The 70,685-nt window shown below is 52.6% G+C and overlaps 1 protein-coding gene across 1 annotated transcript; it reads left to right on the forward strand.

The window, feature by feature from the left end:
• Positions 1-2,124: 2,124 nt before the first annotated feature.
• Positions 2,125-59,127, forward strand: TNR (tenascin R). Its single transcript, XM_044439187.1, has 21 exons — positions 2,125-2,623; positions 4,959-5,435; positions 12,437-12,700; positions 14,231-14,346; positions 19,416-19,566; positions 22,075-22,344; positions 24,211-24,396; positions 30,818-30,907; positions 33,811-34,074; positions 34,402-34,668; positions 38,439-38,558; positions 41,760-41,903; positions 43,340-43,459; positions 44,315-44,458; positions 44,888-45,018; positions 45,712-45,844; positions 51,130-51,281; positions 55,054-55,150; positions 56,341-56,502; positions 57,569-57,732; positions 59,008-59,127. Exons 1-21 carry the CDS (start codon positions 2,125-2,127, stop codon positions 59,125-59,127), a joined length of 4,071 nt encoding a protein of 1,356 aa, XP_044295122.1.
• Positions 59,128-70,685: the final 11,558 nt, after the last annotated feature.

Raw genomic sequence — 70,685 nt, forward strand, 5'->3', positions numbered from 1 at the left:
CTGCCCTTTCAACAGCAGCCGTTTACTCCAGGCTAACTTTAGCTGTAAAGCACAGCACCTGGCCTGAAGCGGGTGCTCCAGGTGGTCAGGTGTCACGGGCCTTTCTGAGCAGGACTAAACGAGTGCTCCCTTTTAGTGGGTGGCAAGCTGCGACAGGATGCCAGATTGCTCGTGCGAGGACACAATGGCCCCAAACTGGGCCAACCGGACAGACGCCCGGGAAGGGCAAGCGCCGATCCGGCAGGTAGGGAAGAAAGCCAGTCCGCAAGGGCCGAGTGGGGAGAGGCACAGCCAGGGACCCATCCCACAGAAAGAGAAGACCAAGGCATGAAGCCCTCAAAGGGGAGCGGGGAAATCACCCAGCCACGTTCATTCGGACGGTCCTGCAAGAACCTCTGCTCCAGCAGGATTCAGGAGGAGCTAGGGAAGTCAGTGAGGTGGGAGCGACCATCACGGTCATCATAACCATGGCAATGATGCAAACAGCTCTCAGGAGAGCGGCCTCAGGAGCACAAGGACGTGCCCCTCAAACCCAGCCTGGGCCGGATGTGCAGCAAAGGCGCAGGCCACACCTGTTCCAGCTGGATGGCCTTCAAGGGATGTGCATCGAGAGGCTGACGTTGGGTGGGAAATGGGGGCCCAAACACTCAGCGTGCGTGCGTGGGTGCGGCTGCCCTTGCACGCGTATCCAGCTGAAACCGGGCTTCCCGCATTGGAATTTAGAATCCTTAGATTTCCTTGGATTCCATGCGTTCCCCTTGCTCTTCCACTCATTTTATTGACCACTTGTGGAACGCTTGTTTTTTATTTTTTATTATTTGTTTATTTAAACAACTTATATGCCGCCCCCTTCGCATAAGCCTCAGGGTGGCTTCCAATCATAAACACCAATATATAAATACATAAAATACATAAAATAGTGGAGACATCCTGGCAATTTAAAATCAATAAATAACATTCACAATTAAAATAACATTTGAACAAAAAGGTCTTGGCCTGGCACCAAAAAGCAAATAACGACGGCACCAGGTGGACCTCTTTGGGAAGCGCATTCCACAGATGGGGCACCACTGCAGAGAAAGCCCTCCTCCGGGTACTCACCCTCCTAATGTCTTTCACGGAGGGCTCCCGGAGAAGGGCCTCTCCCGCAGATCTCAAGGGGCGGGCGGGCAGATATGGGCACAGGCGCTCCTTTAGGTAACCAGGTCCCAAGACTTGTCTAGCACCTCCAGTCTAAGCCATCTTTCAGGTGTGCCCTGGGCATCGCCGGCACTTTTGACTACATAGCAGAATATTGTCAACCAAAACAATAGAATCTAATAGACTTTCTATAGTCACAGTTATCAGATTGGATTGCCAGCTTGCGGTGGGCTGGCCCGAAATACTGGCGCTAGCCAAACGCTACGCACCGGAATGACTTCCATTGTCTTTTTGCTAAACTTTTCAGCTGCCCAAATTTCAGAGCAACCCAACCACACAATCACGGAAATCACAGCAACATTCTTCTCCACTGAAACACTTGTTTTAGAATGCAGATGTATTTAGTCTGTCTGGGAAAGGTACCCTGGTGGGCAGCTGGCTGGTCAAGAGGCAGTGTAATGAGAAGGCAGTCCTTTCGCCAGATGACACGACCTGGGGGGCAGCTCTGAACCAGCCCCCCTTATGTTGACCTGCACTAACCCAGTCTGTCTCCTGATGTTGCACAAGAAACTTCTGTTTGAGCACCCTGGGGCAATGCCTGTGATGCAGTTAAGGAAGCAAAGCACTTTGCATATAGGAAGAGGTATAGGAGTCACCAGGAGCAGTGGCAATGGTCCAATTGCCCTTTACTCCCCTTGGTAGCGGAGTATAATTGGACTGAAAACCAGCAGCATCTCTTTGCTTAGTTCTGCCAAAGCAGCCTTCACCCTTCCGGCTGGATCCTGTGCTTGGGTACGTGGACGCAAATCCGATCCCACTCCTATGAATGTGCCTTGGGTTCCATCTTTAACCCTCTTCACCAAATCACCTGCGAATTTGTTTCCAGCACCTGTGTCATCCATGCGCTTCTGTTCTCTCTTTCAGGCCCTTCCAGGACTCAGCTTTCCAAGGCCAGCATAAAAGCGTCCTGCCCTTCTCGTGAACATGGGGCCCGACGGTGAAAGCGTGGCCCTGAGGAATATTCTCGTAGGCCTCAACTTGATGCTTCTGGGATCCGTTTTCAGACCGTTTGAGTGCCACCTGGAAGTGATGACGGAGAGGGTCAGAAGACAGGCCGGTGACGAGGAAGGGGGCTTTGCGAATACCACGCCACCCATAAAAGAGCAACCCATGGTCTTCAGCCACATCTACAACATTAACGTGCCTCTGGACAGCCTCTGTGCAACATCTCTAGAGGCTTCGTCTGACCCAGAGGTGAGTTCAGAAGACGACCGGATGACGGAATACACGGAGCAGACCTCCGACTCGGAAAGCCAGGTCACCTTCACCCACAGGATAAACCTCCCCAAACACACTTGCAAGTGTGCTGCCTCTTCCCGGGACATCCAGGAGCTGCTGAGCAGGATCGAGATGCTGGAGAGAGAGGTGTCTGTACTCCGGGACCAGTGCAACCCCAGTTGCTGTCAAGAAAGCGCAGCCACAGGTAGTAACGGGCGCCGTGAGGTCTTGCTGGGAGAAAGCTGAGAAATCTCAGAGCAGAGAGCGGACTGGAGGCTTGGAGAGGCAGAATTTCCCCTTGTATTTCCAAGAGCCCGGGAATCAATGGCCTTCAGCCTTTTCAGATGGGGAGCTCCTGTTAGATTTAATCCTAATTGACAACATCAGACTTTGCTTTTTTTCTCCCCCCGCCCCGCCCTCTCTCTTTCTCTTTCTGTTTTTCTCCTAATCTTTCCTTTTCTCTCTTTCACCTCTGCCTGCCACTCCTATCTCTTCTCCTCCGCATATGTCCATCATGCGCACCACAACATTCTGATAAGCAAATTTGCAAAAGGTTGGCTTGTTAGGAAAACTATGCGGTGGGTCCAGGCAATGTGATCACATGATAAAAGCTTCCTCAGGAAGTGCCACTGTGTCTTGGCCATGCGCACCATCAACCCTTCACACATCCTGCCGATAAAGTCCCCGCAGGTTGCCAAGGCTGCCCGGTCTCCATGCTTGGTCAGGTGGTTTTCACCTCCTCAAGCTTCCAGGAAAAATGAAATCTCAGGATGAGTTGCTAGGATCAAGGTGATGCATTTGGCTTGGCTTGACAAGAGCTTTTGCTAGTAGCTCCTGTCCCGTATTTAAGGTCCAGGTTGATTCCAACATCTCCATGGATGCTCGGCCGCTGTCCTGTTCCTCCGCCTGGCTCCGCTCCCTCAGGCCACACTCCTTGATCTGCTAGGTACCAGTCCTTGGCCAAGCACCCCTACCTCACCGATGCCCCACCTCGGGTTCTCAGAGCCCCAGCCCTGGGGACTGCACTGCTCCAAATCCGCCAGCTTCTTTCAGGACAGGGCAGCAAAAGCAAAAGGACACGGCCCCCAGATTGTGCTAGTCTTGACACCTTCTGGTCAGGGATGGCAGCACTAGGACGACCTGTTGCTGCTCGTCGCAAAGTCGCGTCCGGCCCATCACGACCCCATGGACAACACTCCTCCAGGCCTTCCTGTCCTCCACATCCCCGGAGTCCACCCAAGCTCACACTGACTGTTTCAGTGACTCCATCCAGCCACCTCATTCTCTGCCGTCCCTTCCTTCTCTTGCCATCTATTGTCCCCAGCATCAGACTCTTCTCCAGGGAGTCCTTCCTTCTCATTAGGTGGCCAAAGTATTTGAGTTTCATCTTCAGGATCTGGCCTTCTAAAGGGCAGTCAGGGTTGATCTCCTCTAGGACTGACCGGTTTGATTGCAAGATCCAAGGGACTCACAGGAGTCTCCTCCAGCACCACAGTTCAAAGGCCTCAGTCCTTTGGCGCTCAGCCTTCCTTATGGTCCAGCTTTCACAGGCATACATTGAAACTGGGAAAACCATAGCCTTGACTATACGCACTTTTGTTGGCAGGATGATGTCTCTGCTTTTTAGTATGCTGCCTAGATTTGCCATAGCTTTCCTCCCCAGGAGCAAGCGTCTTTTAATGCATCTTTTTTCTTTAAAGCATCTTTTTCTTTAAAGCATCTTTTTTCTAGGGTGACCTAGGAAGAGAGAAAATGCCGGGGCGTTCCCTACGTGGGCCCCAGAATTGACTGTCATGGGTTCCATGTGCCAGTTCATCTGGGCTTCAAACAGATTGCTGGAAACTGCCTCCTGCAGCCTGGATCAGAGTCCTCACTGCCCCCCCCCCCCACGGTGAAGCAGCATGGGCACTCGGCCACATTTCCTGCAACAGGCCCATTTTGGCAGAATCCCATTCTGTATTTCCCCAGAACCTGATGCTGAGGCTGAATGTGAAAGATTAAACACATTCAGGCAGAGCCTGGGAACAATTTTATCCTGTATTCTCATGTCGGATTTCTGGGACAGACTTCACACTCGGCAGCCTGCAAACATGGCAAGAAATGCCCAAGCAAAGAGAAGTAGCGCGCTCACACACCTGACACCTTAGGGTAATATCCAGGTGGTGGGGATTAAGGTTGGGGGATCTGTGCGAGCAGGTAAAGACTCTCCCCCCTGCTCTCCCTGGGAGGTTTGCAGGAGAGATGGGGAGGCGGCAAAGAGCGGTTCCTCCCCTTCCCCCTCCAATCTCCGCTCCCCAAATCTGTAGCAATCAAGTTCTCAGGGAAGACCCTGGGATTCAGCTCTTGCACCAAGCGCGGCCCATTTCAGGAGAGCGGGCAGGACTAGAGATGCCCTTTCCCAAACCAGCCCCCCTTTTGCGTGCGCACCCCCCATGTGGCACCGCAAGGCTGCTTTTACGCAGCAGTGGGGCTTGCACGGCGCAACAAGCCACAGGGTGCCAAGGGCCATCAAGGTGACGCTGCTGTTCCCCTCCTTGCAGGCCACCTGGATTACGCCCCTCACTGCAGCGGGCATGGCAACTTCAGCCTGGAGTCCTGCGGCTGCATCTGCGACGAGGGCTGGGCCGGGAAGAACTGCTCCGAGCCCCTGTGCCCGCTGGGCTGCTCCAGCCGCGGCGTGTGCGTCGACGGCCAGTGCGTCTGCGACGGCGACTACAGCGGCGAGGGCTGTGCAGAGGCCCGCTGCCCCACGGACTGCAGCACCCGGGGGCTCTGCGTGGACGGGGAATGCATCTGCGAGGAGGGCTTCGCTGGGGAGGACTGCAGCGAGCTGCGCTGCCCCGAGGACTGCTCTGGGAAGGGCACCTGCGCCAACGGGACCTGCATCTGCCAGGAGGGCTATGTGGGGGAGGACTGCGGCCAACTGCAGTGCCTCAACGCCTGCAGCGGGCGCGGATTCTGCCAGGAGGGGCTCTGCTCCTGCGAGGAGGGCTACCAGGGCCGGGACTGCTCTGCAGGTACGAAGGTGCCAGTTGCTCCGAGTGCCCCGCATGCCTGAGGCAGGCCAGGGGTCCTGCTTTTTGCTCCTGGCAAATCCAGCCCTGGATTTGCCCCTGCCGGACATTTCGGGGTGCCATTTAAAAATGCCGCGTCAGCACACTTCCCATCCCACCTCACAGGCCTCAACCAGGCTTCCCCAGCCTGGTGCCTTCCCGATGCCCTGGACTTCAGCATGCATCAGCCCCAGCAACGTCATTCATGGGCAGGAAGGCCAAGAATTGGGGCAAAGGATCCAGAGGGCACCAGGCTGGGGAAGGCAGATCTGAGCCGTCTCAAATACTCTACTGCACATGCCGTAGCTAATTCACAAATATACCCAGATCCATTGTGGGATTCGGTATTCCGTGAAATACCCCTGCGTGTTTCTCCAAGCAGAGGAGTGTCACGGGCTGCTTTTCTTGCAGTGTGCAGGGTAGGGATGCTGGAAGGTTTTGTCTGGCCTGCACTGCCAAGCAAACCGAGCTTGGTCCTGGACAAATTATATATATGAGGAGTCACCCTTTCATATTCTGACTGCTCCAAACTGTAGAATACAGTCCTTGCTCCAAAAATGCTCCCACTTGCATATTTTAGGGTACCATGAGTACGAAAAATGCACATATTTGTACTCATATTTGCAGGGGATGCAGTAAAAATGAGTTTTACAGGGGTTCTTTTTAAATTTCCAGCTGAAGCAGTTAAAATGGGAGTGAAACTGACTGGGGAATGAACAGATGCAGAACGGACACTAAGCCTAGGTTCACACCATTCCCACAGCCCACCATGGCTTATGTAAGCCACAGCAGGTTGTGGCGTGGGCCAGCCGCCATGGGATATTCAGCTCCCAGAGGCTGAATCGCCTTGTTCTCCATATCAGGTTGGCAGGGCTTTTGCCAGGCAGCAGCCCTCCCTAACCCTCCCATGGCTTCCTGAATGACCATGCAATGATCGCCCAAATGGCTGCAGAAAGCAATCGCCTTCCTCAGTGTGCAATAGCAGAGGGGCGCCAGCAGGGACCCCTGGAGGGAAAAGAGAGGAATCAACACCGCAGCTCAAGGGTGTTGAATCTTGGGGGTTATGAGGCTACCAACTGATTAATGAATTGTTATTTGATCAAGCCTCTTCCTTTTTACAAGTTAATTTATTTACATATATCCGCATATCAGCACCTCAACATAATTGATGCCTTGGGGGTGATTAGAAGGAGGCATATGATAGCTTACAATTTAATGAGCAAAAGACAAACACTCATTACTAGAAGGAAAGGCCACCTTTAATATTTTAGTACTTATTACAGTAACACATCCAAAGTAAAAGGGCCTTGAGAAACAATTGTGAGTGTAACTTGCTGATCGAATGCTGCCATCACCAATTAGAACTGAAGCTCCAAAGATTCAAACACATTTTATGCTGATTATTTGGAAGGCCAGTTTTAATTAGTGATGGTAACGCAATCCACGGGCTCCAATTTGTATTTGCCCTTGGTTGTTGAGTCTGCGTTGCTTAATCTCTTGATGGAACTTAAGCTAAAGCTTTCTGCCCTAAATACAAATGTACAGCTTCGAAGAGTGATGTGCCCACTTGGAGGAGGCTGGGGTGCCCCCAAACTGCTAGCAGAAAAGGAGCAAAGAAACTGGCACAATCTACTCCCATATTCTCTCTAAGCCACCCTGGAAAGCTGTGTGGCTAGAGCCACTCCTGTTGGGTCAGGACTAAGGGGAGGGGAGGATGGCTCAGTGGTTACGGGGACTTGTCCCATGCATTAGGACAGAGAATCTCAGACTCCAGCCCATGTGAATGTGAGTCAATCAACCTATAGGAGGTAAGGAATTTGCAAAGAGAGAGAATTGTTTACTCCTGTTAAGCCCCGTTGGTCCTATCACCTGGATGCAGAGAGAAGCCACATCATCAGATCTGGACATCTTCCTCCTAATCCTAGGTATTTAGGGACTCATAGGATTATATGTAGAAAGAGAAAGAGTTTGCTTTTGCTCTAAGCCACATCTTGGAAGACAGGAAAGGAAAGCCCGGAAGTGCAGCCCTCTTGGGAAAAAGCTGCGGAACCAAACAAACGTGTGATGAAAGCCTCGCCACAGATAGAGGCAGGGCGGCCGTGACCGACGATGATCGCGGCTGGATGGGCTGGGTTTAGGCTTGCCCACACAGCTCTCCCCCTGACAAAGGTCGTCAGCCCTTGGCCAGCACGGGCAGCCTAATGTTTTGTGATGGGCCTGAGAGACCTGGGATCCAAGGTCCCAGTTTTGCTCATGGGCTTCTCTATGCGAGTCCTTTCTCATGGACCCGTGAAAGCTCTCGGCTCCTTCCCATGAGTACTCACCCTCCCGATCTCACCCTCCCATTTCTGTGGCATGGCTTGGAGAGAGGATAAGGAGGGGATACATTTCAAAAGTGCGATAAACTGGAATTGCCAGCCTGTGTGATTCAGCAGTCATGACTGCATAAGACAACGTGTAGGATGGCGGAGAAAGCAAAAGCCCCGGGGAAAGGGAGCTTGCAAAAAGATCCCTCTCCCTCTCTCCCACAGAGAAAATGGAGGTGCGCACCTCTGTGAGGTGCAGGGCTAAGCAGGGAGAAGCCCTCAGGTGCGCATACCCGCAGCCCGGCAGCGCCTACTTTCCGACGTGCAGCCCCGATTTCCGATCAGGCGGGCTCGAAACTGTCAGAGGCAGGACTGTCCCTTGGCGAATGCCAGTTCCCTCGAGGGCACGGCAGGGGCAGAACCCTGGTGCTGCGTCCCACAGCCTCCGCTTGCTTTGGCGAACGCAGCCAACCCGCTGCCGTCAGGACGAACGGCGATGGCCAAGTTCACACGGTCCCCGGGGGAGAGAAGCTGCCCCGCGCGTGCTAGTTCCACCGTGGCGTGATTTGCCCCGTTGCTGTCCCAGAGCGCAGTGGGGCGTGTGGCCTGAACTCGGACGATGTGCATCTGGCAACCGTGGCCGTCCCCCGTCCAATGGCACGGTGACTCTGTCTTCCCACTTGGCCTTCAGGGCCATCATCCAAAGTGCTTTTCTGCTCCCGCCTCCCGCAGAGGGGCGATTTCAGCGATAGGTGCAAGGCACCGTTTGGTCTTGCTCAGTTAAACGACCAGGCCGGGGTCGGACTGGGGCAAAGGCATGACCGAGGGCGCATGCGGGTCCTAAGTCCGAGCCACGCCAGCCCCAGCTGGGCAGGTTGCCCACCCCCGTGGGCGTGCAGCGGGCAGCCAGGGCTCCAGGCAAGACTCCTCCAGGCGCCCCTTCCCGGCAAGGCCCTTTTCTCACCTCCGCAGCCTCCTCGCTCCCTTTGGGCCAAGTGCCCATCGCCGGGAGCAGAGGGAGAGTGTGCCCTGCTGCAAGGGCGGCTCCACACATCCCAGGTCGGCTAAGTGCGCCGGCTGCGCTGCGACACAGCACCCCCTCTTCACAGCAGGTGCCCACAGGAGAAGCTCACTCCGCAAGATTAACCCCAGACGGCCGCCCCGAATGATGCTAACCCCTGATCCCAAGCAGCTCTTCAAAGAATCGACTCTCCCCTGGTTCTCCCCAAGGGTAATTCATGCATGGCTATGCGAAGGAGGGTGGGGAATCCGCAGGATCCCTGGGCTCAACCCAAGTTCCTGGAGAGCACCCAGCCGTCGGGAGCGCTCCCCAGGAACTGAGCACGGCCACGGTGTGGGCAGCACCCTCTTCTGCGCCCGCCTTTGCGGTGCTGCACGCGACGTGGGAGGAGGCGGCCAGCAGCCTTCACTCCTGGAGTGATCGCAGACTCGGTCGTGCCCGGCTCGCCCTCCAAGGCCAGGCTGAGCTTCACAGGGCAGCCGTGCATGTAGGAGGGGCGGCTTCTGTGCAGCTCATCGCAGTCCATGGCTAGAGCGATTCCGAGTGCAGGAGGGGCTCGAGGATGGATGCTGCCCATGCAACACCCTTCCCTGCACACGGACAAGGGCGCACCAGGCTTGGCTGAAGTCCTTCTCCCTGCGCTCAGCGTTGCCCACCCAGCCCAGGTGCAGCTGAAGGCAAGGAGCCCAGGGGGAAAACGGCCCCTGCGTGGGAATGTGAAGGCACAAGCACAAAGACACAGGGACAGGGAGGGTGCCTTTCCTAAATAGTCCCTGATGCTGCAACTTGTCTAGCCTTGGCCCTGGCCCTGGCCCTGGCCCTGGCCCCTAGCCCCTAGCCCCTAGCCCGTAGCCCGTAGCCCGTAGCCCGTAGCCCATAGCCCCTAACCTGTAGCCCCCAGCCCCTAGCCCCAGCACTAGCTCCTAGCCCTGTCCCCTGGCCCCTAGCCCCTGGCCCTAGCCTCTAGCCCCTAGCCCTAACCCACACTCTGGAAGAGAGTGGTTGCATTCAGATGGAGCCATCTGCTGGCTTCTGTAGATCAACCAGTTAGACAACGCCATCCCAGACAGCCAGTGTTACTGGAAACTGGGTGAGGAATCACTTCAGTGGGAACAAGGAGATGTGTGCCCCACGCACATTGGGTCAGAGGCAAGGCCACGGAGTTCGGCGGGGGAGCGTGCCTGACGACAGCGCGGAGGGCGGTGGCCAAAGGGGGAGCATCGCCGTTTCCACGCTGATCCATCACGTCAGCCGCACACTCGCACGGTGGCTCTGGCAAAGCTCCAGCCCCTCATCAGCAACGTGGGGCAATCAGTCTAGCCTATTCTGCAAGATTAGTGTAAGGATTACTGAAGTAATGCGCACGCTTGAGGTGAAATCAAGGCAGGCACTGCTTCCCGTCTTGTTCTTTGCACTGGGCTGCACATGCAGGATCTCAAAGACCCCAGATGCCCTCTCCTTATTAGAAGCAATTTTTCAGTGCCAAAGATTTTCTGAACAGAGGGAGGGAGAATGTGCGGGTTTCAGGCCGCCTCCTTGCATCCCTGCTTGATGCCGGGCCGACCACCCAGTCAGTTTTGCCCCCCTGGGCTTTTTGCTTCAGCGGAGAACCTCTGCGCCGCCCTCCCGTCTTGCTCGCCCCAGTCTCGCTTTTCACCTTGACCCATTCTGTTTAAGGTTACATATCCCACTGAGCAATTCTGGCAAATGCAATAAAAGCTCACATGTTATATAGCAGAAGCTCTTGTAGTTTTCCATCCCACCCAATCCAAGTTTGTTTGTTTGTTTGTTTGTTTTCAATTTATAGCCTGCCTTTCTCGTACAAAGGGCTCAAGGCAGCTTACATCCTTCTCCTCCTCCATCTTATCCCCACAACAACAACCCTGTGAGGTAGGCTGGGCCGAGAGTCTGTGACTGGCCCAAAGTCACCCGGTTGGCTTCATGGCTGAGCAGGGACTCGAACCCGAATCACTTGCGTCCCAGTCCCATGTGCTTAACCATGACGCCGCACTGGCTCTCAAAGAAAGTTCCCAAAGAACAACCCGCAAGGAACGCTGTCCAGCTTGTCCTTAGCTTCTGGGGTCCTTCTGCTCTTTCCACAGGGTCACTGATGCTGTCAGCAGCTCAGGAAAGACATCTTTTCTGTGACTCTCAGGGGAGTTGTGTGGAATAATATGTAGGACGTTCACTTAGAATTGGGGTCCTCATTGTTCTGAACTTTTATTTGATAAAAGCAAATTTCTAGTCCATAGCACAGTCAAAGACCATTTGAAGTCCGTTGTGCACCCATGTGTGTGTACAGGGAACTGGGGGTGCAAGCAGGATTGGGCTGTGCAATTCCCCAACCCAGTCCATTCTGTAAGGCTCGCTGCATTTGGCCCCGTCAGAGAAATGTGCGTCCTCCAACATTTCGCAGATGAAAAAGGAGCAAACCCCGTTCAAACTCTCATGTGCCACAAGTTCAAGCAGGAGTTGTGCAGGCACCTCATTCTGGAAGCAGTGGCATAAACCAACAGCGTGTGGCAAGTATGGAACAAACGTACCGTTTATGCCCTGCGTTATATTTTCCCATTGAGAGGCCATGAATCCTGCTCTGAAGATGCCGAATGCAGCGATATGGGACTAGCCCAAGCTCAGTCCGGGAATCCGTGCCTCAAAATCCTTCAGCAAAAAGGGCAATTAAGGGCACGCAGAACCCAGAAAAAGCCCTGCAGCCCCTGGCATTCCCTAGCCAGGCATTGCTTTTAGGGGGCTCTGTCAAACCATGAATAGGATTGCACTAGCAGACACAAGAGTGCAACGGAGCATATGCAGACTGCTTGCCTGTCATCGGTGCACAAATTCAGCCTGCTCACCCCGGCCGCTTGCATAGAATTGCAAAGTGGGGCTTCATAAAGTAGTGGCACCCTCCCAAAATTCTCCCGGACCTCACCCTGTAGACACAATTAAGGCATCGACACAGTTCCATTGTCTACAAAAAGCATTAAAAAACACACATTTCAGACTTCCCCTTCCCCGTCCTTAATAACTTTCAAGAGTCAGCTTTGAGGACCCAGGCTGAACTTTAGAATACAGGAAGAAAGGTTTCTCTGAGTATGTGCAGAACACCTTTTCCTTGCTATTGAATAAGTATAATTTGCTGTCCACCTACACCAAGAATTTTACCCAGGATTTTCAAAGCCACCGTCATTTCTAGGTACACATGCATACAAACTGCTCCTGTTTGCTCAATGTTTCTCTGCTTTCTTCATTTCAATGGCTAAAAGAATCTTTTTCAGACAAAGAGAGAGGGAAGGCAAAAAAGCCAAATTTCTAACACTCAGGAGGAAGGCACTCTGCATAAAGTTCGAAGGGTCCTCGTGTTGTTTTGGGGAGGGGGGCACGGGGGGCTGCAGAAATCGCCCCCCTCGCCAGCCCCTCCTTGCCTTCCTTCCCCTCCCCGGTTCACGGGTTCACTGCCGCTCCTCACGGTGACTTTGGAGAGACGGAGCCAGCGGGACAACAGTCAGGGCATCTCACTTATGCGCTGCAGGAAGGCTTTGTGGGGAGGGTTCAGAAGGAGCCCGCTGGGTCGGGGGGGGGGATCCATCTCGAGGGCACCCCCGGCCTCACGCTCCCCATGCCGCCTCCTCTTCCAGTTGCGCCACCGGACAGCCTGCGCGTGGCGGCGATCCGCGACCGCTCGATCGACCTCGAGTGGGATGGCCCGCTGACCGTGACCGAGTACGTGATCTCGTACCAGCCGGCCACGCCGGGGGGCCTGCAGCTGCAGCAGCGGGTGCCCGGGGACTGGAGCAGCGCCACCCTGCGGGAGCTGGAGCCGGGCCTGCCGTACAACATCAGCATCTACGCCGTGATCAGCGAGGTGCTCAGCGCCCCCGTGGGAGTCAAGGTGGCTACGCGTGAGTAGCACAGGGCTTTCCTGCGCCCGGAGCATCCGCACGGGCTTCCCCGCTGAGGAGAAGGTGGCCGGGAGGCGGGAAGGAGATGTCGGGGAAGCGAGGCCTGGGATGCGCGGCTGGTCGCACAACGCTCTTGACGGTGTTCGGGGGGAAATGTGGGGAAAGATGGTGCATTGAAGGGCGCTTGCCGCAGGTATGTTTAGATCACACCTGAGCTGGCAGCGATGAGCAGAGAAGGGGGCTGGCTGCCAGGAAGGGTGGCCAATGTGCCCACCTGCTTCACCCTTTTCCACGTATGCCACCACCGGCAGCATCCGCAGCGAGTGGAGAAGAAGGCTGGCCGCCAGGGAGGGTGTCCAGGGAGGGCTGCCGGCTGTGCAACCTTCGGGGGGGGCCTGAGAGCTTTCGCAGACTCCCTCTGGGCTCAGCTCATTCTGCAGGGCCGAGCTGAGCACAAGCCTGCAGATTCCGGGGGAGCGGAGGGGAGCGGAGGGGAGGGGACACAGGTTCCGTAAGGGGTCGTCCCAGCCCTAGTCCTAATAACACAAAATTGCCAATCGGCCTGAAAAAATCCTGGCCTGGCCCAGTCTTGCAGCCTTACAAGCGTAGAAGCATAAATACATAGAAACAGAGTGAGTCAGAAGGGTCTCCTGGGCCATCTAGTCTGACCCCTGGCTCCAGCTGGCTCTGTTCATGACATGCCCACCATTAGCATGTCATGAGTGCAACGGTGCTTTCCCAAGGGGAAATAAGACTTGCCCCTCTGCTCTTACTGCATGCCAGCCTGCTGCAAGAAGCACAAGATGGACTGGCTGAAAAGCTGCAGCCCTGGGTGAGCCTGCTTTTGCACGGTGCAAAGAAAGTGGAGATTTGGGGTCACGGGTGCAGCCCCAAATTAAAACATCCCAATAACTGAGCTGCAAGGGAGGCCTCAAGAAAAGAGATGGTCACTCATGAGGGCGATTGGGCAAAACACATCAGCCCTGCATTGCACGGTCTCTTAGGTGCAGTTGCTACTCTGCACGGCCTGGTCCCCAGCTCCCAACGCAGGACAGCAGCAGTCCAGTTCCAGTCACTTACTCTGAGCCAGTGCGTTGACCATGCCTCCCAGAGCAAAACCGTTTTCGGGCATCGTTCACTGCACTAGATACACAACTCCCCTTGTGGTGGGCAGTTCAGAGAAACCGTGACTGACAGCACCGGCTCTCTGCAGTTCTCCTGAGAGAAGTGGCGTGCTCGGTGAACTTCGCCCTTAGCTCTCACCGCCCACTCTGCCCCCTGCACCCTGCCTGTCCACTGCCTCCCTGCTAGCTTCCCTCCACCCCCAAGCCTGGCCTTCATATCCCCACCAGGGAACCAATTAGTGTAGCACGCTGGTGTTCCCAAAGGATGCCGAGATTTCCCTTCTCACACCTTATCCATCGCAGTGCTTTGCACACGGAAAGCGGCGATGCGCTCGCTGTGCCTCGGCGAGGTTGCCTTTCCATGCGGCTCACACGGCGCATTCCCGCCCTCCCTGCTGTTTTCCAGAACTCTCCACTCCACAAGGGCTGCAGTTCAAAACAATCACGGAGACCACCGTCGAAATGCAGTGGGACCCCTTCTCCTTCTCGTTCGATGGCTGGGAGATCAGCTTTATCCCCAAGGTAAGGCCGTCTTTTCGACCGGACCTTGCAACGAGGCTGCCTTTCCACCACCTGGGTGGGCCTCCCGGGAGGCAGGCGGTGCTGCTCGAGTTGATGTCTCTGCTTGTGGTAGAGCTGACGGGGCCACTGGAGGAGGCCCACAGATCTGCTGGGACAGGAGAGTCCGGGGACAGCTAGCGCTTGGAAGAAGCTGCCAAGCCAAACGGCCTCCACCTGCAGCCCACAGGGACCTGGATGCCACAGCTTGGTATCCCGGCTCCACTGAGTTGCTGGTCCTCTGTTACCACCAGGGGTTGAGCACACGGCCTTTGGGTGCTCTGTGAAGCTAGTATTGTGAAGGCCAAGGCAGGCAGCCCGTGGCTGGATAGGGGCGTTCAGCTCATTCTAGATGGGATTGCACTCCCTTCAAAGAAGGGAGTTCATAGCTCAGGAATTGTCCTGGATCCCCCTCTCAGGGCTCAGGGGGGCTCAGGAACATGGAGCATTTCTACCAGCTCAGACTGGTGGCCGAGCCACACCATTCTCCAGGCAGGGCTAGCCTGGCCTCAGTGGCCCATGCTCTGGTAGGCTTCAGATGATACGACAGGAAGGCATTCCATGTGGGGCTTCTTTGAAGACCGCTCGGAGCTGAAGCTGGGGCAAAATGTGAGCACCAGCTGGTTAGCCGTGGCCAGACGGTCCGGACAAGCAGTGCTGCTTCTGACCCACCTGCACTGGATGCCCGTGCTTCCAAGCGGGTTCAAGGTGCCTCTCTTGACCCATGGAAGCCTGCACGGCTCGGGACTGACGGAGGAGCTGACGGAGTGCCTCTCCTGGCACCAGCCTGCCTGCTCTCTGGTGGCCGCATCCGAGCCCCTGCTCAGGGGAGGATCAGCAGATGGCAACAGGAAGAGGACCTTCCTAGTGTGCAAAGACCAGTCCGCCTGGCACCACCATTGCCCTCTTTGGGGTGCCAGGATAAACAGTCCTTTATTCCCAGGCATTCGATCGCATACCATGTGATTTTAATGTCAGTTTTTAACCAGATCCCAGTATCCCAATTTACAGTTTTTCTTTTCAAAATTTTGTATGTTAAAGTATATATGCTACAATGTAGGGTAGTTGAATGGCCCAGAGAGCTCTAATTTTGGGGCTGTGCAGAAAATGAAGGAAGAAAGAAATACTATAGCACGATCGCTCCGTGCTTAATCAAGCATGAGCACATCAATTAGCATCAGGGCTGGAAGTAAATGATCTTTTTTGCACAGTTAAAAGTGATGAGATAATATGGCTGCTATATCGTCTTTCGGTGACACCATATCCACAGCGGCTAATACGAATATTCTATTTATACACCTGATCTCGCGGTCCAGAGAGGTTCGTGGTAATTCTTTGCAGGGTCACATTTGCATGTTATGGGAAAACATGCTGCGCCATTTCCATGACACACCAATTTGGGCCAAACTTACCAATCAAACAACTGAGCAGTTCCCACGGCAACGCAGTTTCTGTCCTCCCTGCTCCATCTTTGCCAGGCATGTCAGCAGCCCCTGCGAGCAAAATCTTCTTTCTCGCTCCTTCTTGCTCCTAATGACCACACCAGCCTTGTCTGGACTCGTCCCACTAAGGTTTTGGGACAGGGTCTGCTTATTCCCCCTCCTTAGCATACCTGCATCTTTGCAATGCTACCTGGCCACTTCAGCCTTAAATCAAAAGAAGCACTTTGCTTGCGTCTCCCCCTCCTCTTCCTCTGTGCATTCCAGCTTTCTCCTTTTTCTGAAAGTAAAGTGGAAAACAAGCACCTAGAATCCTACAACAGCAGACTTGAAAGGGGCCTTTAAGGCCATTGAGTCCAACCCCCTGGGCCCCTCAGGGCAGGACTCCAGATTCAAGCATCCCCAACAGATGGCTAAGTGCCTCTTGAATGCCCTCCATGTGGCACAGCCCACCACTGGGTTCCATTGGCATTCTGTTCCAACAGCCAGGAAATTTTCCTGATATTTAGCCAGAATCTGGCTTCCTGCAACTTGAGCCCAGTATTCCATGTCCTGCATTCTGGGATGCCTGAGAAGAGATCCTGAGACAGCCTTTCAGGTATTTGAAAAATTCTACCATATCTCCATTCATTCCTCTCTTCTCAAGGCTAAACGTGCCCAGTTCTTCCAGTCTGTTCTCACAGGGTTTTGTTCCTGGTCCCATGATCATCTTTGTTGCCCTCCTCTGAACTTTTCCCAGTTCGTCTTCAACTTTCTTGAAGTGTCAGAACCGGACACAATACTCACTTGGCCAATTATAATAAAGCAGGTAATGACACATCTGTTGCCAGGGGGCTGAGGGCAGGAGAGATCGAAGGCTAGAAGTGGCCACTTCTGCAGCCCCTCTTGCCAGGGGGCTCTATGACATTTACATACCAATAATGGTAAAATGGCAATCCTGGTTCTGGACAACCAGAGAAGCTGCAGTGAAGCATGGAAACCTTAAAACAGACCGTAGATTTTCTCTGTGATTTTGGGAAACTAATTCCACCATCCAGGACCTCCAGGAATGGATCCAGATGACCCAACAGACCCACAATGGCAAGATTTTGCCATGGCTTCTCCTATTTTGTGAACCTGCCCAGTATTTCCCCTTGCCAAAAAAAAAAATCTCACAATTGTAGATGGTTTGAGGACACAAAGGAAGACAAAAAATAAGTTAATTGAGATAGCTGACATGAGACAGAGGTGCAATCATGTTGCGCTCAAGCAAGGACAGCCAAAACGCCCTGCTCTGGTTTAGGCACGGTTGTCTCAACACAAATCTATGGGGTGGCCCCGATTGGGATACTGGGTGCCCTTTCTCAGGAGCTTTTCCACTCCCAGCTAGCCAAGGCAGGTTCCTGTAACAGTATTTTAAATTTGCAGGGGGAGGGAAATGACCATAGATCAGGCCTGGGGAAGCGGGGAGGGGGGCAGGGTACAGGAGAACATGGGAAGCACTGGGAGGAAATGTCTGGATTCTTTACCACAAGCAAGCGAACACGGGGATGCCATTTCTGGAGGGAATGGGTAGTGACGACCCAACCTGTGTTGTCCCGTGTGCCTCTTCAACTGCACCAGCAGCAACCAGTGACACAGAAAAGGGAAAGGATAAGTAAGTGTGTGTGTGTGTGTGTGTGTGTGTGTGTGTGTGTTGCGACCACACATCACAGGGAGAGAAAGCGCAACAGCTATCGCTGTCTTCTCCACTGCCTCTGGTTCACTCATAGGTTCAAAACATGTTCAGTGAAAACGATCCTTAGAAATGCTGTCATTTATTAAGCATTCTTTTGTTCGAAGTAAAGACAGAACTGAGTCCGTTCATAGGAAGTGTCACACCGATCCGCAATTCAGAGGCTCGGAAATCAGTTTCTTGTCAGGGCAAATAGGTTTATTTACAATTGAATGCATGGATCCATGGGTGCCTAAATAGGAACACGCCATGTTAATTTCCTTAGGGTTATATAGAATACACAAAAGGGGAGGGAATACAACACACAGGAAGGTGATTGGATACTTTGATATGGACAGGAAAGGGATTGGCTACAGGTCACAACACCATAAAGAAAAGGTACGTTCCACTCTAATGAGATGTCTTGGACAGGCCCTCTGAACTGAAGCTGCCTTGAACAGGCTGGCCAGGTTAAGTAAACAGAAAGGTGACAGGTGTGAACGTGCAGGGTTAGGGGGGCGCTCTGGCAGGCCTGTAGCACACAGAGATTGCGCTTCGACGGTCACCCGCTCATGCAGTGGGGTCACTGGTCTTCCCACCAGACACCCAGGCATCTCCTGTTGCGTTTATGGCAAGGCAGTGGGGTGGGGTGGTAAGAACTGCTTCTCTGATTACAGAAGGATGCAAAGTTATCGATTCAGGGAGTTTCACTCATGAACAGCCTAGCTGAGCCCCGGAGGTGTGGAACTCTCTTAACTACAGAAAAGTAGACAAAATCAGCAGAAAAACGGAAACAGATGAGGAGGCGCTGATGGAGGCAGCCCGAGCTTCGCAGTTATTTTAAAAGGGCCAGAGGGAAACTTTGCCATGCTCTCCCTCTCCCTCCTGCACATGCAAGTGCACAACTCCGGATAAGCAAAAGCCTCTTTTGTTACATCTCTAAGCCCAAAGAAAATACTCTATTGAAAATCAGTTCAAACTTTGGTTAGATAGTAAGGACTTCCTGTAGCCTAAAGAGGCAATTGTTGTGCAAATATTACCTGAGGATTCAAGGAGTAGTAAAATGCATGCCAGTTCCCAAATAATAGGGAAATCATTTTGTGAGGGAGGAAAAGCTTGGGTCCCTTTTATATTTAGAAGGGAATAGCCCAGCAGAGAAATTAGCGGCCTGGTCCTGGAGGGACCTTTGGCCTAGAGTTGCCAGTAGACCAGGCAAAGATCCTGCTTCCTCTTCCTCCTTTAAGGCAGTTTGACTGACAGGAATGAGCAGGTGAGATGCTTTCGCAGCTTGGAGATCAGCATTCCGTCAATTTATCTTGGCACAGCAAGCTGGGAGTAAGAATACAGGCAATGCTTGAAAAGTTGGTGAGCCAGTGTGGTGTAGTGGTTAAGAACATGGGACTGGGATGCAGGTGATCCCCGCTCAGCCATGGAGCCAGCTGGGTGACTTTGGGCCAGTCACAGACTCTCAGCCCAACCTACCTCACAGGGTTGTTGTTGTGGGGAGAAGATGGAGGAGGAGAAGGATGTAAGCTGCCTTGAGCCCTTTGTAGGAGAAAGGCAGGATATAAATCGGAAAATAAATATAAATAAATACATATTACGGAGGAGCAGCAACAGCAGATGGGAGCTGCTAAGACGGACATGCCACGCCATGCTCAGACTAGCGACTGTCGTGCTCTCTTTTGGAGAGACGCACAACTGTGCTTACAGGAAGCGTGCGACATCAGGCTTCATTGCAGAAATCCAAACACACGGAGCAGTCTTGGGGCTCCGTCCACACTGGCACGTTCTCTTGCCAGGAGGAGAAAGATCAGATCCCCTGTGACTCGTTTGCCTTTTGATCCCGGGGCTATCCCTGCTTCTCCCAAAGTCTGAAAGCGCTTCTCTGATACCCTCAGGACAACGAAGGCGGCGTCATTGCGCAGCTCCCCGGCAGCGTGACGACCTTCAATCAGACGGGGCTGAAACCCGGGGAGGAATACACCGTCAATGTGGTGGCCCTCAAGGAGCAAGTACGGAGCCCGCCGGCCTCAGCCAGCGTCTCAACCCGTAAGTACCCCATTCCTACATTTCTGCACCTCTCTAGAGGTTCACAGCAGTTCGATAAGATGAGGCTGTTTCAAGGGCTGTTTGCAGGAAGAAGGACTTTGTAGAACCTCCATGTTCAGAGGCAGTGTACCTCAGCATATCAGATGCTAGGGGAAAAGTTGGGTGACGCTGTCACTATGTAAGGCATTCCTAGAGGCCCTTCTCAGGCGGGCAGTTCTCCCCCATTTTTGGAACAGGCGTGTCTGTGCTGGAGAGCTGCTTGGAGATATGGTTGGCCAATGCCACCTACAGGCCACGCAACGCAACAACCCGTTTTAAAGCACTCTTTTTTGCCCGTCCGCGGCCATGTCCGGAGATACAAGTAATGGACGGCATGCACATTCTATAAAGAAATGTTTCCTAAGTGCTCTGGGAACGGTTCGTTCTGATCCGGACGCGGCAGGCCAGCCGTCTGGCAGGGACAGTTAACTGGGAGTCCTGCACTGAGCAGGGGGTTGGGACCAGTGGCCCTCTGGCCCCTTCCCGCTCTCCTCTTCCAGGATTCTGGGATTAAATCCGAGGAGCTTACACGTGGCTTAGGGTCAGGTTGCTTGAGACCTGCCCACCCTCCCTTGAGTCCCCTTCTGGCCTCTCGCCTCAAGCCGTGCCCCTGAATTGTGGCTCCTCATGAAGAGATGAGATGCTGCAGGGGGCGATCTCCCAGGCCAGGCAATTCTGCTCCGTCTCTTCCAACAAAGGCTGGATTATCCAGAGGCCTTTGATTCCGGCCGAATTGCCAGAAGGAGACTGGGCTGCGGCAGGGAATGTGCGGCAGAGGCGGCAGGAAGGCACCTGGGTGCGCTCCTTCATTACCTGATTAATTTCCGACAGCCTGTAGTCCAATAAATAGTTGTTGCCACTTACCGCCACCCCACATTGAGTCAATAAACAAGCCCCTAAGAGTTACATGGGCACTCATTAGAATTCTATAAAATGTTTCCCAGAGCCCTTCTCGCTCACCTCCAAAGAGGCATTCTCCGTTTCTGCCGTACCTTCTGCTTCCTTGTATTACTTCTCTTTACTTCTTCTTCCATTTAGGATACATGGCAAAGACAAGCCTTCCATAACTAGGTCCCCATCAGTTGTAATGAACTCCAGCTCCCATCCTCCCCAGCCAGCATGGCTGTTGGCCACCATGGGAGCTGAACACCAGTCCACTGAGAGCAGCAGTTTGGGGAAGGCTGCCAGAGATCACTGGGGCCAGGACACCAGGCTCCTGACTTAGGATCCAACTTGACTCAGTGCTAAATGCACCGTTGCGTTTAACCCACATGCCTTTTCTTCTCCTTTTGAAGTGCCAGTGGCAACCAGACCTTTCCCTTATCTTGCCTGTTTTAAATGCAGGACACATGATACGGAAAAGTTTGATATAGGACTGGACATGCAACCGACCAGAGGACAAGCTAATTACCAAAATATAAAAAACTGTGTTCGGATGCAAAAATAATAGGCCATTGTGCAAATAAATTATACAGTGGTTCTCATATGCATATTCATCACCTGCTGGTTGCTGCATATGTGAATGGGCCATTTCAGATCAAACTCCGCAGAGAGAACTTTCAGGCAGCAGATGTCAAAACACAACGTTGTCCCATGTTCTCTCGTTTGGCTGAGGACCTGAGTGACTAGCAGAGAACCAGTAAGGTGCATGAATGTGTGAATCAGCCCAAATGCTGGTGCACTTGTCTCTTCCTAAGTCCTGTCTCTGACTTTTTCAAGAATATATATGCTTAGTGCATTTTTTAACAATGGAAAAAACAGGATTTTAAAAAACGTTTTTACTTGCCAGTAACAAAGGCCAGTATACCTATGACATTATGTGTCACATACATTTTCACTTGTACAGACAAAAAATAAAAAATTGAAACCTGTAGAAACAAAGCTCAAATAATAGATTACAGATCCCCAGGCAGAAAATAAGTCTGAGATTAGATGCACAGCAGGGGCAGTGAGCTAATGCTGGCATGGTATACAAGCAATTAACAAGCATTCCTCTTTGCTTGCTTGCTTGCTTGCTTGCTTGCTTGCTTGCTTGCTTGCTTGCTTGTTTGCTTATTTGTTTTACACTAGTGCATTCTAGCAGTGCGTGGGGATGATTACGGATGCTGCAGGAATCCAGGTATTTCCGTTTCTGTCCCAAATATCGCAGTTCTGCTGGTGTGAGACACCCCAGTTCAGACTTACTTACACTTCATTGGAAAGGAGGAAAAACTATTGATTGCTGCAAATCACACCATAATGTACAAGTAAATCCCAGTTTACTTTCTACCTACCTTTGTTGTAGATTTTCCATGGATTTCCAAAAACTGGGACAGGAAAGTAGAAAACTGTGGAAGTAAATGGAAAGATTTTGCATGTCCCCGTTGTGTATTACTGCCTTTGGTACTTGGAGTAAATCTTTTCGTCTCCTGTCTCTCTTTTCCATGTAATTTGCTCCTTCAAAAATGTTTCTACATCTGTGGTGTCCAGTGATTGATAGGCCTACACAGATATTGGTGCGTGACGTCTCTGACACAGTGGCCTTTGTGGAATGGACTCCCCCGCGGGCCAAGGTGGACTATATTCTGCTGAAGTACGGCCTAGAGAATGGAGAAGGGGGCGAGACCACCTTCCGGCTGCAGCCCCCTCTGAGCCAGTACTCCATGCAGGCCCTGCGGCCTGGCTCTCGGTACGAAGTCTCCATCACTGCTGTCCGTGGGACGGATGAGAGTGACGCTGCAGTCACCCGCTTTCTAACAGGTAGGCCCAAGATAATCCAGAGTCCCAAGAGTTCCAGGTGTCCCTAGCATCTCTGCTTCAAAGAGGCCTCCAGGATCAGGCTGGGAGAACCCTCTAAGAGCTTGGAGAACTTCTTCCCGCTGGAATTAGCTGACCAGTTGTCTGGACCAGCATCTTCTCTTGCCCTTGTGATGGCAGGCACCAGGAGTGTTGCTGAAGGCAGTCCATGGCTCCTTCACCTACCATATAACCTTCTACCTCTAACCCTGCCTACAAAGAATCACAGCCCATCACAACATCACACACACAAAATCCATCTATTTGTGAAGAACAAGGTAATTTGTGGGGGGGGGGGAAGTCCCCTTCTTCTCAGGGCGGCTTTAGCTCGGGGAAGGATGGCCCGGTGCATTGACTAGCATCTTGTCGGAGTCCTTAGGGAAATTGAAACCAAGCAAAGGCTATAGACAGCTCACGAGTTTAATTTATAGTACCATAAAGAAGGAGGTGGAAAGCAGATTCTAGAGCTGTTTTATAGCTTAAATATTGCCTGTCATAAAGATTACAGATTGATACTAGTACTTTTTGTTATCTCTATGATAATATCTTGCTGACTGTACTTAAGAATAAGGGGTGTGTGTACTTATTGATTTGCTGAGTCTTTCATTCCATGACTTACTTCTGTGAAATGTTTTAATCAAAAAAAGAAAATAAAGAAGCACATCTATAGTGTCGTAAATTTGTCACTCCTGCCTTCTGCAGCACACGATGCTCACATTTTGACTTTGGTGCCTGCCAGGGGGACACTGCAGCTCGTGGGAATGTAAAGGAAGGAGCCCATCACCCAGAACATTTGAACATTTTGCGTTCAAATTCTTCTTTGCGGTGACTCTGCTTCAAGGCAACCTGGAAGGTCTTATCCTGGCTTTCCGGAAATTCTTGCTTTGGAGTCAACCTGATGGAAGAGTTCCTACTTGGAATGCACTGGGCAATACTTTCAATTGGATTCAGGTGAACGTAGTTGAATTTCAGTCCCACTGGAAGCAACGGGGCACACTAGTCATGACATCGGGGGGACACTGTGAGCCACGGCAGGCAGTACTGGCTAGTCTGAGAGGGAAGGGCCCCTTGCCCTTCTGAGCACTGGGCTGATGCATGTGGGCTTCCTCGCATGAAGACCTTCCCTGGTTTAATGGCCAACTTTAGCAGGTTCTTAGGCAGCAAGGCTGGGAGAGACGCCTTTTTGCTGGACACTGCGGAGAACCTTTGCCCACTGCAGTAGCAAGCAGCCCTGGCTGGACAGGTGCAAAATATGACTCAGGAAAGACAGTTCTGCATGAAGACAGGCTTAAAACTAGAGTTGGGCATTCTTGCTTCACAGCACTGAAATGTGTATCAGATCTGCTTCAACTTTCCCTCACTGGATTTCATTCCAAAGCAATTAACCACCAAACAGCTTATTAGGGAATCTGGCGGATTTGCCGTCATCTCAGGCCTACATATCATATGTATATGAATTGCTTGTCTCACTGAACAATGTTCTCCAAATTCTAATTAGATAAAGACCATGAAGTGCTTTGCACACTTTAATGTGCTACAGAAGTGATAACGGTTATCATTAGTATTCATTAATGAGCAACTTCTTCAGATTTGTGCAGGAATGATTGGGTGGAATGTTGCATATGGAGTTCTACAGAACAATAGAACAACAAGAAATCCAAGTAACTTACCCAATTCCATTGCATTTGCAAAGTTCCAAGCTTCATACCAACTTCCCCAAAAATAAAACATGGTCATAAACACGAGAGACCCAATTGTCGTCCGAATGACGTTGGAGAGAAAGAAGAAAAACCAAAGCCAGAACACTGCCCGTTTCCTTTTTTAATGCAGAAATTGATGCGCCCAAGAACTCGCGTGTGGTCTCTCGGACATCCGACAGCCTGGAACTCGAGTGGGACAACAGCGAAGCCGAGGTGGACACCTTCAAGGTGGTCTACAGCACGCTGGCTGGTGAGCAGTACCATGAAGTTCTGGTGCCACGGAACGCAGGTGCCACAACCCGGACCACCCTCTCAGGTAAGCCTGCCCAGCAATGTCGGCATATATATTTTTCTTGAGGAATCTTCCAGTGGAAAATGTCCGCTTTGCTTTTAAGCAAATTTATGTATGTCTATATGATTGTGCTTAAAATTTGCTCATTTATGCATGTGGAGAAGAGTGTCTTTCCTTCAGGCTTTTGTACCATTGATAGGTAAAGATGTTCCTTAACAGATGTGGATTCCCAGATAATGCCTTGCTTAAATTTGGGATAGTTTTTGTTGGCATGGCACTCCTAACTTTGGGGTTCCCTCCATCAGGGAGGGTGGAGGCCAGGAAGAAACAGTTTGGCAACTGGAATTTAGCCAGGAAAGGAAACAAGTCTGGGTTGTGTTGGAGGTGCCTGGCAAAAGCAGGACTACGGAGGCTGGGCCTTCAGGCGCCTTCTTTGCTTTGGCAGCAACAGGTGCCGCTTGAAAGACCAACCCTGTGTCTGGATGCTTTTCAGTCTCTCAAGCTGACCTCGAATGTCCTGGAGCACCCAGAAGTCTCCAGCATCTTCTCCTCCCAAATTTCACCTGTCAACGGCTGGCACCCTAAAAAGCCACGCCTTTCTGAGCAGCTGAAAGCGAGCCGGAGAATTTTGTTCCACACAACGAGATTGCAATAAGATGTTCTGCCTGTGATGCTTGATCTGCGGTGTCTGGTTCCCATTTCCAGATAACCAGGAATCTACGATCATTGCATGCCGAGGACTGCCCAGGCATCACAGAGATGGTCTGTAAGGGAGATAACGGTTGGTTTTCATGTGTCTGTGCTTGGCCAGACCCATTTGGAGGCTGTTTGCAGTCCATTCTTGGGGCAACGGGGTTAATCTTTGCCCTTGGCTTCCCTGCCAAGGCACCGGTTTTTGTCCAAGTACCTGCATGTGTAACCGAGCAGAAGAAGGCGGTGCCGGTGGAAAGGACCATCATTTCATTCCCCTTTCCATCTCATACAGAGATGCTTACAAAGAACGCACATTCTTTAATGTTTGGGGGACCCTGTGGAAATCTTTCGAGGTGCCTCATTGAGAAGGGACATCAGGGGAGGACGTCTGCAGCTGTCCAGGGCTGGCTGCACTCAGATTCCCAAGTCACGACCCTGGCAATATCCAAGAGGCAGGCATGGCGCAGGGCTTCCTCCCAAGTGGGCATGCATAGGATTGCAGCACCGGAGAAGAAAAGCACAGGGCAACGGCGGGAGGATCCAGCCTCTTTCCGACTGCTTCCGAAAGCTGCTCTCAGCAGCGATTTCATGGCCAGGTTGCGCAACGGCAACAGAGAATGAAGCAGGTTCTCCTTAGTTCCCCCAGCAGACGTTCAGCGCTCCGGGGGGGGGGGGGATCTATATTTCACACTGGTCTTCTCTGCCCCTTGGAGAGCAGCCGCCTGACTCTGCCACCCACTTGGGAGTCGCTGCCTTGAAAGTATCTTCCAAGGTGCTTGACGCCCATGGAAACGAACATCAATGGCAGCAGTTTCTCCAGTGGAATCTCCTTACAGACTTTGTGCAATCGTAGCATTTTCTTAGCCTTTCTCAATTAGATCATCTGGATTTCTGCCCAGGTGCCAGAGTTGTAGGGACCCCCATTCAACTTCATCAGGGCATGTCTGGAAATATTTTGCAAATTTTAGTATGGGGCAGGCATAACCCAGCCAAAGTGAATCATTTTTAAGTGGAATTGACTGTAATGGAAGTGCTGGCATGTTCTGGACTCTCTCCCATTGCAGTCAACCAGAATTACATGCTTAACTTTGGCTGGATTGCATCAGTGTACAGGAAATTTTGACAGCATTATAAATAATGTCCATGTTACATTAAGAAGGGCATGGTTTCAATTCAACCATCCAATCCAGCATCCCATTTCTCTTCTGATGGTCAGCCAGATGTCTCTGGAATGTGCACAGGAGGACATGAATGCCCTCTGTGCACTGCCACCCTGGTCCAACAATTAAAGTTGTTGGTGTTGTTAGTCACAGAGGCATGTCCGACCCATCGCAACCCCATGGACAACATTCCTCCAGGCCTTCCTGTCCTCCACCATCCCCAAAGTCCACTTAAGCTCACACCGACTGCTTCCGTGACTCCATCTAGCCACCTTCTTCTTTTGCCATCTATTAAACTGCCTCAAAGTAGCCTTTGGCCCAGGGAATCGAAACCCCAACTACTACCCATCCAACCAACTGAACTGCTTGGCTCTCGGACTTTGCATGACATACATTACCAAGCAGTTCATTCTATGACTGAGCATGCAACCCAATCCTGTACATGTTTACACAGAAGTAAGTCCCACTGAATTCAACTGCAGTTACTCTGAAGGAAGCATGTATAGGACTGGAGTGGAAGGAAGCATCCACTAAGATTTAAGCTTCCTAACAACTGATGAAGTATCCAAAGAATCATTGCCTCGCTGCTACATTGGAAAGAGCAATACCAGGTAATTACAGGTCCAGCATTCTTATCTGCCAGTGATCAGATCAATGGGAGTGAGAGCTGATGTTTGACAAAAGGAATTCAGGATGCAGCTATAAGCAGATCAGTGGTAGGAGTTTTGAAATATTTAAAATTCGTCTGGAAAAGAATGTAGTTAGGACTTTTGCAGATGAAGTGTTTCAAATAGAATGACTGTGCCTCATTCACTCACATTTTGCAAAGCATACAGAGACTATCCTTGCCCTGTTTGTGTGTGTGTTTGCGTGTTTTCTGCAGTTGTCCCATATTCACCCATACACAGAAAACCTGCTTTTGAAATAATCGGAAAAAAAAGGATGGAACATAGTACAAACTCCAAACTTTCTTGCTATTTTCCCTTCTTTTTTAAGGCTCTTCCTCCTGGCTTCACCTGATTAATTCTTCCTTGTTGCACTGCTGCCCACTAATTGCTTTCATAGGTCCTCCATCTCTTAAGAAGGAAGGACCAGAAAACTCTGAGTTTTGAGCCTCTTCGTGCTGTTTGTTTGAACATCTCCAAAGGAGTGCCGTAGGAAGCCCCAGCATTTGTTTTGGAACAACAAAGGAATTGCTGCTTTGAACTCCCGTTTGAACTGCTGATGGACAGGGAGAAAGCTGCAGCTTGAAGTAGCTGAGCACAGCATAAAATTTAGAACGGTACCCCCAGCTCTGCTTCATAGACAATGCTTTCAGAACAAAACAGCAGAGCCACTCCAATCAAGAGTCTACAAGTACAATAAAGAAGGGAAGAATGTGGAGTATTGTCTTTTCATACAATTATGTCCACTGGTGGAGACGGAACCCAGCACAACGCACGTAGCAAAAATTGTTGTGCCCCTTCCTGTTTGGAAGGACAGTTCATTGCAAATCTGCTTGTAGCTTGCAGTCAAGAGGAAATGTGTAACCAGTTTATCAACAGAACACATTGTCTAAGGCTCTGTCCAGAATGTCATGAACTGGTGGAGCGTTGCCCTGTGGACAACCCACTGGTGCGCTGGCCAGGGCTTCCTGGTTGCTGGAATTTTTGCAAAGAACGCTGGACTATGTGGGCCTTGGTCTTAACTGCCAAGGGATGACTTATGCCAATGAACACATCACTCCGAGATTTTCAAGAAGTCTTTCTCTTTGAGTTCCAGTTGCCTGTCTCATTCCGTTCCATCTCATTTCATCCTGCCTTGTTCTGTTCTCATTTCATTCTGTTCTCGTTTCATTTCATGTCATGTTTTAACTGTATTGAGTCCAGTTCTGAGCATGACAGTTTAAGAAAGATGCAGACAAGCTGGAAAGGGTTTGCAGGAGGGCAACAAGGATGATTCGAGATTGGAAACAAAGCCCTGAGGAGAGACAGAAAGAACTGGGCGCATTATCCTCGAGGAGAGAGGTCTGAGGGGAGAGAGGATAGAACTCTTAAAATACTTGGACGGTTGTCACAACGAGGAAGGCCAGGATCGCTTCTCAAACATCCCAGTCTGCAGGACATAGAAGAATGGGCTCAAGTACAGGAACCCAAGTTCTGGCTCAACATCAGAAAGAACTTCCTGACCGTTGGAGCAGTCCGGCAATGGAACCAAGGACCTGGGGAGGTGGTGGGCTCTCCCACACGAGAGGCATCCAGAAGGCAACTGGGCAGCCATCTGAGAGGGATGGCTTGGCTTGGAGTTCTGCAATGAGCAGCGGGTTGGACCCCAACAAGGTGGGAGTCACACCCACTGGTGTGGCCCTTGGTCACCTTGGCTTTCCCCAGAGGGGAGAAAACGTGGTGGAAACGCCCTGCCCTTCTGTGGCCTTCCAATGGGCAATGGGTGGACTCAAGGAGACAAGAGAGGCAAGCAGGCCAGCCCCGTTGAGAAGGAACCCTAAAATTCCCTGGTTTGCATGATGGCTGCAGCTGCCTCCACCGTCTTGCATCTTTTATACCTCCGAGAAATGCTAATTCAGTGGGAAAATAAATAAACCCAGAGCGTGCCGACAAAGAGCCACTGGTATCCACTTTGATCCAATAATGATAATAGATGATAGATTGACTGGAAATTAACTAAATTGCTGTCTCTCCTGATGAGCCAGAAACCGCAGGGCCACCTCCCGCAGGCTTCCGAGTACTTGCAGCTCCGCAGCTTGCAGGGAGAAGCTGGGATCTTTCATTAATTATTGAATGTTTCATTTATACCTCATAAATAAGCAAGTCAAATGAAAATGGTAGATGTCAAATCGGTTTGGCAACAAATAAAGTTATCTTGATGTTCGCACTCCCTCTACATTTTAGCTGCAGAGAAGGCGACTGCAGTGAATCAAAGCAAAATCAAAAAGTGATAGTCCTTTGTTTCAAAAGTAATCCCGTTTCCTTAACCTAAAATGAACAAAATGACCCTCAGGGGCCAATGACATCCTGTCTTTTTACATTTCAATTTGTTAAAGCTCTAAACCAGCCTTCCGCAACCTGACATCCCACCAATGTCTTGGGGTACAGCTCCCATCATCCCTGATCGTTGGCCACACTGGCTAAGACTGCTGAGAGCTGCCATCCAAATTGTTGGAGGCCACCAGGAGGGGAAAGACCTCTCAGGCTGACCGACCCACACTGTCCGGGCAGGTTTTCAAACTGGGTTTCAAAGCAGAGTTTGCATAATTTACTCACGACAGCTGTGTTCAGACAATCCTCCAAAACCTAGTTTCTGAAGTCCTCTTGATTGGAGCGGCTCTGCTGTGCTCCAGATGCCTCTCTTTCGCCCTTGTCCTTCGGTTGTACACTGGTTTTAGTGCAAAGACCTGAGCTTGTGCTAAGATAGACTTCCCTGTTAATGCCCATACTGGGGAAGCCTAACTTGATACCAGTTTACAGACCCCTGAAAAAGAAGACATCTGTTGTTGCCTTTATGTGCCATCAGGTTGTCTCCAGCTTACGGCGACCCCGTGCATGAAGACCCTCCAGAATGTCCTACCCATGGCAGCCCTGCTCAGCTCTTGCACATTCCAGGCTGTGGCTTCCCTTTACGGAGTCCACCCATCTCATATTTGGCCTTCCTTTTCTTCTTCTGCCTTCCACTTTCCCTTCTCCAGGGAGTCCAGCCTTCTCCTGATGCCCCCAAAGTATGGCAGGCTCAGTTTTGTCCTTTTCACTTCTAGGGAAAGCTTGGCTTGATTTGTTGGAAGCCCCTCATTCGTCTTTCTGTCCATCCAGGATATTCACAAAGCTCTCCTCCTGCGCCATTTTCCTCCTGGCAGTGGCCATTTCAGAACACAGGAAGGGCCAAGAAGCTTCAGGCCAGCACTATCTAACCCACTTATTTTCACACAGTGGACAACCGGTCACCCCTGGGAAACCCCCAGCAGGAGAGGAGTCCCAGCCCCCACCTTGCCCATGCCCCCCAGGGAGATCAGACAGAGACGGCCAGTTATTAGCTTTTCCATGTATCATTCTTGCACTTTTACTGTTGCGCAAGTCAGTGCCTGCTTTTGTGTAGTGTGGGTTGTGGAGTGGGTTTCACATGGACCTGCGCTCTTATCTTATTTTGTCTCATCTAACAAACGAAAGTCAATCGTGTGTGTAAATAAAATAATGGTATTTAAAGCTGGAGGCCGGATAGCAACCAAACAGCCCAATCAAAGTGACGTCAAGTGTGACTTGAAAAGTAATGTTTTGTGTTATGCAGTGAGTCTATGTACTGAAGTGTGCATTCGGATGATGCGTCGCCAGGGTCCTCCATTTTTTGAGCGATCTCGAGTGATTTTGCACAACGTGACTCAAACTATTTGGTCTGTATGTTCATTATCTAGGATTTGAGAAGCGAATGTTAGTACAATTATTCATGCTCTTTTATAATGGAGCAAGAGAAATATTCAGGTGGCTGGCAGTTACTGTGACAAAAATGTGGCAGGCTGTGAAGGCAGACAAAATGAAGCTGCTTGATGGGTGGAAGTAATTACTTTTGATTATTTAATCTGTACATTGTTATGTGTCCACATGCAGATTTAGTACCAGGGACAGAATACGGAGTGGGAATCTCAGCTGTGATGGATGGCAAGCAAAGTGTTCCGGCGACCAGGAACGCCAGGACCGGTGAGGGACGTAGCGACCGCGTTTCACTCGGGCATAAGACCTCGCGCCAAGGAGTGCTTCTCTCCCCCATGCTGCTGGCCAGCCAGACCCTCTCCCGAGATGTGCCCTGCCCCTTCCCCAGGTCCCCAGCCCACAAACACCCCGGCATCCTATGTCCTCTGAGCACACCCGGTCCTCGTGCAGCCATTTTGCAGAACAAGGGTTGGGGGGCGGGGGTCACTCACTTCGGTTGTTGGCGTTGCTTGCAAATTTTGTGTGCCTCCATCCCGTGGGGTCCTCCGAAGCTTCTGGGAGCTTTCTCTTGTGCATGGATGGTGATGATTCGGCTACACAAGGAGGCACGCTGAAGTCACTATTACTTCTGATAAACTAGAGAATTTGCAAGTGAAATAAAGGAATCCGTGCAACAGGCTGAATAAAGTGTGAAATTAAAGAGGCCGAGTCCTGCCGCAAGAATGTGGGCCGTGCATGAATACAATTAAAAGCAATGAATCGTGTCCTCAGAGGCTGGCGGAACTGCTGGCTTTGTTATGCGCGTCCTTCGCATGAGTGCACCTGAAGAGGGAGGCGTGAATATACCAAAGCATACAGTTGAAAACTGCAATGTGCGTGAATTTGGCTGTCAGTTCAAAGTTGTGGAGCCTTTCTTTTCCATTTTGGAACAGATATTGATTTTCTGGAGTCCACAGGAATCCAGAATGTATCCAGTCAACCAGGGGAGGACAGAAAAGACATCCCCAGGTATTTTGGACTTCACTCCTCAGAAGCCCTTCCAGTGTGACCACTGCCAGGAAAGCTGAGACCTGAAGTCCAACGCATCTGGCAATCAACCCTATGTCCTAGCACGATCTGGAAGCAGACGCGTCACCACTCTCCTCCTTCAGAGATTTTCCAGCAAAATCTAGACGGCCACTTATCTGGCTGAGGTAGAGAATTTCTTTGCCATTAGCAGGAGCTGCAACCAGATGAATTGCAGGTCCTTTCCAAATTTATAATTCATGTTTCCTCCCTCCCTCCCTCCCTCCCTGTCTCTCTCTGTGTCTGGAGAATGCTGGACGCACCCTCTTCAGCCATGTGTCAGCCTTCAGAGGGGCCATCTGCCCCACGGGTGTTCTGCCTTGAATGGGGCCAACGCCATGGGGCCCGGGCTGCAGCAGGGCAGGATAACACGCAGTCCCTGGGCCGCATGCACCCACCACGCCTTCAGCACAGCTCCGCAGCACCAGATTCGCCACAGTGGAAAAACAATCCGTGGTCTAAACTGGCCAAATTGAGCTTTAAGCCTTGGCCGACTGCTAGTGTTCTTAGGCCGTTAGTTTTCTTGTGATTTGATGGTGCCGCTGCCAGAATTTGGAGGAAGGGGCAGAGGTGCAGCCGTGGGGGCATTCCAGGGGTAGATTAGCCCCCCGAGCCCCTGAAGCGGGCCACCCCTGCCCTGCTGCAAGGGTGGGCAACTTTTGCAGCTGCCCTCTTCTCCCGACAGCAGTCCAGGCCGAAGAAACGCAACCCAACCTCTCCCAGGGGGTCAGTGCTTATCACCCCGTTGCTGCACACTTGTGCAAAGCATTTAAGTGAGAGCTTCAGCTGTTCAGTGGTATTGGACGGAAATAAATAAGTCGAATGTATATACCACCTCTCCTGTGCACAATCTGCCAGCAATGAGGATACATAATTTATTAGTCTGGCAGCATGCAAGAAAAGGCCTGGCATGAGCAATACGGTCAAGGCTACAAAGAGAGAAGAAACTCTCTCTCTCTCTCTCTCTCTCTCTGAAAACATTCCAAACAATCTTTTATTTATGAGTGAGATTTTGCCCACTGTTTGCGGCACCTTAATTCAAATTTAGCAGAACCTGCTGGGATTCAGATGAAATAGCTCAGTGGACCACCAGTTGGCCATCTCTGCTCCATGGTGGGAACTGACTGGGCGTGGACAGATGGCCGTTTCAACGTTGCCATCCTCTGCACTTCAGTTGCTGATTCCTGAGAAGAACCAAGCAAGTGAGAAAGAGCCGCTGAAGAACCTAAGAGGAGAACTGTGCCAAGAGCCCTGCTGCTCTCCACATGGGGAGAATGCACTTTGCCCCCCGCCTTTGAATGGGGAGCCAAAGCACAGGGCAGAGGGGTCGTGGGGGAGCTCTGCTAAAGCTCCTCTTGCTCCCCAGGCTGGGAGAACACCATTAAAGCTGTTGTGCCAACATCACCATCTCCCAACAGAGGAAGTCCTTCCATTGTTACAGACATGTCGGCAAGCTGGCATTTTGCACAAGGGGAAGCAGACACAGCCGACGTTTCAATGCAAATGCTGCCGCAAGAACCAAAGCCAGCCTTGAGTTCCAGGATGTGGAGTCTTTGCTCTGCCCGTGCCGCGCTTCTTTCCCGGAGCGGCTTCCAGTGGCCTCCCCGAGCGTGTACGGCTGATATCCGTGTAGCAATGCCAGGCATGCCGCATTAGGGGCTTGTGCATTTAAGAACACCGCTCCATCACGCCAAAGGAGGCAAGGAAAGGCAGATCCCACAAGCGGAAGATCGAAGACCCCGCTAAAGGAAGAGAGGGAGGGAGACTGGGTGCCAAACTATTTTGGTCCGCCTCTACGGAAAGGAGAAAACTGGACTGGCCACCACCGCTGTGGCAACCACTGTGGGTGCAGGATCTGGCCGGGGGCTTTGGGTATCTCCACTTTTGGGAAGGGCTCCACCAGCACAATGCCACAGACAGACATCCGCTCCCCAACTTGCTTTGAAGGGATGCTTTTCAAATGAAAACCCCGTGATTATACGTAGCTGTTGTTCCATTATTGCTCAAGGTTTGCTCATGCCAAAGTCCAGATTCTGACCTGCTGGCTCCCGGGCTGTTTTCCGCTCCTCCCGTTCTCCTTTAAAACTCTCCATCTGTTGCCGCAGACCTCGACGGCCCGAGCAACCTCCTGGTGACGGCTTCCACAGAGACCTCCATCTCGGTGGCCTGGACCAAGGCGAAAGGCCCCATCGACCACTACCGAGTCACCTTCATCCCCGCGTCAGGCATGGCGTCGGAGGTGACCGTTCCCAAGGACAAGGCGGAGTTCACGCTGTCCGAGCTCGAGCCCGGCACAGAGTACACCATCTCGGTCATTGCAGAGAGAGGGCGCCAGCAGAGCCTGGAGAGCACGGTGGATGCTTTCACAGGTGCGGCACGGTGGGTCGCGGTAATGCGGGGCTGTGCGCTGTCTCAGGTGCCAGGTGCGCAGGGCACCAGACCTGGCATGGAAGATCCGTCCTGCAGGTCTCTGGTTTTAAAAGATTAAAAACTGGTTGAAGGCCAACATGGTCACTGCGAGATGAATAGGAGTGCTGCGTGGGTAAGCACTGAACACGGAGGGGGTTACTCCCTCGGATCACTTTGCACATGCTCAGGAACACTCAGCCTCCCGGCACGTGCCCCTCTCCAGGGCTGGGTAAGGCACTGCCAGTCCTTCCCGGGCTTGCAGCTCTCCTCTGCCTTCTTGGTTCCAGGGTTCCGGCCAATCACGCAGCTCCACTTTTCTCACGTGACGTCCTCCAGCGTGAACATCACCTGGAGCGACCCCTCCCCGCCGGCCGATCGGCTGATCCTGAACTACAGCCCCAAGGACAAGGAGGAGAGCAAGCAGGTGGTGCTGGGCCCTTCCAGGAGGCATGCTGCCTTGTCCGGCCTGCAGCCATCCACGGAGTACATCGTGTCCCTGGTGGCCGTGCACGGCCTGGTCAGCTCGGACCCCATCGTCGGCTCCATCACAACAGGTAATGTGGGGGGAGGCGCCCCACCTGGGCCCTGGCTGCTGTGCCAGAGGTGGGCAGGCAGCCAGCGCGTGGGAAAGCCAGCAGCCAAAGTCCGCCCTCAGGTCTTCCAGGCGAGAGAAGTCCTGGAGAGCCCTTTCGAGCCAGACTGGATGGACGGACACTCCCACCGTCCTGGATGACCAGCAGGAGTCCCAGTGTTTGGGGCCCTCCACACTCTGCAAGCGTGTGCATGGAAGCGCGGTCTGACCCTTGGGCGCTTCCGTGTACCTGTCTGCAGGTGCACAGGTACCCACGCGGAGCTGGGCCGGTCCTCTTGTGGTGTGCAGCTGAGGAGGCGCCTCCTGAACAGCCAGTGACTTATTATAGAAGCATCCAGTGTGTGGGGTTCACTTTTGTTTTTGTTGTGCTCAGATAGCTTTGCTTTTAAGTCAGCGCAAGAGAGATGGTTGCAGTGCCATAAAACCGCACAAAACAAGGCAAGAGGAGCCCTCGCCAATGCAGTTGTGTGTGGGACAGGCAGGCAGGCAGGCAGGGGAAGGACAGAACGTCTTGAACCACAGTCCTGAACCCACTAAGCCCCCCTGGACTCAATCTAAGCTCTCTAGTAATAATACACTGTGTGCAGACAGGGTTGTAACACATAATCAAGGGCATCTGTGGAATGTGGAAGTGGGTGGGATCATCCGAAGAGGACGCTTCCCCTCCATCTCTTGTGCCATAAGTCCCAAATTGTGTCCTATTGAGAGAGCTGCCCGTGAGTTGCAAATGATACTTGAATGAAGGCAGCAATCCTATATCCACTTACCTGTGAGTACATCCTGTTGAACTCCATGGGAATTTCTTCTAAGTGGTCATGTATAGGATTGTGCTATAATGGGTTGAAAGTAGGGTGGAGGTGAGCTCTTTCAGAACCTGTCTCCCTACCGGCAGGTGGGGACAGCGGGAGAGTGGAGGGTTTTGATTCAGAGGAAAACTGTGGCCTGGCTATCAGAGGGGAAGGGCAGACGTGGAAGGCCAATGTGGCTCATGGGCAATTCTCCCCGTGGTTCCCTGCATGCTTCGCAAGACAGAGGTGTGCGCTTGTTTGCCTGGATATGTCTGGCAGGCAAGCAGGTTGTTTCTACACCAGCATGGTTTCCACCCTCCTCTCTCAGTCCACCCTCCCATCAGCCTGAAATTCAGTCCCACATGGCTGACTGGAGCAGCTGCCACTCTTCCCAGGGCAGCACGTGGAAACCCCAATGCCAGGTCCAGACATGCAGAGAAACCATGGTGAAGCGTGGAAACCACAGAAGAAGCCATGGCTTCCTATCATGGTTCTTATCCTATCACACCACACTGAAATACCATGACAAGGTTTGGACAACACAACAGACCATCCTGCACAAGAAACCACTGTGGCTTGTCGTGTTGTGCAAACCCACCCAGAGCCATCAGAGAGGAGCCCATGCACCATCTTCAGTCTGGCACAGTGGAAGCAGCAGAAAGCACGGCAGCCTAGCAGGAGGGGAGGCCTGGCTCTGCCATGGCCAGGACTGCAGGTGTGCCACTTCCTGCCCAACCTCAGCTTGAACTTCCAGTTTCTGCCACTCTTTGCCTCTGCATGCCCACGCAGCAGATTAAAGGGATTGTTAGCAACATCTTTCCTGCCGCCCTCCTACACCTGCAATCCCCATCACTACCAACTGTTGAACTTGACACAATAGATCCCAAAGCTCCTTCTTTTTAAGCAGGCTAATTTGTCCTGGGCTGCTAGCACAGCCGCCTTCAGCTGCATCCTTCTATTGTCTCAGTGCTGAATTTCACTCTGAGACGGCAAATGATGCCAAATGTAGTACAAGGGAATTATACATGTATGCGCCATTAACCGCAAAATCCACAGAGCAGCCAAGAATCCGGATTTGTTTGGGGCACGTTCATGCTGAAATTCCATTCAGAGCACCTTGTTCATCCCTCCAGCTGAAGTCTGTGTGGGAGAGGGAAGCCTGCCCCCCAACCCCCGACAGCAAGCATGTTCCTGGACTGTGCTGGCTTGGATCACAGATGAGGCAAACACCACTGAATGCTCCCCATATGGGGCAGGCAGGAATCCCTTGCAGATGGAAAGAAAACCAGCATGCTTGTGAAAGGCGCACAGGAATATCTTAGAAAGTGAGCCAAGCCAAGGGGACATCCATGAACCTTCTTCCACATCACATGCAGCAGAAACTGAGGCTGCAAATTGCCAGCACGGAGCAGGGGCACTACCCGCAAAGGGACCGTGCGCATCTTCTTTCCTGGGCGATCTTGGAGCCCGTGCTGGATGCTTCTCCTAACCAGCACCCCTCCTGGTATCAAAATCAACTCCTCAAATGAGGAATGAAATGTATAATCATGTTCACTGCCTTGCCAATTACTATGGTAAATGGAGCCAAGCCGCTGCAGCGAGACCCCTGCGAGGTAGGCTCACAAGGACGCGTCGGTGCGCTTTCAAGGCCCTCTCATCAAACACGACAGCTAGGAGGTTGCTTTTTTGAGAATTGGGAGATTCTCGATTTGTGCCGAAAAGTGTCACCAAGCAGTATTGCTGCGTCTGCCTTTTTTTCCTTGAGAATTTTGTGCATATTTCACCATCAGTTAAAATGGAGAGGCAAAAACAATCCAGCTTTGCTTAAATTTGGGAAATCAAAAATGCGCCTTGCCTGCCTCCTCCATCTTTGAAAGGTTCGCGCTCTTCCAAAAGCACGTGGAGAGGCTGTTGCGGTTCAGCAGGTCATGTGGGGAACGTTCCCTGTTTCCAAAGGCAGGCCGAATCTCCTGACTTTCAGCTTCTTCAGGAGAGCAGAGTGGAGAATGGGCTTGATGCTCCTTCCCCTAATCATAGAAACAGCAAGAGTCAGAAGGGGTCTCCTGGGCCATATAGTCTGACCCCGGCTCCAACAGCCTCCACTCACAACATGCCCACCATGTGCATGTCCGGCCTGTCCTTGAACCCCCTCACCAATGGGGCCTCAACCACTTCCCATGGAAGTTCTTCCCATGTCCTCGGGTCCTAACTGTCAGGAAGTGCTTCCTGGCATCCACCCTCAATCGTGATCCTACTATAGACAAGGGCTGCCTCAGCCCTGAGAAAGACGCAGTTCACCTTGTCATTGGCCCGTATCTGAATGAACCTGGTATTTCAAAAATGACTGATACTGAGGAGACCAGTGATTGTTATATTTGTCCGTGTATTTATAGATATTAATATTCTACCTGTTCCCAGTACTGGGACTCCAGGCAGCTTAAGTTAAAAACGTATACAATTAAAATGTAAATCAAAATATACAGAAGTCAAAATTATAGTTAAATCAGTAGAATATGAAAATGATGTAAAATAACAAAATTAAATATGCTAAGCATGAATGGAATAGAGTATTTTGATTCACAAAAGTGATAAAAGGATGTCAAGTACCATTTTAAAGGTCCTGTTCATGTCAAGATCTTTATGGGAATTCCACGTGGCGGGTTTTCCATCAATGCCAAAGTCCACACTCCCTTGGAGACCAATTTGCAATAGAACAGAGTTGGTCTTCCTGTTCCCTGGCCTTGCCCAAGAAGAAATCAGATCTTTATGCAGAATGTACTTATTCAGCCCATCAAAATGTTTAACATCCTCAACAGGAGGAGGGGAATATCTCCGTTGCCATGAGAACAGGCCCTTTGTGGGCGACTTCACCTAGACAATCCCCTAACGTGCAGTCCCTCCACACGTGGACGTTCCTCAGCTCTTCTCTCTTTGCCTCGCTTAGGGATCGATCCGCCAAGGAACCTGACCGTGGACAACGTGACTACAGAATCTGTGGCCATCCACTGGGCCCCTCCGGTTGCCTCCTTTGACCACTACAGACTAGCCTGGAGATCGGCCCAAGGTAAGCCCCCTGCAGCCCACAAGTCCACGGCTGCTGTCTTGGATTGCAGTAAAAGACACTCCATGGGGTTTAATGGGGAGGAAGGCAAATTCTGGCTGAATGTTAGGAAGAATGAGAAATCACAGAATCATACAATAGTAGGGTTGGAAGGGGCCATGAAGGCCATCGAGTCCACCCCCCTGCTGTTGCAGGACACCAAGTCACACCCTCCCACTCAGGTGGCTGCCCAGTTTCCCTTTGAATGTCTCCAGTGTGGGAGAGCCCCCCACCTCTCCGGGCAGCTGGTTCCACTGGCACATTGCTCTGACCGTGAGGAAGCTTTTCCTGAGGTCCAGCCTGAATCTGGGATGCCACAGCTTGAATAGATTATTCTGTGTCCTGCACTCTGGCATCAGCAAGAAGAGATCTTGACCTTCCTCTTTGTGACAGCCTTTGAGGGACTTATAACGGGATCTCATGCCCCCCCTCAGCCTTCTCTTCTCAGGGCTGAACATGCCTAGGTCTCTCCGTCTCTCCTCGCAGGGCAGTTTCCAAACCCTGGATCATCTTTGTCGCCCTCCGCTGAAGCCTTGCAGGAGCAGTTCTCTAACAAGGCGACACTGCCTCACCTTTGCGATCACTTGGGGGAACCTCAACATTACCAACGTGGTGCAGCTTCCCATCATGCTGAGCAGCTTCCCACTTTTCTACAGGGTCTCATACATTCTGTCAAACCTTAGCCCCGGGACCACACACAGGGGTCTTTAGCTGACTGCCGCCAGCTTCTCTGCGCTCTCAGCATCTCATCCCAGCTACCTGTGGAGGGCTATGTGAGGAAGACGGCCAGCATTCCTGCCCCCCCAGTCTCACAGAGTGCAGCGCTCTTTGCAGCCCTCCCAAATACACGTTGCTCCCTACTTTTCCACCTGATGCTAAGATGGATCGAACACTAGACTGTTGCTGGCATAGGATTTCTACCCCACATACCCTCAGCCAATAGAGCACAGAAGTTTCCCCAGACATATGAAGCACGTGTGGCAATATGTTTTTTCCAAAATAACCCTTCTTCAAAGAGAAGGGATTTAACATGAGGGGCTCTGAGCGGCTCACCTTGATGGCCACTGAAGGGTGCAGTCCTAGGCAGGTTTAGAGGAAAGCGTCAGCCATGCTGACTGAGGAATGCTGGGAGCTGTAGGGCTCTTTTCTCTCTAAACATGGGCAGGATTGGACCATTAGGTGACTGCTCAGCCTGAGCCAATGTCATCACGAGTTCCGTGTTAGGTGTGTTAACAGGGCTTCCTGTGAAGCCAGGCACACAACGCACTCCCATCCGTGCTTGCGCATGCCCGGATGTGGCATGCTTGACGGACTTATCTCCAGGTAAGGTTGCATACGATTACAGCTTTCATGTGCTAAAAATAGTCTTCGGCTGTGGATCCATAAGATTAAAGCACCCAGACTTCAGAGTTTGTCACTTCAAGGGAACAGATGGGCTATTAAAATAAAGGAAAAGTAAATGTTTTGACAAGGGACCTTCATTTGCATTTGGCAAACACCTCAAACTAGCGGCTTCTTTACCAAATGACATTTGCTAATTATTCTGAAACAGCTATTTCCTTCCCAAGGTATAGGTGAGTTGTCAGTCTGGCCTTATAGAGGTAAGGTTTATGGATCACTCTTTGCGTTAAAAATGATCAAAGAGGTGCTTTTGCATTAGACGTACACAGAGGCACTCAGATCATGCTCTACTTCTGCATTTTGCACATTGGTTGCAGGACATGCTGGCATGATGCCAGTGTTTCTGGAGGGCTTCTAGAAGAGGGGTGTTGTGGACACCCCAGGTCTGAACATGTCCAAGCAATGCTCAGGCAAGCTGTCAACATGTTTTAAGTATGGCGTATTCCTTCTGGATTAGGCCACCTCATCTGCTGCAAGACCAGGAAGATGGACCAGCTGCACCCTAAGACCACGTGCCCATCACAAGCCAACTTCACCGACCAAGCGCACCACCAAGGGAATCTCTTGTGCATATCCCCAGATGTGTCTTTAGGCTCTCGGTCATGGCGCCCTGCATGAACTGAGGCTATGCCAAATTACGGCAGGAGTTCTTGAGAATCTGGAAATGGATGTTTGCACTGGCTGCATTCACACCACACGGCAGCCCAGCCGGCATGGCTCCCCTGGTTTGCAGCTGTTTACCATGAGCTCCCTTACAAATGGTTTCCACTTGATCCTCCCCACTCAGTCTTTCCACTATCGGGATATATCCTTCAGCTGCTCTGCCTGAAATTCAGTCCCAAGATGGAACACTCCCTGCCTGTGTCACCGGCCTCTTCCTCTTTGGTCCAGGCAGAAAGGCTGGAGCAATTCCTGCAGCTGCTACTCTTTCCAGGCAAGGGAGTTTCATTCCAGGGCTGCGGAAGCCGTGCTCCTGGTTTAGACATGATTTTGTCCTTCTCTTATGATGCCTCCCTTTAGTTCTGTGCTGGAGTTCTGTTCACCCTCCAAAAGCAGAGCAGAAATATAGTTTCTCAGAGCAAAGGTCTCATTGCACCTGCAGCTCAGCTCACAATCTATTTGTATTCCATCCCTGCAGAAACTTGAAGTAGAAATAAATGTTTTCTGCCTTTGGCCTGCCCTTTCCTAATTGCTCAAACATTTTGGAACTGGGTAGTATCCTCAAAGTTAGTTTTTTTCTTTGGGTTATCCTGTGCCATCCAAACCTTGGCTGTTGCTAGGGAAAAGCCACGCTGGGGCTCCAGTCTTTCCTTATTCTTGCTCTCTGCCTTTCTTTTCCAGCCATGCACTGCTCATAGCTTGGAACCTTCTCCTCACCTGCTGGCTCAAGCTGTGAGCAGCTGGAGATGCTGTCTCTGGGTGTGTTGTGTAAAAGCGAGGCCGTGGGCACTGCTGGTACCTCCCCAAGGCTTGGGTCCAATCTCACGGTTCCGGACCGAGCCCTCACTAATCTATTGCATCCACACAGCATGGGGCTATCCATGGTCAAGATGACTCGGGGGATGCCAGGGAACGTATTCAGGCCAATTTCTTCCGGGTGACCATGGCAAGGGAAGGAAGGACCACCGAATATGGCCTCTTTACCACCTGAGAGGTAGCCAAGGCTGGAAATTCTGTCCTTCCAACTTCGAGCTTCTGCCAGGACGCCTCTTGGGGAGATGGGTTCACTGGGAGATAATGGGGCCGTTTTCTCAACCCATTCAGGACGCGTGGACAGCATCGTGGTTGCCAAAGGGGTCACGAAACACGCCCTCAGCCACTTGCAGCCTGCCACGGAGTATGAGGTCACCTTGAAGAGTGTACGGGGCAGGGAGGAAAGCGAGCCCCTCTCGCGCATCATGTACACAGGTACGGAATGCAGCCTGTGGTATACCAGCCGGCTGTGAGGTTCTGGGTAAAACCAGTGTGTGGGGTGGCCAGAGTCCTGGAGGGGTTCTAGGCCCTGCTTGGCCATGGAGCCAATTGGGTGACTTTGGGCCACTCACTGCACTCAACTCCTTAGAAGAGGGGGAAAGGTGGGATATAAATGCAATCGAGGAAGGACAACGAAGACACGGAGACGGAGACAACACAGGTGGTTATGATGAAAAGCCCTCGGTGGCTAAGGGAGGGATAACTTGGCACTCCTGCCTGAGCTGCTGTAGCAGCATGGCGGGAAGGCATGGGGAACCAGGGCATTCGTGGTTCCGTCCTTACCTCTGGCAATACAGGAGGCCTCAAGGCTAACCAGGTGTCTCCCTGCTTCAGCCCTTTCCCTTGCCTCATATGATGTTTGTCCTATCAGTGGGTGTCAACTTGAGAAGCTTAACAATTATATTGTATTATATAGATAAGAGTTCCGAAATTCCTGGCAGTGATAAAAGGCTTCTTTTCATGAGGTACCAGTGCTTAGCAGAGGTTTCTTCTTCTTTGTGGGAGGAAGAAGGCATCCTTTGCATGAGTGTTTTCCCTCAGAGTCTGCCTTTCTCTGCCCTTCTCTATATTCCATTAGCCAACCACAAGGTGGAACTGTGGTATAGCTGCAAAAAGCAGAATTCTGACCATTTTCATTCTGGTTCGCTCCACATCTGAAATTTGATCGCTGACTCTCCTCACTGTAAAAAGACCAGAAAAACAAAACTAAAGAAAACACACAGAAATGTCTGGAAAATGCAGGAGAGGCCCTGACGGGCGATGGCCATCGTGAAAAGTACCCACAGGGTACTGAGCAAGGGATCACAAGCGCACAACAAATGCCTTGTGCAGCGAAGCCCAAAGCCAAGTGGCAAGAGCTGAGTTAGTCTGAAGAAAGCATATCTGTGTTCCACAAGAAGGTTCGGTTTATTTGGGGTGATAATAGTTTCGGCTTTTTTGTCTCTTTCTTAAACAAAAACCTCTCAAAGCACAGCCCTACTGAGAAGGATGTTGTAAAGGAGAGACACAAGTAATAATAAAAATAATATTTCTTTATTATAATAATATTGGTAAAATATATAGCAAAGTAGGGTAAAAATAATACTATTGGGTCCCACTGGCACAAGCATCGATGACTCTACCTAATTCCATACTTCTGTGATTCTGACGGCAGCACAGAAGCGTCTTGTGCACCAAAACTGAACTCAGCATGAAACAGGGGCCATGATGCGGGTTGTGCTTTCTGATTGTCTGCTTTGATTCTGCAGCTTTTTTGGGGGCTTCTGCAGTGCTTGAGGCTGTTCTTCAGGGTTATTTCTTTGTCAGGGCTAACAGCCGAATGGAATAAATGACTGCAATGGTTCCTTCCTCACCTGGACTCTCTTTTGCAGCCATGGATAACCCAGAAGGCTTGACTGCCACCAATATCACACCAACAGAAGCTCTGCTGGAGTGGGTGCCACCCAGGGGTGAGGTTGAGAATTATGTCATCGTGCTCACACATGACACAGGTATGTTCGTGTCTTCTAGAGGCAGGTGAGGGGAGGCTTGGCCTTTGATGGGCTGGAGGAAGGCACCCAGCAGGTGACAGAAAGGGGCCCCGAGTCCCCGTCTGCCTCCACACAGCCTCGGGCTCTGTCCCAAGTGCCTGGGCCTACCGTCTGCCCCCAGGTCATGCTCATCTACCAGAGGGCCAGCCCTGAACGTGGAAGGCCGGAGGGAGAGGGCAGAGTCACTGAAGCCCTTGGAGGAAGAAGCCGCGTGGGAGCTGCAGCTCCCAGCCATGGGGATGTTTTTGGGCCTGCAGAGCTGTGCCATCTGCACCTCTCCATTTCTGTCACACAGTTCAGTTTCAGCCACATACACAAAAAGCACAACGAGGGCCCTGCTGGGAAAAGCCTCTGCTGTTGCTGAGGAAGCCAGTGTCCCTTGACTGCATGTCTGAAGGAAGAGCATGACGCTAGTGCAGAAAGAGGCACAGGACCAGCTTATCCCTCCAAAATGCCCTCTACTTTTGCTGGCACCCCTGCCAGAGTACGACGGGCTCATACTGGTCTGATGTCCGCTCCGTGGGGTTCCTCATGGCTTCCTTCCGATGGCCCCCAGTCTTGACCGGGGACAGAATCCCGTGCTGATCTCAACCTTATGGAGGGTTCATCCATATGCTCCAGTCACGGCCCAGTGTGAAGTCCTCCTATGTGGCTTTTGAGATTGCCACATTTGCGTCAGGCTAAGAACTAGCTGAAGGTGGGACCATTCCCCTGGGTGGAATTTCCAGCAAAGGTTCACTTTCCGTTGGTTCCCACACTGGAAGGCGTTCGCCTCTGATCACCTCATGCTCTGTACACTCTCTCTTCTGATTCCAGTTGCGGGAGAGACCATTTTGGTCGATGGGGTCAACCAGGAGTACCAGCTGACGGATCTGCTTCCAAGCACCAGCTATGGAGTCACCATGTACGCCACCAGTGGGCCCGTCACCAGCAGAACCATCTACACCAACTTCTCCACGCGTAAGTTTAGCATATCCTTCCCCCTGTTGGAGCTACGGTCAAAACCGTTTAGAAATCTCTTCAGAGGGGTGGAAGAGAAACCAAACTATTGGCTGATATGGTAAGTCCATAGTTTGACACTCTTGAATTAGCTTAGGTACCCAGAATATAGCTTTACTGTCATAACCCCACCTCCAAAAGCACCAAGGTCTTCAGGGTTAACCAAGCATTAAATCTGTTTCTGCTGCTTCTTGGGATGGAGATTTCCTTCAGCCTGCCCTCTTCAGCAGTGACACGGAGCTTTTGTTAGTCCTCCGATGGCTGAAGAACCTGGAAGGCAGCCTTCAGTTAGAAAATTGCCCATTGCTCTGCAGGATTGCTTAAAAAAATTAATTGTCCTCCAAATCAACCTACACGCCCCTGCTTTGATTCCTTTTCCAACCTCTGCAGTTTTGGATCCTCCATCCAATCTGACAGCGAGCAAAGTGACACGGCGGAGCGCGCTTCTCTCGTGGCTGCCCCCTATGGCCGATATTGAGAACTACATCATGACATACCGGTCGCCCGATGGAAGCCGCAAGGTGAGCCCGGTGATGGGGCCGGGGGCTGGGCCAAACGGTCTCTCGGCCTGGGGTTGCATTTTGTGGTTCTGCTTGAGGACAGCAGTTCAGCAAAGGCTCTCCGCACTCAGTGCGTTGCCCCTTTGCTCTGGCTCTGGCCACCAGCTCTGGCCACTGGTTTTTTAATCCTATAAATACAAATAAATTAACAATTAAAATGAGTTTTAAATAAAAAGGTCTTAGCCTGGCGCTGAAAAGCAAATAAGGACGGCGCCAGGCGGACCTCTCTGGGGAGCACATTCCATAGATGGCTCAGTGCTGTCTCAGCTCTACAAGGCCTATGAGATGGGGCTGTTTCCCCCACGAAGCCCATTCAGAGTGAGGGAAAGGTCACGTCATCCGAAGCAGGTGAGGCCTGCCAATCTATCACTCTCTCTGCTGGTTTGCACTGATGCCTTTTTAAAAAAATGAGTGACACTTTCTTGGGTTTGGGCTGCACTAAATGCCCTGCTCCAGTTAGAAGGCATTCCTGAGGCTGCTTTTTCTCGCAGCTCGCTCGTTTTGGCTGGAGCTTAGTGTAGTTACATCGGCAAAATCCCCGCCTGGTATCCCTCAGGACCAAATCCCAACAATCTGAACGCTTCTGGCTTCTACTTCCATATGTCTTGCGTAAGCTCCACCAACATCTGCTCTGCTTTCCATCCTGGAGTACAGGAGCTGATTGTGGATGCGGAAGACACCTGGATCCGCCTTGAAGGGCTCTCGGAAAATACGGAATACACCGTGCGCCTGCAGGCAGCCCAGGACGCCATGCGGAGCGGGTTCACCTCCACCACCTTCACGACAGGTAAGGGGCTGCCTCACCCGACATGCGCCTGCACTGGCGTGGCTGCAAATACTTTGCCCTGAGGCCTCATCCGGTTGTCCTGAGCACCCCAAGTATTCCGCATCTTGCATTACATTAACTTTGCATTTTATTGCATTCTGCATCATTTGCAGTTTTGTTTATTTAAACCATTGGCTAGTCACCCTACAGATGTAGCTCCTAGAACAGTCCGCAGATAAATCGTGCAAATACAACACAGATAAAGAAATATGCACAGGAAACCAGCCAGTCATTGTGGGCATTTAAAAATAATGCAGCATACGTCTATCAACTTGGGATTTTTTCTATAATTGGCTGGAGAAATGGGACTTGGCATAAATTTAGAGATGTTTTCAAGTTATTATAAACTGATTTGAATTTGACTATAGAATGTTAAAAAATATGCAGTAGGGGGTTGACCCAGTAATCCTATGTATGTGATGATTGATGTTTTTAGTATCAGTTTAAATTTTTAATAAAACTTTAACAAAAAAGAAAGAAAAGCATGCAGTGTAAAAGCACAAAACAGGCTTCAAGGCAAGGAAAAACGGCTTCTGCCTGGCACTGAAAGGAGAACGGAGACAGATCCTCTGGAGAGGCAAAATGGGGAAGACCCAGCCACCTCCTGCCTTGCTCTTGATGGCAAGTAGGGGATGCGGAGCGGGGCCTCTGCGACCCGCTTCGGGGGCTTTGCAGAGTTTGCAAAGCCCTCCTCCCACAGAAGGCAACAGCCTCCGTGAGAATTAGTGGGGCACGGTGTGGTCGTGGCCGCGCCATCTCTGCCCATGAGACTTTGCACCCAGTGAACGGCGCTCTGGCAGCCACTTGGACTGGGAATCCACCCTCGTCAGTTTGAGAAGTGCACAGGGGCCAGCCATCCAGCTTTTAAATTCCACGGAGTACCTCCAGGGGGAGAGGCGGCCTCCGCTGCTGCACGCCCCCTGAGGGGGCACCAGAGCAGCAGTGGAAGCGGGCCAGCGAGTGCTCCTCATCTTTATGCCCAGACATTTCTCTGGACTCATCACCAGCTGCTGCGAGCCCAACAGAACCAAGGCATGGTGGAACGGAGCGATTTTATCCTCACAATCAACAGCACTCCCCAGAGGGACCTTGCTCGTCATCCGAGCACCCCTGACAGCAAAGCCCCAGTGAGCCGGGACAGGCAGGAGGTGCGGCGGCGGAGAAGCATTGCTTCAGTTCTGCCAAAATACAGCTACAAGATGTGCTCAAAGATCCTCTGCCATTGCGTCTGGTTGTGGTCACATTTCCATCCCCTCTGCTGTAGCTGTCATCCCAGTCACTTCATTTTCCCAAGCCCCTGGTAAATCAGGGGCTAAACAGACTGTCCATTTTAGACAGAATGAAATCTGGTCTTATGAGAAATCCTATTTCTTTGCCAGATAGTTGATCCTACATGAAATTGCTGTCCACTGAGGGGCAGAGAGCCAAGAAAGGCTGTTGCCCAGAACAGCAGCACCATTTCCGCAGCTGGTGCAGCTGCCTTGCAGTCCTGCCCTCTGCCGGGGTAGCCAGTCCCATGGGGAGGAGCTGGAAACCCCAGATGCTTCACCCACATTGTCTGGATGTGGCTTATGGGGTGGGAGGGCAGGACTCAACACAGACCTGTCAGCTTGCCAGCACGTCTGTGTTCGTTGCGACCTGTGCTTCGGCCTTAGATCAGAGAAAGCAAACCGCTTCATTTTCAGGTTCCACTGCCTAACCTTCATTTATTCATAATACAGCAAGTCATTTTGGTTATCAGGATCAGACTCCCCAGTCTGAATCCGTCCTCTGCTGTTGAAAATTTAGATCGGCTTATGCAACTAATGGTTGTGATCCAGGGGCTGGTGCATTTGAGAAAGCAGCAGGTTTTCCGGAAAGAGAATGCCTCTTTGGAGGAAGCACTTCTGGAAACCCCTTAAGAATGCGAGAAGCTCATGAAGGCCGGACGGACGTGGAATTGCTTCTCTGGAAAAGACAAAGTGGTCAAATCCAATTACATCGGTACCTGGCTGTTTAAAAAAGATGAAAGGAGCTGTCCCCCCTCTGGTGCTGAAATCGCTCCCTCGGTGTTTCTATCTAGCGGTCTAAAAGGGCTGCCTCTGACCCGCTGCAGATATACGGAGACGCATGAAAGGCTTCTGACACGCAGCTGTTATCCACAGCCAGAAGCCTCACTTGCCTCACACAGCTGCAGTTCAGGGGCTGCGGCATTTTTCTCCCTTCCGCTTCAGCTGGTGGGAAAGGTGAGGCAGAGTGGGCTGCGAGGGAGGAAAGCCGACAAGGAGCCGATCCCGCTCGTAGCATGAAAAGTGCCTCCTGCAGCAGGGGCCGTCTAGAGGTACTTGGCTTCCAGTGCTTGGTGCCGGCTGATTTATGTGGAGGTGACCAACCTGGGCTGTTTGGGAGCTCTGGGGTGGCTTGCTCACTGCACCTGCCTTTGGGAGACATTCCTTCCGTCCGGCTCACAATTCCATGGACCAGGAGCACATGCGGAGTCTGTCCCGCCTGGAGCCAGCTGGCTCTGTGCCCACGGAGGTCCGTCTCTGCGCCAGTGAGGTCCATGCCCCACGCACACGTCCTTGGCCGCCGTGCATTTTTTTTCTCGTCGCCTTCCCCCCTCCTTGGCGCTTGATTTGTAAATTAGAGACTTGTGACATTCAAGACAGTCCCTCTTCTTCAGTCTCTGACCCACAGACCCTGGTTCCCTAACTGCCAGGTGTGTGGGGGGGAAGCACACACTATGAGACTCCCCCAAAACTTTAGTTTTAGCTTTAAATGCCATGAACCTGCCATGAAGCAGGAATATCTTCAGCTGCTTGTGTTTGCTCCCCCTCATTCACAAAAATTCAGGCCTCTTTCTCCCACTCCACTTTGGGGTGTGTCTTGTGTTTTACTCTGCCTGGTGCCTATAAAACCCCTTCCCCAGCCACACCCCATTTGTGAAGTCCGCCCCTAAATCTGTTTTCTTGAAGCTCCCCTTTTCTCAAAGCTTCCCCCTCTCAGGCTAGGTTCTCCTGTCCCTCCACATCCAGGGCTGCCCATTTTAATTGGAAGATAAATCAACTCTAGCATAATGTGATTAATAGATACATGCCAATTTTAATTGGTGAAGGAATGCGTTTTGTTAATGGGGCTTAGACGTAAGGGCATGCTTATTTGTCTTGCTGAAACACTTTTGATTCCAGAGTTGTGTGCACTGTAGTACAGACTGTGTTGTATGGATGTATAACAGCGAAAGAAAAAGAACAAATATGTGCACCTAGACTTAAATGGTTATATGCTGTCCAATAACATAAGTTCTTCAGGCAGTTTCCGATAAAAATTAAAAACATAAAAATCTAATAGAAAATAAAACCATACTGATTTCTCATTTGACATACTTTTGATTCCAGCATACAGCATTACTCTGTGAAAATTTGTAACAGGGAACAAAGAGGAAGAAAACGGAGCAGTGTCCTTCGCTTATTAAGTTTTAAGCTTTCTTTAAAAAGGTGCCTGTCTTGCAGAAGCTTGGTGATAAATTCGTTCGCATGTGGCCAGTTAACTAAACCCATTAATGAAAAGGTGGATGATTAATCAGCTACCAGTTCTCCAGCTGAGTGATTTTTCAGTCTCGTTCCCAGAAACCATGTAGTTCCTCCGAACCTTATCACTGGTTCTTCAATTAGAGGATCAATAATAGGAGACAAGCTCCTCTGAAAGGCCGTGTTCCCTCCACTACCCATCCTCCCCCACAGCGTGTGGGGAACGGTGCAGGGGACACGCATGGCCAAGGCGTTCATTCGCATGGCACAGCTGGGAGGCCCAACAGGCCTGAGCGGCGCCTGGCGCATGTGCCTCAAGATGGACCTCGGAGTCCTTTGCAACAGGCAGGGTTTGCACAAGGACAGGGATTTCTCAGCAGATGCCTCAGTTTGGAAGTGTTCACTGCTGGTAGCCCAGTGGACTACTAAATCCTCAGTCCGTCTAGAGGAGACCCCTTGGCAGGAAGGTCTGTGCCACTGAGATTCTAAGCAGTGATGGACACAAAGAGCAAAGACACACACGACTCGGCAAGAGGCTTTGGCTTCCTCTTTCCAAAAGCTCAGAATGCATGTTTTGTTAAAGGCAAATTTGGATCCCACACCGGGGAGTCTTCCCATCCTTTTGTTCATGAAAACCCATTTGGAATTTTTTGCGGCTGGAAGAAATTTACCCCTTTTCCCCTTACCAGCATTTCCCTGCCGGAAATCCACACCCTGGCTGGTGTTTGCCTTCCAAGCCGGTGTTTGTGGAAACACCGAAAGCAAGTAAGGGCAGGAATACAGCCCAGAGCTGGGGGAAGAGGTGAGGCGGAAGCTGTCCCCTTCCCACTGTGATGAAGTGAGGAATCCCGAGGGCACAGTCCAAGCATGCCCGTTCCTGTAATGCACAGCTTGATCCTAAGAAAGCTGAGAATCAAGCCAAACAGCCTGATTTACTCTGGTAATGCTCTCCAGGAAAACAATAAGTTATGATTAACAAAAGAGGAATATTTCTCAGGGGTGCAGTGGGTGTGTTAAGCCCACTCGTGTGGGCTCGAGACAGAGCAAGGGGCATTCATGCCTTCCGTTGTGTTGATAAGTACCTGTCCTTTGTTGCTCACACACATGTTGAGCTCCAGGGAAGCTGCAGTCCAAGAAACCCAAAAGGAGCCTTATTATGAATGTTTCCCATTTCTTCCGAGGTCTGTTCAGGGTTCAAAAGGTATGAATGTGGAATGAAACAAGCAGGGACGGCGAGGGGCTGGAGCAGACAGGTGGTCTGGCTGTGCCAGGTGTGGCGAGTCTGAAAGGCACGGAAACAGTGAGAAGCTGGGCTCACCCATGCGTGCGCAACAAGGACTCTTTCAGTAGCTTGGATCTGTTGCAGCATCCGGCTTTGGGGCCCTCCACTCCACGGATGAAGGGGCCCCTGATGCCCTGAGGGGGGCTCAGCCCATGCTCCACACTAACCTGCAAGGTGCCTCTTTGCTGTGCTCATCACACACCCTGTGCACGCACCACAAGATGCTTCCACTGCAATCGGGCAACCTCTGGCCGCTGGCCACGGGGGCCGGGGCTGATGGGAAGTTGCTGTGAATGGCCACGCATGGAATTAGCACGCCGAGTCACCTCTGAGTGAAGCCGGCTCAGTTTGCTCTCCCGGCGGTGAGCCTGCAGGGCCGATGTTCTTCCTGGGAACCGATGTGCAAGCATCCGGGCAGGTAAACCGGAGCATGAGCTGCCACTGCCCTCTCTCTGCAGGCGGCCGAGTGTTCATGAATCCCCAGGACTGTGCCCAGCACCTGATGAATGGAGACACGATGAGCGGCGTTTACACCATCAGCCTGAATGGAGACCTCAGCCAGCGAGTGCAGGTGTACTGCGACATGACCACGGACGGCGGAGGATGGATTGTGAGTGGGCAGACGGGGCCTCGTGCGTACGGCCCCCCTTTTCCCTTTCCGAAACATGCCTGGATTCCTTGCAGAAGCCAGACGGCCCGGTTCCCCAGTTCCTCACAGGCCTCTGATTGCAAACGGTACCGAAAACAGGCAAAAATAGAGTGATATGAAAGAGGCAGAGGAGCAGTTTATTTACTTACTTACTTACTTAAAACATTTCTATGCCACCCCATTCGCAAAAAGGATGCATGGGGCGGGGCTAATGAATATGAATAAGATGAATCCATTTGTATGCACAAGTTTATGTTATCATTCATACTTCACATTTTCCAATTCAGGGTATCCTAGGTAGGCTCCTTAAAAATATCTTTGCAGGAATCCTGAATGTGTGAATTTGGTTCCCTGCCTCAGGACAGCCCAGTAAAGGGAAGGCTGAGCACAGACCTACGGGGATGAACTCCGTATCATTGCCCCATAGAGGCAGCCTTAGCTTTGCTGGGCTCTAAGAGCTTCCCTGGGCCTCTCTAGCCATGATGCACTGAGGACAAGCCACTCGCAGGATCGCTGCCCATGTGGATGCATGTGGAGAGACCCAGAAAGTGCCATCGGGAGTCCGTGGCATTGCACAGAAAAGCAGGGCATCTCTTTGCCCCGCCTGCTGCTTCTCTGCCCCCCAATCCTTGCCATTTTTCTCCCTGTGCAGTTCCTGCTGCATGTTTTAAAGGCAGAGGCAAAACTCGGGGTGGCTGGGGGAGCAGGGAAGCTGGAAAGGGAAGGGTTAAGTATGCCACGGCCCAATTTTAAATTGCCCTTCCCTCAGCCTCGGTGTAGAAAGCAAGAACAAAGGGGCCATCAGAAGATCGTTAGTGGCTTGTGGGCATCGCTGAGTCCTGAGAGTGTGAGAGCAAGCAAAGAAAGCCATCTCACTGGGCATTTCATTTTCCATGCCTTAGGGACCAAGATAATAATAGGTGCACTCTGAGATTCCCTGTGATTTATCTGACACTTAACCTGCAACTCCCTCGGAGAGTGAAGCTTCTGCTGATTCATGACGCTATCGAGCAAATTAATCGACAGTGTCTTCTGAAATTTGAATGCTCACTGCTCAACGCGCTGCGGCCAGCTGTGGGGGGTGCCTAGCGGAGGCGGGCTGGCCTGGCAGAAGCCTGCAGGCAGCTTCCGGCTGTGGAGCATCTCCTCCTGCTTCCCAGCGGCCCTGCCAAATTTTGAGCAAGGTGTGGGCAGAGCAACCTGCAAAACGCCTGCTTTTATTCACACGTCCTCTTCCGTGGCGGAGCAGTATGAGGCCACACAAAGGTCGCCACCTCCTCGGCCCCCTGTGCATTCTGAAAGAGAGGAATGCTGCCAGCGAAGCAGCATCCGTGATGGAATTGAATGGTCGGCTCCGGTCTGAGGGTGTGGGGGGCACAGGCTCTGCCCCTCTGCTCCTCTGGGGCAGCTGCTGGGTTCTGCCGTAGCCCCTGCTGCCTCACAGCCTGACCCCAGGATGCTGTGACTGAGCAGCTGGCTGGCTCAGGGTCCTGGGGAGCCAACAGGAGCCCTGCTCTTGGCCTCATCTGTCTCCTGCCTCAAGCTTGGACTCGGGTCCTGATACCTGAAGGAGCGCCTTCTCCCCTGTGTGCCCTCCTGCCCCTTGAGATCTGAGGCGGGGGTCCTTCTTCGGGAGCCCTCCTTGAAGGAGATCAGGAGGGTGGCTACCCGGAGGAGGGCCTTCTCTGTGGTGGTCCCCCGATTGTGGAATATGCTCCCCAGAAAGGTTCGCCTGGCGCCAACGCTTTTTTCTTTTTGGCGCCAGGCAAGACTCTTTCTATGGTCCCACAATTTTACTGTTTAATTGGTTTTAATTGTGATTTTATTGTGAATTGCTGGATGCTGTGCCATTTTGATCTGGGCTTGTTGTAAGCTGTCCCAAGACTTTAGTGATGGGACGGTCTATAAAAGCCATGGATGGATGGACGGATGCTCGGATCTTCAGCCAGAGAAGCCCATTGGCTAGTTTAGCAGCTCCGGAGGCTCCCGGCCCACCCACCTTGGACCGCTTTGCCTGCTTCAGCTCCCTCTGAGGACCTGAGCTCCTTCTCTCTTGGGCTGCATCACTCGCCTCTCGCCCTTTACATCCGTGGCTGCCATGCCAGACGTGGCCGGCCTGCCCGGGAGCCCCTGCTTGTTTCCGTGCATCCCAGACCCCGATTTTATTGGCTTGGGCATGTGCATTCCTGAAAGCAATGAACACATTAGCAGATGGCACATGGTTGCCCCAGACAAGGCGTGTAAGGACTGGGAGGTGCATGCGCTTCAGGAACGAAATGCCCCAGACTTGATCCTGAAGAAACCACTCAATAAGGCGCTACCAGGAGGGGCAGGAAAGGAGCAGGAAGGGGGGATTGTCCATGTGGTGATCCGAGGACCTGAAGGTTCCCAAGCACTGAGGAAAGGGATTTCTTAGACTTCTAGAGGCACAATATGGTAGCCCCGGAAGGGCCCAGGAAGGCCCGATCCCACATCATGAATGCCTCCAGCCCACGGCCTCGAGGCCATCGGCTCCAATGTGGCGCTGCTCCAGCAATCAGAACGTCCCTCCTGATGTCCGGCTGGAACTGTGGTTCCGTGGCCAGCACTCCGGGATGACGGAGAAGAGACCCTGGCCTTCCCCTTGGTGGCAACCTCTCCTGCACGTGAAGAATGTCCTCCTCAGCCTTCTCTTCTCAAGGCCAAACGCGCCCAGTCCTTTCTTCACCTTGGTTAACCACCCAGAGAGCCTTTGATGACTGGGCAGTATAGGCATGAAATAAATACAATAATGAAGACAGGCGGGCATCAGAGTATTAGAGGCAGAGAAGGGAGAAGGTTGTCCTGAAAGGTGCACAAGCCCAAGGGCCGCGGGGCTAGGAGTGATTGGGAGGACCCACACATAGGGCGCATCTGCTAGGAACCAAAACTAGGCCCAAGGAGAGACGCCCCAGATAATTCTCCCCAAAAGCTGTCACTCAGAACGGCATCGGAAGGCCAGGGAATGCATGGGGTGCTTGCGCGGAGCCGTTCCTCTTCGACGAGCCAGATGAGCCGGTGGGAGGACATGCGTGAGCCGGGCCTGAGCCAGAGAGGGAGGACAGCGGCCCTCGGGTGGACCGTCGTCCCCAACCCCAGCCCGCTCCTGGCAGCGCAGACGCGGAGCCCAAGCAGGCTGTGAGATGCCCCGTGCCGATCGCTTGCAGGGCAGCGTGGGCTCTGCGGGCAAAGTATCTGCCTGAGTTATGCCCCGCTGAGCCAGCCCGCCCAGTTCCATGCTCGAGGGTCTCGCAGAGAGAGCGGCCTGTGCGAAGGAGCTCGCCTTGCCTCCCACGGGAAGGCTGGCCTGACCCCCGCCATCCTGCCCTCCTTGCTGACGAGCCGATGCTCGCACAGCTTGCGCTGCCCACAATCCCCATGTTTCCATACGGAAAGCGTTCCAGCAAAGGGGGCTCCGGTCAGACGTTCTCTGGACTAGCACGGCAGTGAGGTCTCCTGCCCGTGAAAGGCCGCGAGGACAGGGAAGCGATGCCCAAGCCCGACACGTGTGTGCTGAGCGGAGCGAGTGCCTCCCACCAGCCCTGGGACACCTGCGTCCTGCACGTGAACGTCAGTGTGCGCGCTTGTGCATGTGAAGCTTCCACAGTAAAGAGCCCACACCTTCCTGGCGTGTCACCTGCAGCAACGCCACCTGCGGGCGTTTTGTCACCGCACTGCTCTGCTGCGTGTCACCTTTGTCCTTCTCTCACTGCAGGTGTTCCAGAGGAGGCAGAACGGGCTGACCGATTTCTTCCGGAAGTGGGCAGACTATCGTGTTGGCTTCGGAAACCTGGAGGATGAGTTCTGGCTGGGTGAGCAACCTTTGCCCTGGGTTTGTCCCTGCCTCTCTGGGGGAAGACGCGAGACCCTGCCCGCCACTCCCTTCCCACCGGCACCTGGCTCCGCCTCTCCCATGCGCTTGTCCTGCACTGCCCCTCCAGTCACAAAGGACTTCCTCCTCTTTCTCCGGCCCTGCGAGATCCATCAACCTGGCTCTAGACTCGCCAGGGCTCTCCGACCTTTGTCCCGCCTGTGCTCAGGGTGAAGCCGATGCGCTTTTCCGGCAGCATGGTGCAAGCGGCATGCGGCAAGACGAATCTCCCGCTTGCCTCCGTGGTTCCGGGGCCATCAGGCACCTTCGCTCTCCGCAGAAACCTGACCGAGTCATTTCATTCCATGCCTTCTGTGTTTCTGGCTGCTTCACCGGCATGCCGCCGTTTGGCAGGATTGTCAGCCGCTGCTGAGGGGAAGCCTAAGCCTAGGCCGAGGCTTTGTCCTGGGTTGGGTCCAAGCCCCCTGTGACAGGCAGCTGTGCAGCTGGTCCATGAGGAGGGGGCCCTCAACTCTGCCTAATTAAGCCAACGTATTAGTAATCCTTTCATGCCTGGAAACCCGGCAGTGTTTGCTCTGTGCCGGCAAAACCATGTATTAGCATAGCAACACGCAACTACATCCAAGCATCTTAAAAGGTGATTGTCAAGCACCCAACTCTCAGTTTTACTTGAACTGCCGTGCGTGAGGAGGTTATGCTCACAACCCCAGCCACATTCAAAATGAATGTGTCCCCCACACTCACCCTCTCTCTCTCTCTCTCTCTCTCTCTCTCTCTCTCTCTCTCTCACACACACACACACACACTCTCTCTCTCTCTCTCTCTCTCTCTCTCTCTCTCTCTCTCTCTCTCTCACATACTGGACTTAGCCCCAGAAAAATTACTCCCCCGGTGCCTTTGGGACCCTTTTCCTAATGCTAACTATAGCATCAGCAGGGCAGGGATAGGGCATAATTTTCTTCAGAGGTACAGATGAGGGAGGAATGAAACCCCCCTCCCTGCACACTGCCATTCCCATGATCCCCGCTGCCTAGAAATGCCCCCATCACCCCTCAGCAGCAGCAGCAGGGACACCGTTCCTGCCACGGAAGCCCCTCCCAGCCACGTTCTTCACACGCTTTCTGCCTACACCCTCTTACCAAATCTCGTTTGCCTAATTTTTCCCTCCAGGGCTAGACAACATGCAAAAGATCACGTCCCAGGGCCGGTATGAGCTGCGGATAGACATGCGGGACGGCCAGGAAGTGGCCTATGCCTATTATGACAAATTCTCCATTGGAGACTCCCGAAGCCTCTACAAGCTCCGGATAGGAGACTACAACGGCACAGCCGGTACCAGCGCCACCCCTGCCCCTCCCCCATCGCCTCAGGCGGGCCCTCTCCCTCCGGGCCTTTCCTTGCAGGGGTCCTCGCCACACTCCAGAACACGAGACAGCGACATGTCTTCCTCCGTGGCGCTGGAGGGGAAGGCATGGAGGCACGGGCAGAGGGCCGCTCTCCGTGGCAAAAGACCTTCAGCCCAGCCCTGCTTCTCCTCCATCTTCCCACCCTGAACAACCCTCGGCTCCTTTGCCCCCACCCAAAGCAGCCAGTTCTGCTCATGCACTCCAGGCACCCATCCATCAGATCTCTGCACGTCCCCACCCCATATTTCCAACCCAAAGCACAATCCACAGGGTGAGCGTCGGCCAAGCAGGGCTTCTTTGGAACATGCCCTTTGACCTCTGTAAGGATGTGAGCGCCTAAGTCCAGTCACGGTGGAAGCCCCTGCTTCGTGGCCCTTCTTTTCACGCCAGGGTTCCAGGATCCGGCCGCAGCATCGCCGCTTAAATGAGTGACGTGGTGATGCTCTGGCTCCAACTCTGGGGAGCTGCTTCCCCTGGAAATGCTGACCCATTTCACTGGCTCAGCTGGAGCGCTGGTCCGCAGAGGCTTCCCACTGCAGTTCTGGGGTCTTCCCATGGCTGGAAGTGTTCAGCGCCAGCCTCGCTCTCATGTCAGGTCCAAAGCTGCTAACGCAAGGCCTCATCTTAGGCTGAGCCAAGACAGAAGGGGTCCCTGCCCCATCGACAGCATCCCCCTTGCAGGGAAGGTTTCAGGAGACCTCAAAAGGGGTCCCGGGGCTCTCCAATGTGGGACGCGGTCCCTCCTGCCACTCCACCCATTCATTCCGATGGCGGCGAGTGGGGCAGGAAAGCGAGGTGGCAGAGGAGCTTCACCCCTGCATGCAGGTCCTTCCGTGAGAACCTGCAGTCGGACGTGGGAAGGCCTCCACGGAAGCGCGGCCATCAGTGGTGGCCGCAGTGGCTTCAGTGGATGGTGCTGCAGTCCAGCGGCGGATGGACCCTGAGAGGCCATCCTTGACCCTAACCAGGCCTAAGGGGTGCCTTCTTTGCAGGGGATTCCCTCACCTACCATCAGGGGCGCCCCTTCTCCACCAAAGACAGAGACAACGACGTCGCCGTCACAAACTGCGCCATGTCGTACAAAGGGGCTTGGTGGTATAAGAATTGCCACCGCACCAATCTCAATGGCAAGTACGGCGAGTCGCGACACAGCCAGGTAAGCACAGGTTCGGTGGGGGTTCTTGCAAGGGCTGCATGTCTGTGATATGTTTCATGCGCCTTCTTGCGCATAAGCAGAGCGCTGGCGTCATGGTGGTGGCTGTGAGCTCGGGCTGAAAACCAGGCTGGCCTTGCTTCGAAGCTCATGTCCATCGAGAGCTCCCAGGCGGGGTGGGATACGGTGCTCAGCCTCACCTCCTCAGCACCCTGGGCAGGCACTGGACTGGCCCAGCTCCTGGGCAGGATGAGGGGAACTAAGTGGTGTCATTTGGATGTCCCGTTTCAGACTTCTCCACAAGCTTGTCTTAGGCATTGAATGGTAGTTTGCATGTCTCCAGGCATGTTTGGTTTTTCTCTGTTTGATTAGGGGTGGGATCCAGGTGCCAGGTGTGCAGAGGGCATCTCTCCACCTTGCCCAGGACATCAGGTGCCTGCCAGAAAGCCAGTGGGAAGGTGCCGAACAACAAAATGTCACTGGAGTAAATTGCACTGAGGAGATAGAGCGACACGCCCACTCTCACTCTTATAGGGCTATTTTAAAGGTTCTTAAAACAGAGCCTTTCCATAAAACACACAGAATGAGATGGCAGGGAAAACGTGGAGATCTTTGATTACATAATTTTTAATTATAAATAGAAGTTTCCACACATTTTTGAATATTCTTTCTGCTTCTCCTTTCTCCACCAAAAACCTCAGCAGAAAGGGCTCGAATTAAGCTGAGTCAACACAACTGGGAACGGGCTGTGCAAAGGTCTGTTTCTGAGCCACTGGTTTCCTATACGCAGGAACTGGGGAACACGATCCCCTGGTACAGCCAGAGGGGGATATGATCCTGGGGGGGGGGGGAATGCAAGCAGAATCCCATCACCTTATTCTGCATAACTTTTAAGTCCTGGTCTTGCAAAAGTCTGGCTTGGCGGAGACCACGGTTGCCTCATCTGGCCCCTTCAGGACTAAGCCCCTTCCCTTTCTCAAAGGTTATTTTCTATATGGGTTCATTACAAAATGTGGCCTTCCTATCAGCAGCCTGAACTGGGAAGTTTTCACCATCTCGGGCCTCCGTCTCCTCTTTCTTCTGAATATCTAAACCGGCCTGGATGTATGTGATGTGCTAAAATACCATGGCTGTAAACACCACCAGCCTTGTACCCGCTTCCTTGCACTTAAAATATTTCTGCAGGGAGAGCTAGGAGGGCAAATTTCTGGGTGAGAACACCTGCATGACCATACCTGCTCCTCTCTCCAATACCCTTTCCTCTGTTCCCAACCCCAGGGTATCAACTGGTACCACTGGAAAGGCCACGAGTTCTCCATACCCTTTGTGGAAATGAAGATGCGACCCTATAACCACCGCAACCCCTCGGGGAGGAAACGGCGGTCCGTGCAGCTGTGAACTGGCAGGAAAGCCTCTGGAAAAGAGCAGCCCTTTCTGTCATTTGTTTGTATTTTATAATATGGAACGGGAAGAGCAGACGTGACCCTGAGGAGCCCACCTGCTGCCCAGTGGCCGAGGGAAGCCGTGACGCTTTGGCCCGAGAGCGACCTCGAAGCTTTGCTGCCATTCCCAGTGACCTGTCGAGTCCTCGTCTGGCCCCAGCTCCATACCAGAAGAGCTGGGGGTGGTCGCTCGTACTCTCTCCTGAAGCGATCAGGAGGCGGCTTCACCGAAGGTTTTCTCCTTAACCTAATTTCCGTTGTAGGTGCTTCCTTCACATGCCAAGCCGCTCCGTCATGGAGCAGGGAGGTTCCCGCCGCCGTATGCATTCGGCGACCTTGTCACCACGAAGCCTGTGGGGTCGGCACATGCCCCACTTCCAGGACAGGGACTCCAAAATTCCCCATCAGCTCAGGCCAAGTGGGGGAAGCGCCACCCTCCCTGGCGTAAGGGGCCCAGGCCTTTCTCACGCACCTCAAAATAGCAGCCTCCAACAAAGTCAGTTAGTACCCAAGGGGCAGAGGCCGCTCATTCCAACTAACAGTAATCTGGGAAAAGTTCACCCCAAACATTTATTCCAGTTCACAGGCATAAACTTTTCCTCTGGAAGAGGCACTTAACAGGGAAATAGATAGGGAGCCTCGAAGACTCCACATCGTACGCCTTTGTAAAATTGCTTCGGAGTATGGCAACCTCCAGCTCTTTGTTGGGGGGAAATGAAACAGGCACTTCTGGGCACGAAGCAAGCGAGAAGCACGGCCCTGACCTCCTTCCCAGCCTCACTGGCACCTGCGTCTTGCTCGTCCTTGCCCAAGCGCTGCCTTTGGAGAGGCAGACCAGCCATTCTGTGGGAAGCCCCGGCACTCACAGTTCGTTTTTCCTTTTTACTGCAATGGGGACAAGCTGACTCCTTTGCAGGGGCATCTTTTGGGATGCAGACATGTCCTCGCACCGTCCTCCCCAACCCAACTCGCCCCAGGCCTTTGCTTCTACAAGCCGGTCTACTCTTCAGACTGCAGCCTCGGCAGCCGAATGGTTTTGCCATGAAAAATCTGTGAAAAGAATTGTGGAACGATATATCCGGGGCAGCTCTGTCTTTTTAAGGCGGCGACCCTCTTCGTGTCCCCCTTCAAACTGCCCACGGTGAGAGAGCACCCAGCTAAATGGTCTTACACACACACACACACACACACACACTTACATCTGACACATGGGGAACGAGCTTGCTGGCAAGGAGGTCATGCCAGAACTATTTCTTGGAGGGATGACCTCCGGGTTCGGCGTTTCACTCCCTTCAGTAAGGACTAGGGCTCAGCAAGGTGAGCGTACCAGGTTTACCTGCTGTGTTCGACGTGCTTGAGATTATTCTGTCTGCATCTATGCAGCCTTTATTGGCCCAGAAATTAATATTCTAATTCTTTTCGGTAGCTGCACAGCCTCTTCCAGGCAGAAAATCCCGCACGGGTTCTCCAAACTGGTGTTTCCACACTGCATTGACCATTAATTTGCACTCCCATTCTAGAAAACACTTGACGGACCACAGGAAAAGAGAGTGTGAAGCACGGCAAAGCGTCAGCTTCCATCCACGCCTGTTCCCATTTGCATATAGTTTGTCCTATCGTTTGCAGAGTTCGGGGGTGAGCTCTCCAATAAGGCTTGAGAAAGCTGTTTGAGTGGGTCACTTATAGAAATCAAAGAATATGAATGATTAAACACAGAGAGATAAAATCAAGAGGAAAGGGGATTGAAAACCGATTATATCTCTCTGATTCCACAATAAGTTTTTCTTGCTGTTAAGCAGCCCCCAAACAGTAACGATGAGTAATAAGGGCCTTTGGAACACACGCTGCACACGAGCCAAGGGGGTTTAGGGCTCCAAGAGCAGAACGGCACAAACCTGCCACCTGGTGGCAACATCAGGGACATGCAGTGACTCGGATCAAGCCCGGCACTGCCACCCTCCTGCTTTGGATCCACCAGTCAGGGCTGGATGGACGGCCTGTGGCCCTCCACATCACGCTGGACCGAAATGCCCACCCGCCTTGGTCAGCAGTGGGCAATGCTGGACGCTGTCGGCCAAAACATCTGGCGCCCCACACGGTGGCCCCCCGGGCCAAAGTCCTCTGTCTCACAAGATCCTAGTCCGGTGCAAAGGAGGACAGAGCCCCTGCCTTCGGAACCCTTGGGTGGAAGAGGGGGTGCTTTGCTGTTCACCCCCTCTTCTACACATGCGGCAACCTCTTTTGCCTCTGGCCACACAACCTCCGGTTCTTCCCCTGCAGCTCCACCCTGCGTGGCCATTAGCTCAGCAAAGGCGGGTTCAGGGCCATGTTTCCAAAATCGCCTCTACCTCAACCCACAGATGAGCACTGATGCCTCCCACAGCAAGGAGCGTAGGGAAGCCAGCCGAGAATGCCTTTTCAACACGAAAAGGGCAGGAGGTCTATTTTAAAGGGCAAGATACCAGGCTCTCGGTTGTTTACAACACCACATCTAGGTAACGGTGAGTCCAGGTACAAGCATGAGGACGAAGACGGATTTAAGCGTATTCAGAAGCAGGAAATGCAGCTCGTCTCGCCCTTTGGCAGCATCTCTGGCCTTGGTCTTGAGCAGTGCACAAGATCTGTTACGTGTTCTGCTGATCGTAATTGCATGGAATCCCATGACTGAGACAAGAGCCAAAAGAGGCACCAGAGAGAGCGTTCTCTCAGCCAAGCGAGGGCGACTGGGCACAGCGTGCGGCCCCCTTGAGTATGATCCTGGCTCCCTGCTCCTCCCCTTCCCCCTTGGACTAGGAGAAAGCTCACCTCAGGATGATATTTAACTGCCCTATTGGGGAGTGGCAAATAACCCTGTTTAATAAACTATGAGCATCAGCGGAGCGCTGGCTCCACCAGCAGTCAAGATTCAGCAGATGGAACAGACAAAGCAGAAGAAATTCGATTTGTGAGAGCACCGTATAGTATTTTGAGGCAACTTGCCTTCTTGCATGCCAACAGGAACGTGTCACGAATCACAAAGGGCTGAGCGCCCCTGTGCTGTGGCCCTTTCCAGGATGGGTCTCTCGTTTCTTGTGGCTGCGGTAGTCAGTCAGTAGAAGCCAGTCACGGTCAGCTCCATCTCCTGTCTCGGCTTCCCCCAGCTGTGTGCCTTCCAGGCATGTTTGGACTGCAACGCCCAGATTTCCCAGTCAATGGACCCAGTGGATGAGAGTTCTGGGATTTGCGGTCCAGATGCCCCTGAAGACCACCAAGTTGGGGAATGCTGACCTATCTGATAGGCATTGGAGCAAGAAGAACTGCTTGCAAGACTGGTGGCCATCCCTTTAAGAAGTCCCCATTACTATGGTGCAATTTTTCAGCCTGGTGATCCACCATTATCAAGGCATCCATCTTTGCACTCAGATCTTTACAAAAGTCTTTGCCAAGGCAGGCACTACACTGGATCCGACCAGCCACCATAACTCTACTCCTATTCGTAACCTGTTCCTTGCAAAGATGGAGAGCAGAAAATCCTGTGACACCCTAAATGCTTTCACATCTAGGATCCCCAAAGCCATGTGCATTTGAGCAAAGCACTGATGCTCACGTACGGAAAGATGCGCTTGTCTTCCACAGAAACTCCTTGTGCCTCCATAGTCTACCATCCTATGCACATACATGGGAGTAAGCACCACCGAATTCCATAAGACTTGCTTGTGAGTGGCCATGCACAGTGTTATTGTGTATGTCTCCAAGGACACTTAAGCTGCTTGAGCGACGACCCACAAATGTGGCAATTCTGGCGTTTCCTCTCCATATAGACAAAACTATACTTTTATGGGAACCCACCCGCCATCCAAAAAATAAGCCCAAATAGACCCTGGAGATGAATCCTGGGCAGGTTTTTTAAAAAATTGCATAATGCTTTCAAAATAATCTAGGTGACATCCACAAGATGGTATCATTTGGATCCGCTAGCCCCAAAATGCAGTTCCAGCTGCCCACCCTCCTCCCACGTGCCAATCAGTATGTCTGCAAGTTCTGGAGAAGGAGGGTTTGGGCCGAGTCGGTTTCCCTTGAGCCGGCGTGCCCAGACGTGTGGAACAGCAACTCCCACTGTCCTCAGCCAGCCGTGCCCCACACATCCGGCGGTCTTGAGACGTGGAGCGGGGGTGCTAGAAGCGCTTCTCTGAATTCGGTCTTGCATGCTGCTGCTCTTAGAACACTTTCCAAAGGGAGCTGCCACTTCCTGTGCCAGGAACGTCTGTCAGAAAAGAGCCGTCGTGTGACTGAAGATGGCCTTTCCAGATTATCTGTCGATAAAGTCCATGACAACCCAGCCGGCACATCAAAGTTGTTCTTGGTGGATGCCTTCGAAAGGCCTGCTTCATTGCTGTGCCCTCCACATCGGTCCAGAATAAACAATGCGTTTTTGCATAGTCTGTATCTCTCAACAGCCCAAAAGGCAGCATGGGCCAAAAAGGGGATGAGCCTTCCCAGATGGAAGGGGAATCTCTGTGAGAAGCCACTGGGATGCCGGGGTTAACTGGGCAGGTTGGAAACGGCACGCCCGTCCCTTCCTGCTTCCATGCCTGCCTGGGCCTCTCATCCTCTCCGGGGCCCTGCCCGGGGCCCTGCGGGTCTTCCCATTCACCCTCAGCCCCTCGTGCCCGCCTCCCCCCGTTGCCCGGCAAAGCCCGGCAAAACAGCGGCGTTCATTCCAGCACTCCTGGGTCAACAAGGGCAGGCGGGAGGGCTGGGGAGCAAACAAGCCCCAGTCCTGCCGAGAAGGCGGAACTCAGCCACAGTTCCTCCCCTTGGGCTAGCCTCACCTGTGGATGACAAAAAGATTGTTGCGACTCGGGCCCCTCCCTCCGTATATGCATTACTCTGGACTGTGCTTACTATTTCATAGAAAAGGCGTGTGAGCCAACAGCTCCCTCAGAGAGACTCTGTTGAGCTAAATCTGACTGGTAAAACAGAACGAGGGGGGGAGAGAGAGCGACTGCCTTCCGAGTGATCCCGCGACGGAACCATCGCTCAGAGGACGGGGCACCCGCTTGTTAACCACTGTTAACTAGTATTTTTAGTCCTGATTGCTCCTAGGCTCTGTAGAGTTCCTTTTTTAATGCATTTTCTATACGTTAATAAAGATTCCAAAGGAGAACATTTGGCATGTGCGATCTCTGTGTGAAGGCTGGGCCGTGGCCACAGGAAAGTTCTTCGTGGTCCAGTCTCACCGTGGCGGAAGGAGCGCTTTGCACGCCAGTCCGCCCATTTCTGCAGGTCTGTTCAAGGCTTGCAGCAGAGGTTTGGGGAAACTCTTCTCTGACCCCTGATTCTTGGGCTTTCTGTACAATTGTCCCTGTCGCAAATGCTCCTTGCCATCTCCCAAAATTTCACAGACGTTTTGAGCCCCAAGAAAATATGGGAACAGGACACATGTGGTCTGCCTTATGGACTAAGTTCTCAGTCGTCACCCTGCTTGTCTTTCCCAGCCACAGCTGCTCAGCACACGACCCACAACCAAGTCATGAACTTGCTAGCTGGTTTCTGCCAACCTCTGGCTGGGTTTCCTTGGGGTTCGCCCATGCTCTGACCCCTCTTCTGATGTTTCCCTGTGTCCCACGCCAGGTTCTCAGCTTTCACTGGGTAGGATTCCACTGGCCTTAACCGTCATAAGATGCCATGCAGAGAGCTAGTCCGTGGAAGCAAATCCTAGGGAAGTTTTGCAGGGAGGGTTCTTCATTTGCCAAACATCTGTAGAAATGTCAAGCCATATTCGAAGAATTTCAGCAAGTCTCGCTGAAAGCAGGCCATTCCCCTTTGGTGGCCACAGGCTTTCGACAGCAACAAAAGCAGGCAGAAATACCAGTGCATCCAGAGCTGGGGTGCATGGAGAGAAAATGGGAAGGTGCCATTCCAAGGAAGGCCATGCCCCTGGTGGGAAAATCCGTCAAAACTGATTCGGTTCTGGTACGGCCTTTTTCACTTTGAAATTCACATTGATACACATTGAAAGGGTGCATTGTTTAAAAAATATGCATTCTGTGATTTTTGTGTGCACTTTTGTGAGCGTGTGCATTCCCAAGCAGCCCTCCCGCTAGGAAAGAAGCTGGGGCGCATTAGGGCAAAGCACCGGTCGCTTGCATTTCGTGCACTGCCCCACACTTACGCATTTGGGTGATTTCCGGCTTTTTTCTCACAAGCGCAGCGCAGTCTCCTGAAATGCATGGCTCCCCGTGGTGCCCAGGCCCCTGCCAAGCACCCTTCCTGCCCTCCAGTCCAGCTCCCAAAAGCTCCCTGTCAAACCCTCCGACTTCTGGAGGACATGTCCTGGATGACCCATGTCCATGACACATGCAATGCTTTGAGGGGCAGGCAGGTGGCGCTAGAACCTACGGGTCTACCCAGAGGCAGGGCCCCTGCAGGGATGGAAGCTTCTCGGTGACTTTGCTGCAGGCACCACTTGGAAGCCGTGCAGACACCTGCCTCTCCAGAGCTCATCACAAAAGGAGGATCCCTGAAGTCCATGGCAATGGTGCACATGCCGCTCATGACCGCCAAGTCCACGAGGGCCTTCCTGTGGTGCCTGCGGCATCTGCCTCTCGAAGCGATGGAGCCAGGTGGCCAAAGCCCACCTTCCAGAGGAAGGGGCTATGTGCCGCTTGCTCTCACGCCCCCCCCAAGCCCCCAGCAGTGCTCCTCTGTTTATGCCACAAGAGAGAAGTCACCTGGCTCGTTCTCCATCCCCTGCACAGGCCGGGCGCAGAAATGCAAAGCCGCATCCATGCCCATATTCTGGCTCAGTCCAGCTCTGTGTTTGGCCCCTTCGTCATTCTCCAACTAAACCTGCATTGTCCAATCCCTTGGGTGCTAAATTTAGGATCCACTCAGGATCTAAATAGATGCCATGAGAGCCTAACATTCCTCTTGTCGTAAAAAGAGCATCAGGTGTAAAGCAAGGAGAAGGAGCTGGGTGCCGAGGGAAAGGCTCAAGTGTCCGGAAAAGGAGCTGGGTGGAGATCAAGAGGGCCCGCTGTCCAGGGCCTGCCCAGAGCTCGCCCTCCTCGGTCATCCAAAGGGGCAATCCAGCCTTGCATGAATCCCTTGCAACGAAAACCCACTTCAAGAGGCGCAGGCAGGGAGTCGCATGTGGGCCGCTCACGTGCGCAGACGAGGGGACTCGTGTTCCCCTCTCACACAAGTCAGCGCAAGAAGGTCTGTTGCCCACCAGCAAGGACAACGGCCCAAACCAGGGATGGAGGAAGCCCTGCCTTTCAGCTACAGGCCACCTGGGGGAGCACTGATGCCAGGTCCGATTGATGGGTGTCAGATCACCAGCATTGCAGAAAGGAAATGTTTAGACAACTCACATAAAGGCTGTCTGTTCAGCAGGCTGGGCTGACAGACGAGATGCCGCAGGAAGCACGCACGCCTCTCCTCCGCGCATCACCTTGGCACGTCTGCAAAACCAGTTTCCGTAAACAAGTGCCCCAGAGACGGCAGAGAAAGTCTCCTGGAGCCCAACCTCAAGCCGCCGGGGAGGCCAGAGCCAAGCGGCAGGAAGCGGCCCCTGAGCAGGGCTGCCATCCCAGAGGGTCTTCTGAAAGGGAAGGCGGCCGAGCGGGAAGACGAGGGCTGAGAGGGCAGAGCACACAGAAGCAGCAGCCTGGGCAGCTGCTGCTGGACTTTCTGGGGTGCTTGCCAGCCATGTTCTTTGCTACCCGGCAGGAGCACGCGGAGACCAAACGTGTGCAAGTGCAAGAGTGCAAGGGCGAGAGGGTTTTGTGAGAAATCAGAGAGATGAAGATGTACTGGGGAACTTGGGACAGGAGGAGAGGTGTTACTGGAGGACACAGCGTAAAGCAGCAGGAGGAAAGGAGGAAAAACCAGGTTGTTGGAGCAAACAGGTACCGATTCAATGTGAAAGGAGATGGGGGAAAGAAACACCAGGAGATGGGTAGCAATATCTTGAGGGGGGTGTGGAGCAGGGAGGCACACAAAATACACTGCTGACTCCTCTGAGGACCTCGGATCACCCACTTGTGTCTAAAATGGGGGCGCGCACGACGGGATACCTCCAGAGCCGACGTCTGATGGAAATGCAGCGATGCCCAAGGAGGCTTGGACGCCAGCATGAAATAAGACCCAGCGTTGCAAGCAGACTCTTTTGATCGGCGGTCGCTGTCAAGCCCCACTGGGTTCAGAGTGAGTGTCTTCGGGGGTCCTTAGGCAGGGGGCACTGGTCCAGAGGAAGGCTGCAAATCTCTCCCCAAAGCCTCCAAATCAAGGGACTGTGCAAGCCAAAATGGCAAAGGCTTCTTGCTGGTGTTTCGTACATATTCCATCCAAGAAGGCCAGTACATCACTTGCTGACGTGGCTAATGCCTTCCCAAGGACTCTGTGTGAATGCACAAAGGTAAGATTGTCTTGCCCGGTGGCATTGTTTGCCCTGTGAAGGGACCCGGCATTATTATATTGCCCTGCAGCTGTGCGTCCGTTGAATGTAGCCCACCCTTCATGAGAGGCTCGGCTGTGGTCAGCTGCCTCCAAGGAGTCTGGGAACACAGAATCCACCGAGATTAAAGCATCCCATGCTTAGCTCAGCTGACAGCCTTCAGCTGCTGCCGCAGGCGCGCGGTTTCCTAGAAGGTTGTCACCTGGAGTTCACTGCAGGCCTCCGTGCGCTTGAGCTGTCTGCAGATGAGGGAACCCACAGGCCACACCTCCATGGGCCAGTCTTCCCTGCAAAGGGCTCCCGTTCTCTCCTTGCTCCGGATAGGAACTGAATCCCATCCGCGTGCAGTGGTGCCACGGCTGAAGCGGACCTGCGCAACAGGGCCCCGCCAAGCTAAGCGCCAGGCCCCGGGGCCACCGCACCCGACAGGCAGGGCTGAAGCTGCCTTCTCACCTTTAAAGGGGTCTTCTGTAATGTTTTTCTCCCACAGGACCCTGGTCACTAGCAGCAGCCTTCGCTTGCTCCCTGGAAAATGGACATCAGCTTTCTGCTGAAAGAGGCGTGGGGGGCAGGTTCACACGCTGCTGCACTTCGAAGCCCCCACTTCTCAAATGAGCAAGAGGAGGAGGCTCCGTGGCCACGAGGCAGCTGCCCCAGGGCTCACAGGACGCTGTTTCCTCTCTCCTGTTGCGCGGGACTGTCGGCGAGTCCGCCCATGCGTCTTCGGCCACTCGGAGGCCTCTTTGTCAGCCCCATGTCCTCGGGCGCAAGGATTTCCTCAGGAAGGAATTCCACACCGGAGCCAAGAAGCGACAAAGGCAAGCAGGACCCAGCAAAAGGACCCCAGTGTTTTCAGGCAGCACGCAACCGCTGCAGTGACCCCACGCCCTGTCAATGCGCACAAAAGCACACCCACAAAAGTCGGGCCCACTGGGGGCTCATGCTCGCACTGAACCCCAGGCGCTTTCAGCACACGGTGCGTCCACACGGCAGGCAGTCGGCGGAGGGAAGGGCGGGCACATGCCCTGATCTTGCGGGAGTAACAAAAATCAGGTGCAGGGGAGCAAAAAAGAGACAAGCTGATCGTTTCGGGTGGTGATTCTTGGAGAAGCAGCACTTTCTTGTCCAATGCGGAGAGTGGGTATGACGTCCAAGCTGGTGCTAGGCGCATAAAAATTTGGGGTCCGGCCCAAAGGACACAGATGTGCATAAAATCTGCACATGGCAACACAGGAGTAATTATTAGGATCTATTTAAATTTCACAGGAGGCCGAGGCAGCCACGGAATTTCATATCCAAATAATCTCCAATAAAACGATCTGTTTGATTTGCATGCTGATCAAAAGTCCATCCTTCCCAGATCGTCCCAAGCAAACAAAAAAGAGCATTTTGCCGAGCTGAGCAGTCACGCGGCATGTGGCGAAGGGAGAATCACGGGCCATTCAGCAGAGAAAAGACCTTTCCGTCCGCCTCAGCGGGCACACACGACTCCGTGAAATGGATCCCGAGCCCCAGCCTAGCCGTGTCCTTGGGTGGAGTGGCTCACGGGGAGGAGTACATCTCTCGGCTTTTTAATGAGTGGCCTGGTTTAATCAGGACTCCAGCACTGTGTGGAGGGGGTGTTTAACCCATTTCTGCCCCACCACACACCTGATGAGCATCACACCCACCTGCCCACCTGAGCTGCTATTCCTGTCGGAAGGAAAGCCCCCCTTGGTGCCAATCCCCCCCTCCCTGCCCGAAGAAGAGTCAGCATCTGCTCAGACACTGGAAGGAAACAGCATCAAGGTGCAATTCCTTCCCGCCTCACCGGCCTTCCCTCACTCAGCCAGAAGCACCTCACATCCCCAGTCCATCCTCCAAGACAAAAGAAAGCCCTTAGGAAAAGCAGTTGTGGAATTGCGAGGAAGTGGCAACTCCACACTCTGGTTTTTGGATGTTGGACAAAAGCAGAGCGATGGAACATCTCCCTTCTGCCTGGTTTTTTCCCCCGGAAGTGCCTTCTCCAGGTAAGGCGCGGCACAGAAGTGAGGCCCTGCTTGGTATGTCTAGAAGGCAACGGAAGAAGAAGAAAGGCCTGGTTTTGGCTACCGGCCGATGGCTGGAAAGAACTACAAACAGCTGCCAGCTGCGCCTGGCACGGAATGGCAGGCAAGGCAGCGAGCCGGAGATGCAGAAAAGGAAGGGACTTGGCAGCGGCCGCAGGGAAAAGCAACCCTACATGGCCAAGTGTTTTAGACCCTGGGCCACATCTGGCTGTGGTGAGCCACGTTCCGCGAGACCCATACAGCGCAAGACAGCAGAGGGGGCGGGACAATGCCCAAAGAGCACCAATCCGCTCAGAGCGCTCTCGGTTCCTACCGCAGAGTGCCTCCGGGGTCCTGGGGGCACACGTGCTTTCAGGGGACGAGAAGGGGAAGGAGAAGGGATTCGACCCCAGCCATCCACGGACGCAGATTCAGTGGGATGCCGGGCGGGGGAGTTTCTGCTCCTCTCCCACCCCTGCGTGTGCTTCCAGCTCAGATCCTCCGTGTGGGGGTCATGGTCCCATGGCCAGTGGGCCCACAACGAAGCGTTGCCGTGCAGCACCATGCGCAGTATTCCGCCTCCCCGCTCTGGGTTTCTGTCCCTCGCCTGCCCACAAAGACGCCTCGTCCCGCGAGGTGGCTCAGCATGCTCGCCCCTCACTGGGCTGTTCGGGGGTTGCTGTTCTGCCCCCTGACAGTGCCCCCGCCATTCTTTGTTTTGTTTTTGGCACTTCTGCAACCTGGAGGCCCCCCTCAGGCTTCCTCTTGTTTCCCAGAAGCCCAGTGTTGGGCTACGAGCTCAGCGGGGGCTGCTCCATGTCTTCCTGGGCCCTTGGAAAAGAGCCCCCATGGCCCCTCCCTCGGCGAATCTCCCTTCTCACGGCCATCATTCACATTGCTCCTCAGCCTCTTCTGCATCTGCAGGCTTTGAGGCTGGGGACCAAAAAGCCGGGGCGATGCAGTCTTGGTGACATGTCCAGGGGGTGCCCCTGGTTAGAAATTCATTTTTGCGCCTCCACAGGTCATGCCAAGCACTGTTGGCAAAAG

Source organism: Varanus komodoensis, unplaced genomic scaffold (genome assembly GCF_004798865.1).
Source record: "Varanus komodoensis strain SLA01 unplaced genomic scaffold, ASM479886v1 scaffold34_1, whole genome shotgun sequence".
NCBI classification, from domain to species: Eukaryota; Metazoa; Chordata; class Lepidosauria; order Squamata; family Varanidae; genus Varanus; species Varanus komodoensis.

Coding starts and splice junctions, on each gene's coding strand:
- TNR (XM_044439187.1), top strand. CDS start 2,125: ATGGGGCCCGACGGTGAAAGCGTGGCCCTGAGGAATATTCTCGTAGGC. Junction 2,624..4,958: donor TCAAGAAAGCGCAGCCACAG/GTAGTAACGGGC, acceptor CCCTCCTTGCAG/GCCACCTGGATTACGCCCCT. Junction 19,567..22,074: donor CTCAGCCAGCGTCTCAACCC/GTAAGTACCCCA, acceptor TGTGGTGTCCAG/TGATTGATAGGCCTACACAG.